This window comes from Coregonus clupeaformis, chromosome 34, assembly GCF_020615455.1.
Source record: "Coregonus clupeaformis isolate EN_2021a chromosome 34, ASM2061545v1, whole genome shotgun sequence".
Taxonomy (NCBI): Eukaryota; Metazoa; Chordata; class Actinopteri; order Salmoniformes; family Salmonidae; genus Coregonus; species Coregonus clupeaformis.
In genome coordinates this window covers 41816634-41888722 of record NC_059225.1, presented here as the reverse complement: position 1 = coordinate 41888722, position 72089 = coordinate 41816634, and the positions used below count along the sequence as shown (strand labels likewise).

The 72089-nt window shown below is 44.9% G+C and overlaps 2 protein-coding genes across 9 annotated transcripts in view; both read right to left on the bottom strand.

The window, feature by feature from the left end:
- Window positions 1-34768: 34768 nt before the first annotated feature.
- LOC121539669 (BTB/POZ domain-containing protein 9-like) lies at window positions 34769-64007 on the bottom strand. Of its 8 annotated transcripts, none has more exons than XM_045210577.1 (13): window positions 62833-64007; window positions 61946-62252; window positions 61435-61745; window positions 48871-49083; window positions 47828-48191; window positions 47257-47527; window positions 45153-45378; window positions 44646-44765; window positions 44248-44357; window positions 40112-40301; window positions 39828-39935; window positions 35642-35747; window positions 34769-35096 (listed from the first exon to the last, which is right to left on the bottom strand). In XM_045210577.1, exons 3-13 carry the CDS (start codon window positions 61575-61577, stop codon window positions 34929-34931), a joined length of 2019 nt encoding a protein of 672 aa, XP_045066512.1. In that variant the 5' UTR covers window positions 61578-61745; window positions 61946-62252; window positions 62833-64007; the 3' UTR covers window positions 34769-34928. The 8 variants fall into 8 exon arrangements, with proteins under 8 accessions (XP_045066512.1, XP_045066514.1, XP_045066511.1 ...); XM_045210579.1 differs by having other exon boundaries at window positions 61435-61535; XM_045210576.1 differs by having other exon boundaries at window positions 61435-62086; window positions 62185-62252.
- A 7549-nt stretch (window positions 64008-71556) lies between these two features.
- The window catches only part of LOC121539667 (lactoylglutathione lyase), a 16558-nt gene continuing 16025 nt past the window's right edge, over window positions 71557-72089 (bottom strand). Inside the window, exon 6 of the mRNA XM_041848337.2 lies at window positions 71557-71996. Coding sequence (XP_041704271.1) covers window positions 71905-71996 — 92 coding nt within the window. The 3' untranslated portion in view covers window positions 71557-71904. The remainder of the gene's footprint in view (window positions 71997-72089) is intronic.

Here is a 72089-nt window from a genome sequence, read left to right as displayed (position 1 = left end):
GTTGACATTGGTTATGATTATGACCTTGGATGCATTTCAATCACAAGATTCAATGACACAAGATAGGATTCCAAACAGATGTAAATAACAAGTATTGCATATCCAGCAAGTTAGCTACATTTACTAGCAAATATTGAGGAGAAACAATAATACAAAAATGTACTGTTGTAAAACTCTAAAACTGAAGCTGGTTTTACTATGCCTGATAGACATGGATGTATGTAGATACTGTCTGCCTACCTACGCTAATTTGTAATGTCTGGTCACTGTGCAAAGGTTGAGGGTTATGCCCTATTTCTTTCTATTAGGCTAGATATTGTTGTAAATGTAATCTCTGTGCACGTGCACATGTACAGTGCATTTGGAAGTTACAGCCTTATTCTAAAATGGATTAAATTGTGTTTTCCCCTCATCAATCTACACCCAATACCCCATAATGACAAAGCAAAAACATATATATATATATTTTTGTTGCAAAAAAGTATTCAGACCCTTTACTTGGAACACCTTTATTTGGGGAGTTTCTCCCATTCTTCTCTGCAGATCCTCTCAAGCTCTGTCAGGTTGGATGGGGAGCGTCGCTGCACAGCTATTTTCAGGTCTCTCCAGAGATGTTCGATCGGGTACAAGTCCGGGCTCTGGCTGAGCCACTCAAGGACATTCAGAGACTTGTCCCGAAGCCACTCCTGCATTGTCTTGGCTGTGTGCTTAGGGTCGTTGTCCTGTTGGAAGGTGAGCCTTCGCCCCAGTCTGAGGTCCTGAGCTCTCTGGAGCAGGTTTTCATCAAGGAGCTCTCTGTACTTTGCTCCGTTCATCTTTCCCTCGATCCTGACTAGCCTCCCAGTTCCTGCCGCTGAAAAACATCCCCACAGCATGATGCTGCCACCACCATGCTTCACCATAGGGATGGTGCCAGGTTTCCTCCAGACGTGACACTTGGCATTCAGGCCAAAGAGTTTCATCAGACCAGAGAATCTTGTTTCTCATGGTCTGAGAGTCCTTTAGGTGCCTTTGGCAAACTCCAAGCGGGCTGTCATGTGCCCTTTACAGAGGAGTGGCTTCCGTCTGGCCAATTGGTGGAATGCTGCAGAGACGGTTGTCCTTCTGGAAGGTTCTCCCATCTCCACAGAGTAACTCTGGAGCTCTGTCAGAGTGACCATCAGGTTCTTGGTCACCTCCCTGACCAAGGCCCTTCTCCCCTGATTGCTCAGTTTGGCTGGGCGGCCAGCTCTAGGAAGAGTCCTGGTGGTTCCAAACTTCTTCCATTTAAGAATGATGGAGGCCACTGTGTTCTTGGGGACTTTCAATGCTGCATAAATGTTTTGGTACCCTTCCCCAGATCTGTGCCTCGACATAATCCTGTCTCGGAGCTCTACGGACAATTCATTCAGCCTCATAGCTTGGTTTTTGCTCTGACATGCACTGTCAACTGTGGGACCTTATACAGACAGGTGTGTGCCTTTCCAAATCATGTCCAATCAATTTAATTTACCACAGGTGGACTCCAATGAAGTTGAAGAATCCTCTCAAGGATGATCAATGGAACTGTGATGAGGTGATGTTGAAGGAGTCAGGAGCAGGAGGGTAAATCACAGAATAACAGGCTTTATTCCACAAATCACAAAGTACGCAGTAACGCATCAAAACACTCCAGTGCGCAAAATAGGCGCACTGGAAAATACAAGGCACACAGGGAAATATCCCAGCAATACAAAATACAAGGAGCTCCACCGAGCTTCAGTACTCTCCACAATAAACAATCACACACAAATACAAGGGGGCAGAGGGAACACTTATTCATGTACCAGGTGTGTGTAATCAACAAGACAAAACAAATGGAATGATGAGATGAGGAGCATTAGTGGCTAGAAGGCCGGTGACGACGAACGCCGAATCCTGCCCGAACAAGGAGAGGAGGCAGCCTCTGAGGAAGTTGTGACAGTACCCCCTGACGCACAGCTCCAGCAGTGCACCGACACTGGCCTCGGGGACAACCAGGAGGATGCAGAGCAGGGCGAGCCGGATGGCGACGGTGGAAATCCCGCAACAGGGAGGGATCGAGGGTATCCCTCACCGGGACCCAGCACCGCTCTTCCGGACCGTACCCCTCCCACTCCACAAGGTACTGAAGTGCCCCCACCCGACGCCTCGAATCCAGGATGGAATGGATGTAGTACGCCGGGGCCCCCTCGATGTCCAGAGGACCTCCCGCACCTCAGACTCCTGGAGCAGACCAACCACCACCGGCCTGAGGAGAGACACATGGAACGAGGGGTTAATGCGGTAATCTGGAGGGAGTAGTAACCTATAAGTAACCTTGTTTATTCTCCTCAGGACCACAAACCGCGGGCTCAGCTTCCGGCAGGGCAGGCAGAGGGGCAGATTCCAGGTCGAGAGCCAGACCCGATCCCCCGGTACAAAGACCGGGGCCTTACTGCGGTGGCGGTCAGCGTTGGCCTTCTGGCAACGCATGGCGTGTTGGAGGTGAACGTGAGCAGCTTTCCACGTCTCCTCCGTGCGCTGAAACCAGTCATCCACCGCAGGAGCCTTGGTCTGGCTCTGATGCCACAGTGCCAGAACCGGCTGATAACCTAAAACACATTGAAATGGCGTTAGGTTAGTGGAGGAGTGGCGGAGAGAGTTCTGGGCATATTCGGCCCATGGCAAGAACACCGACCACTCCCCCGGTCGGTCCTGGCAGAAGGAACGCAGGAACCTACCACATCCTGATTCACCCGTTCCAACTGCCCATTAGACTCGGGGTGAAAATCAGAGGTCAGGCTGACAGAGACCCCCAGACGTTCCATGAACGCCTTCCAGACCCTGGATGTGAACTGGGGACCCCGGTCAGACACTATGTCCTCTGGCACCCCGTAGTGCCGGAAGAAGTGTGTAAACAGGGCCTCCGCAGTCTGCAGGGCCGTGGGGAGACCGGGCAGAGGAAGGAGGCGGGCAGGCTTTGGAAAAGCGGTCCACAACGACCAGGGGAAGAGGGGAAGATCAGGAAGGAAGTCAATACACAAGTGGGACCATGGCCATTGTGGAACTGGTAAGGGATGTAACTTACCCGCTAGGAGGTGCCTAGGTGCCTTACTCTGGGCGCACACCGAGCAGGTGGAGACATACACCCTCACGTCCTTAGCCGAGGTAGGCCATCAGTTCTTTCCGGTAAGGCAGCGCACTGTACGACTGATACCTGGGTGACCAGAGGAGGGGGACGTGTGTGCCCAATAGATCAGACGGTCACGGACAAGAGATGGCACGTAATGCAGCCCAGCTGGATACTGAGGTGGAGATGGCTCTGTGCGTAACGCCCGCTCTATGTCCGCGTCAATCGCCCACACTACCTGCACCACAATGCAGGAGGCCGGGAGTATGGGGGTGTTGTCTATGGTTCTCTCCTCTGTGTCATACAGCCGTGACAGTGTGTCTGCCTTCATGTTCTTCGTACCCGGGATGTAAGACAGAGTAAAATCAAACAGGGTGAAGAATAGGGCCCACCTGGCCTGGCAAGGGTTCAGCCTCCTCGTTGACCGGATGTACTCCAGGTTACGGTGGTCAGTCCAGACGAGGAAAGGGTGTTTCGCCCTCTCGAGCCAGTGCCTCCACACGGTCAGTGCTCGGACAACAGCCAACAGATCCCGTTATCCCCAACGTCGTAGTTCTGCTCTGCCGGGCTGAGCATCTTGGAGAAGAAGGCACAGGGGCGGAGCTTGGGTGGTGTGCCCGAGCGTTTTTTATTTATTTATTTTTATTTCACCTTTATTTAACCAGGTAGGCCAGTTGAGAACAAGTTCTAATTTACAACTGCTACCTGGCCAAGATAAAGCAAAGCAGTGCGATAAAAACAACAACACAGAGTTACATATGGGATAAACAAAAACATACAGTCAATAACACAATAGAAAAATAGAAAATCTATATACAGTGTGTGCAAATGTAGTAAGTAATGGAGGTAAGGCAATAAATAGGCCATAGTGCAAAATAATTACAATTTAGTATTAACACTGGAGTGATAGATGTGCTGAAGATGATGTGCAAATAAAGATACTGGGATGCAAATGAGCAAAAATAAATAACAATATGGGGATGAGGTAGTTGGGTGGGCTAATTACAGATGGGCTGTGTACAGGTGCAGTGATCGGTAAGCTGCTCTGACAACTGATGCTTAAAGTTAGTGAGGGAGATAAGAGTCTCCAGCTTCAGAGAGTTTTGCAGTTCGTTCCAGTCATTGGCAGCAGAGAACTGGATGGAATGGCAGCCAAAGAAGGTGTTGGCTTTGGGGATGACCAGTGAGATATCCCTGTTGGAGCGCATACTACGGGTGGGTGTTGCTATGGTGACCAATGAGCTAAGATAAGGCGGGGATTTGCCTAACAGTGATTTATAGATGACCTGGAGCCAGTGGGTTTGGCGACGAATATGTAGTGAGGGCCAGCCAACGAGAGCGTCACAATGGTGGGTAGTATATGGGACAGCGTTGACATAGGACAGCGCCTATCCCTACCTCGGACGCATCCACCTCCACTACGAACGGTAGTGTCGGATCAGGATGGGCCAGTCCCGGGGCTGAAGTGAACAGAACCCTCAGGTTACTGAAGGCGCTGTCAGCCTCAGCAGACCAGCGGAGCCGGGACGGCCCACCCTTCAACAGAGATGTGATGGGAGCTAAGATCTTGCCAAAGCCCCGGATAAACCTCTGATAGTAGTTGGCAAAGCCAATAAAGCGCTGCACCGCCTTTACCGTTGTTGGAGTCAGCCAATTACGCACGGCTGAAATGCAATCTCCCTCCATCTCCACACCTGAGGTGGTAATGCGGTAACCAAGGAAGGAGACTGACTGTTGGAAAAACAGACACTTTTCTGCATAAAGGTCATGTTCCAACAGTCGGGCCAGCACTTTGCGAACCAGGGACACATGCTCGGTGTGCATAGCGGAATACACCAGAATGTCATCGATGTAGACCACTACACCGCGACCAAGCATGTCCTGAAACACCTTGTTCACAAAGGACTGGAAGATGGATGGAGCATTCATCAAACCGTAAGGCATCACCAGGTATTCATAATGCCCCGTGGTTGTGCTGAATGCTGTCTTCCACTCGTCCCCCTCTCGGACATGCACCAGGTTGTACGCAGTTCGGAGATCAAATTTTGTGAAGAAGCACGCCCCATGCATTGACTTGATCACAGATGGAATGAGGGGTAGAGGATAACTATAACGTGTTGTCCCCTTGTTCAGTGCTCAGTAATCAATGCAAGGGCGTAGACCTCCATCTTTCTTCTTCACAAAAAAGAAACTCGAGGAGGCGGGTGAAGTGGAGGGACGTATGAACCCCTGGCGCAGGGACTCGGAGACGTATGTCTCCATAGCCTCCGTTTCAGCCTGCAACAGGGGATACACATGACTCCTGGGAGGCACAGCGTCTACCTGGAGGTTTATCGCGCAATCCCCCGCCCGAAGAGGCGGATGGCCATGTCCACCAGTTGATTGAAAGACAACATGGTGTCCCGGCAGGCTAGCTCCCGTCGGATGTCCTCTCGTAGATGACACCGGAAGTGGTCGATGAGGGCACGCTTGTTCCACTCAGACCCAGCCGCTAGAGTCCAAAACTCCAGGGCGAAGTCCTGCGCGGTCCTCGTCCCCTGCCTCAGGTGGACCAGCCGCTCGCCCGCCTCTCTACCTTCGGGCGGGTGGTCGAAGACTGCCCGGAAGAGGCGAGCGAACTCCCCGTAGTTGTCCAATGCGGCTCCTCCTTCACTCCAAACCCCGTTGACCCACTCCAGGGCTTTCCCCGAGAGACAGGAGACGAGGGCGGACACCTTCTCCCACTCCGATGGAGCGGGCTGACGGTTGTGAAGTAGAGGTCCAGCTGCAGGAGGAATCCCTGGCAGCGGGCAGCTGTCCCATCATACTCCCTTGGTCATGATAGTTGAATCCCTCTGAGTGCAGTGGTGTGGGTGGCTGGATCCGGTCGCTCAGCTGGTCTCGAAGGATCGGGTCCTCTCCTCTCCAGGTTGTCCAATCCATCGTTTCTCCCAAGCTGGCTAGCATATCAGAATGCTCCCGGACCTGTGTCACAACTCCTGGCATGTTCGCTTCTCCTGCTGACTCCATGTTCGGGTGTGTGATTCTGTGATGAGGTGATGTTGAAGGAGTCAGGCGCAGGAGGGTAAATCACAGAATAACAGGCTTTATTCCGCAAACCACAAAGTACGCAGTAACGCGTCAAAACAGGCGCACTGGAAAATACAAGGCACACGGGGAAATATCCCGCCGATTCAAAATACAAGGAGCTCCACCGAGCTTCACTACTCTCCACAATAAACAATCACACACAAAGACAAGGGGGCAGAGGGAACACTTATACAGGTACTGATGAGGGGATATGAACCAGGTGTGTGTAATCAACAAGACAAAACAAATGGAATGATGAGATGAGCCTGCCCGAACAAGGAGAGGAGGCAGCCTCGGAGGAAGTCGTGACAGGAACAGGATGCACCTGATTTAGCTTGTCATTATGGGGTATTGTGTGTAGATTGATGAGGGATTTTTAAAAAAAAATCAATTTTAGAATAAGGCTGTAACGTAAAAAAATGTGGAAAAAGTTTAGGGGTCTAAATACTTTCCGAATGGACTGTATGCATGTTCAACTAGTCTAACTTAATGTTGATGTTATGCTGGCACGGGTTCAACTGTTGTTCAAACTGAGTATAATTTTGTTAGTTTTTTTGTCTTACAGACAACCTGGGCATCTTCATGGAGTGGATTCTAGATACAAAAACAGAATTCCTTTGTCTGCGTGTGTCATTGTAGCTGAACTGTATCCCTCTCGGAGGATTAGACATTATATTCGATTTCAACATGAGGAGCTGAATGGCAGTTTGATCAAAACACTCCTCCCACAGCTTTACGAGTATTCCCTGAACTTACTGTATGTTCCTTTGGAATGGCAATTTCATCATGACCACCTCTCCCATCATCTGCTGATCACCAGTTCTCTTAGCTACAGATTGTTACACCAGATAATGTGATATAACCAAAGATTTTTGGTAGCCATTACTGGAAATTATAGGAGACGTACTGTTTGTTGTAGCACAGAGAATTTTCGACCAACCTTAGCGATGCCGTCTTCGTCCTCGATTCGGGAAACAGGAGTCTCATAAAATGTCTGTGTCCAGTTGCAGGGGGTCATTGTGAAAATAAATAGATTTTTTTTGCTCCGTAAAGTAATCCAACAAATTGTCTATTTCAAGTCTTCTCACTCATTGATCGAGACAGGTCTCTGTCATCATAACATGCAGCACTTTGGGGTGTACACCCACCTGTCTCGATCAATGAGAGAAGACTTTAAATAGACAAGATGCTAAAAACATTGGGTAAATCACATTATCTGGTGTAACAATCTATAGCTACAGTTCTCTGCACTTGTGTGTTTCTACACCTGAGACACACTTGGACACTGTAATGAAGATGCTGTGAGTCGAGAAGCAGGTGAAACGTTAAATAAAACAACAAGCATGGAACGAGACCACATAACAGTAGCTTCTTCGCATAACCACAGGAACAATACTGACTGGAGAAGAACCTAAAGGAGTGCCAGATATAGGGGAGGTAATAATTGAGGTAATGGAGTCCAGGTGTGCCTCATGATGACGTGCAGGTGCACGTAATGATGGATGCCAGGTCTGCGTAATGATGGTCCCAGGACCACTGGTTAGTATACCGGTGACGTCGAAGGGGAGGAGCAGGAGTAGATGTGACAGTACCCCCCTGCCGAGGAGCGGGCCGGTCCGAGCGGTGAAGGTGGAAATCACGTATGATGTTGGGATCCAGAATGACCCCCTCGATGTCCAGGGGGGGCGGAGGGGTGTTGTGGAGGACAGCATCAGCTAGGGGACCAGGAACCACTGGCCTGAGAAGGGAGACATGAACAGAAGGTAAGATATGTTAGTCCCTGTGAAGCTGTAACCTATACGTCACCTCGTTGACCCTCCGGAGAACCTTGAACAGCCCCACAAACCGTGGACTCAGCTTCTTGCAGGGCAGGCGGATTGGGAGGTTCCTGGTAGAGAGCCAGACACAATCCCCAGGGTGGTACATGGGGGTCGCACTGCGGTGGCTGTCTGCCTGCTCCTTTTGACAGTGGATGGCGCGCTGGAGTCACACAGGCATCGCTCCACACTTCTTCTGCACGCCTGAACCACTCATCAACTGCAGCAGCTTCTGACCCCCTTCTAGAACACACTGGAAGTGGGTCAACCCAGTGGAGGAGTGACGTAGCGAGTTCTGGGCGTACTTCACCCATGGAAGGAATCGAGCCCACTCTCCCTGTCGGTCCTGACAATGACTCCTCAGGAACCTCACCAGCTCCTGGTTCATCCTCTCCACCTACCTGTTGGACTGAGGCCTATACCCGGAAATGAGGCTGACCTTGATCCTGAGCTTCTCCATAAAGGCTCTCCATACCCGTGATGTGAATTGGGGGCCATGGTCGGAGACGATGCCGGAAGACCTGCTGGAATAGTGCCTCAGTGACCTGGAAAGCAGTAGGGAGACCAGAAAGAGGGATTAAACGACAGGATTTTGAAAATCTATCCACAACCACCAAAATGGGGGTGAAACCGTCAGAGGAGGGGAGATCAGTAACAAAGTCAATGGATAGATGGGACCAGGGAGCTGAGGCACGGGAAGGGGAAGGAGTTTCCCTGCTGGAGTGTTCCAGGGGGAATTTGGTTTGGGCACATACGGAACAGGAGTTGACGTAGCGAATGACGTCCTGCGCCAAGGTGGGCCACCAGTACTTCTCCTAGATTGATTGGGTAGTGCGAAAAATACATGGATGTCCAGCGACAACAGCTGTATGTGCCCAGGTCAGCAGCCGATCCCTTATCCCCGTGGGAATGTAGATGTGCTCGGGAGGACAGTTAGTGGGTGCGGGCTCCCTCTCCAGAGCTTGGAAAATGTCCACATCTATGTCCCAGACCACAGGAGTTACGACTCGGGAGAATGGGTTTGTAGGTGCACTTAGGACCCTCTCCCGAATCGTAGAGACGGGACAGGGCATCGGCCTTGGAGTTTTTTTAACCTGGGCAATAGGTCAGAGTGAATTCGAACCTTGTGAAGAAAAGGGCCCACCTTGTTTGGCGTGGATTCAGCCTCCTCGCTGTCCGTATGTACTGCAGGTTCCGATGGTCGTTGAGGATGACGAATGGTTCCTTGGCGCCCTCCAGCCAGTGTCTCCACTCCTCTAATGCAAACTTCACCGCCAGGAGCTCTCGGTCACCGACGTCGTAATTCCTCTCTGCAGGGGACAGTTTCTTAGAGTAATATACACACGGATACAATTTCTGTGGATTACCCTGTCATTGAGACAGAACTGTCCCCACGCCCACCTCTGAAGCGTCCACCTCCACCACAAAGGATATCGTGGGATCTGGGTGTTTGAGCAATGGGGCAGAGGTGAAACGTCCCTTGAGTAGACGTAAGGCCTCGTCGGCTGCTGGGCTCCACACCAACCTACGGGGACCACCCTTGGTGAGAGGGGCGGCAACAGAGCTGAAGTTCCTGATGAACCGGCGGTAGAAGTTGGCAAACCCCAAAAAACGTTGTGACCCCTTTATGGTGGTCAGGACTGGCCATGACTTGACCGAATCTACCTTCTTGTCATCCATCCTCACTCCCTGCGGGCTGATTTGGTAGCCTAAGAAGGAGACAGGCTTCTGATAAATCGGCACTTCTCAGCCTTGACGAACAGGTGGTTAGCCAGGTGGTGTTCCAGGACTGCTCGAACGTGAGTGATGTGTCCTCCAGGGTAGCCGAGTAGACCAGGATGTCATCGATATACAAGACCACCTGGCGTCTGAGCATGTCCCTGAACACCTCGTTAACGAATGCCTGGAACACTGACGGAGCATTGGCTAAACCAAAAGGCATCACCAATTACTCGTAGTGACCAGACATCGTGCTAAACGCAGTCTTCCACTCATCCCCCTTCCGGATGCGGATTAGATTGTATGCACTCCGCAGGTCCAGTTTGGTAAAGAACCGTGCCCCGCGGAGCTGTTCAATGGCTGCCGGCACCAACGGGAGAGGGTAACGGTACTTCATGGTGATTTAATTGAGTCCTCTGTAATCAATACATGGACGTAACACTCCATCGTTCTTGGCCACGAAGAAGAAACCAGCAGACACAGGAGAAGTGGACGTGCGGATTAAACCTTGCTGGAGCGCCTCTTGGATGTAATCCTCCATGGCCTGGGTCTCAGCCACCGACAGAGGGTAGAGGCTTCTGTGCAGAGGCGCAGACCCTGCCAGTAGGTCGATGGCACAATCCCAGGGGCGATGAGGAGGAAGAAAGGTGGCGCGGGTCTTGGAGAATACCTCCAATAGGTCTTGGTATACCTCTGGGATGTTGGGCTGAAGGGCAACTACATGACTCTCAACCGACGTGGAACCACAGGGGATGGGGAAGCAGGTCCTCTGGCATTCGGGTGACCAGTCTGTGAAACGTTTAACAAAACAACAAACATGGAACAAGACCACATAACAGTAGCGTCTACACATAACCACAGGAACAATACTGACTGAGGAAAGAACCTAAGGGAGTGCCAGATATAGGGGAGGTAATAAGTGAGGTAATGGAGTCCAGGTGTGCCTCATGATGACGTGCAGGTGCGTGTAATGATGGATGCCAGGTGTCCGTAATGATGGATCCCAGGACCGGTCGTTAGTATACCGGGCAAAAACTAAAACCTGCACCCCTTGGGGTCCCCAGGTCCGAGTTTGGGAAACGCTGTCTTATGCTGAACCACACTGGCTGTGTTTACACAGGCAGCCCAATTCTGATATTTGTTCCACTAATTGGTCTTAATCACATCAGATATTTTTTTCAGAACTGATCTGGTGAGTCAAAAGACCAGTTAGTGAAAAAAACATCAGAATTGGGCTGCCTGTGTAAACGCAACCATAGTCCTTTATCCGGCTTCGGTACACTGACAATGGTGGGCTGGGGAAGGTGAGACTCTGTGCTAATGGCGATGGTCTTGTCCTGTCTGCGGTGAACTGCCAGCTGGATAAGACTCTGCTGAAAGATTTGCTGGTACTGCACACCTCCTGGAAAGATATGGTTGTGGTCTTAGCATTTTACACTTTTTGTGATGTACTGGGCCATCACCGCCTGGTATGGCAAGGCACTACAGAGAGTAGTGCGTACGGTCCAGTACATCAATAGGGCCAAGCATCCTGCAATCCAGGACGTCTATACCAGGTGTTGTCAGAGGAAGGCCCAAAAAATTGTCAAAGACTCCAGCCACCCTAGTCATAGACTGTTCTCTCTGCTACCGCACGGCAAGCGGTACCAGAGCGCCAAGTCTAGGTCCAAAAGGCTTCTTAACAGCTTCTACCCCCAAGCCATAAGACTCCTGAACAGCTAATCAAATGGTTACCCGGACTATTTGCATTCCCACTATTTGCATTGCCCACTGACAAAGAAATGACAAGTCTATATTTTTAAAGGTAGGTTTATTTGAACAGTGAGAGACAGAATAACAACAAAAAAATCCAGAAAAACGCATGTCAAAAATGTTATAAATTGATTTGCATTTTAATGAGGGAAATAAGTATTTGATCCCCTCTCAATCAGAAAGATTTCTGGCTCCCAGGTGTCTTTTATACAGGTAACGAGCTGAGATTAGGAGCACACTCTTAAAGGGAGTGCTCCTAATCTCAGCTTGTTACCTGTATAAAAGACACCTGTCCACAGAAGCAATCAATCAATCAGATTCCAAACTCTCCACCATGGCCAAGACCAAAGAGCTCTCCAAGGATGTCAGGGACAAGATTGTAGACCTACACAAGGCTGGAATGGGCTACAAGACCTTCACCAAGCAGCTTGGTGAGAAGGTGACAACAGTTGGTGCGATTATTCAGAAATGGAAGAAACACAAAAGACCTGTCAATCTCCCTCGGCCTGGGGCTCCATGCAAGATCTCACCTCGTGGAGTTGCAATGATCATGAGAACGGTGAGGAATCAGCCCAGAACTACACGGGAGGATCTTGTCAATGATCTCAAGGCAGCTGGGACCATAGTCACCAAGAAAACAATTGGTAACACACTATGCCGTGAAGGACTGAAATCCTGCAGCGCCCGCAAGGTCCCCCTGCTCAAGAAAGCACATATACAGGGCCATCTGAAGTTTGCCAATGAACATCTGAATGTTTCAGAGGAGAACTGGGTGAAAGTGTTGTGGTCAGATGAGACCAAAATGGAGCTCTTTGGCATCAACTCAACTTGCCGTGTTTGGAATGCTGCCTATGACCCCAAGAACACCATCCCCACCGTCAAACATGGAGGTGGAAACATTATGCTTTGGGAGTGTTTTTCTGCTAAGGGGATAGGACAACTTCACCGCATCAAAGGGACGATGGACGGGGCGATGTACCATCAAATCTTGGGTGAGAACCTCCTTCCCTCAGCCAGGGCATTGAAAATGGGTCGTGGATGGGTATTACAGCATGACAATGACCCAAAACACACGGCCAAGGCAACAAAGGAGTGGCTCAAGAAGAAGCACATTAAGGTCCTGGAATGGCCTAGCCAGTCTCCAGACCTTAATCCCATAGAACATTTGTGGAGGGAGCTGAAGGTTTGAGTTGCCAAACGTCAGCCTCAAAACCTTAATGACTTGGAGAAGATCTGCAAAGAGGAGTGGGACAAAATCCCTCCTGAGATGTGCGCAAACCTGGTGGCCAACTACAAGAAACGTCTGACCTCTGTGATTGCCAACAAGGGTTTTGCCACCAAGTACTAAGTCATGTTTTGCAGAGGGGTCAAATACTTATTTCCCTCATTAAAATGCAAATCAATTCATAACATTTTTGACATGCGTTTTTCTGGATGTTTTGTTGTTATTCTGTCTCTCAATGTTCAAATAAACCTACCATTAAAATTATAGACTGATCATGTCTTTGTCAGTGGGCAAACTTACAAAATCAGCAGGGGATCAAATACTTTTTTCCCTCACTGTATAAGAAATCCCGCTATGCCCCCAGACTAACCATCAAACAGGCAAAGCGTCAATACAGGACTAAGATTGAATCCTACTGCACCGGCTCTGATGCTCATCGGATGTGGCAGGGCTTGCAAACTATTACGGACAACAAAGGGAAACCTAGCCGCGAGCTGCATAGGCTAAATGCCTTTTATGGTCGCTTCGAGGCAAGCAACACTGAAGCATGCACGAGAGCGCCAGCTGTTCCGGATGACTGTGTGATCATGCTCTCCGTAGCCGATGTGAGCAAGACCTTTAAACAGGTCAACATTCACAAGGCCACTGGGCCAGACGGATTACCAGGACGTGTACTCAGAGCATGCGCGGACCAACTGGCAAGTGTCTTCACTGATATTTTCAACCTCTCCCTGACCGAGTCTGTAATACCGACATGTTTGAAGCAGACCACCATAGTCCCTTTCCCCAAGAAAGCACTGGGAACCTGCCTAAATGACTACCGCCCCGTAGCACTCACGTCGGGAGCCATGAAGTGCTTTGAAAGGCTGGTCATGGCTCAAATCAACACCATCATCCCGGAAACCCTAGACCCACTCCAATTAGCATACCGCCCCAACAGATCCACAGATGACACAATCTCAATCGCACTCCACACTGCCCTTTCCCACCTGGACAAAAGGAACACCTATAGAGCATTCGGAAAGTATTCAGACCCCTTGGATTTTTCCACATTTTGTTACGTTACAGCCTTATTCTAAAATTGATTAAATAAATAAAAATCCTCATCAATCTACACATAATACCCCATAATGGCAAAGCGAAAACAGGTTTTTAGAAATGTTAGCAAATGTATTAAAAATAAAAAACTGAAAACCTTACTTAAATAAGTATTCAGACTTGAGATGTTTCTACAACTTGATTGAGTCCACCTGTGGTAAATTCAATTGATTGGACATGATTTGGAAAGGCACACACCTGTCTATATATGGTGCCACGGTTGACAGTGCATGTCAGAGCAAACACCAAGCCATGAGGTTGAAGGAATTGTCCGAAGAGCTCTGAGACAGGATTGTGTCGAGGCACAGATCTGGGGAAGGGTACCAAAACATTTCTGCAGCATTGAAGGTCCCCAAGAACACAGTGTCCTCCATCATTCTTAAATGGAAGAAGTTTGGAACCACCTAGACTCTTCCTAGAGCTGGCCGCCTGGCCAAACTGAGCAATCAGGGGAGAAGGGCCTTGGTCAGGGAGGTGACCAAGAACCCGATGGTCACTCTGACAGAGCTCGAGAGGTCCTCTGTGGAGATGGGAGAACCTTCCAGAAGGACCACCATTTCTGCACCAATCAGGTCTTTATGGTAGAGTGAACAGATGGAAGCCACTCCTCAGTAAAGGGCACAAGACATCCCGCTTGGAGTTTGCCAAAAGGCACCTAAAGGACACTCAGACCATGAGAAACAAAATTCTCTGGTCTGATGAAACCAAGATTGGCCTGAATGCCAAGTGTCACATCTGGAGGAACCCTTGCACCATCCCTACGGTGAAGCATGGTGCTGTGAGAATCATTCTGTGGGGATGTTTTTCAGTGGCAGGGACTGAGAGACTAGTCAGGATCGAGGGAAAGATGAACGGAGCAAAGTACAGAGAGATCCTTGATGAAAAGCTGCTCCAGAGTGCTCAAGACTTCAGATTGGTGAAAAGGTTCACCTTCCAACAGGACAATGAACCTAAGCACACAGCCAAGACATGCAGGAGTGGCTTCGGGACAAGTCTCTGAATGTCCTTCAGTGGCCCAGCCAAAGCCCGGACTTGAACCCGATCGAACATCTCTGGAGAGACCTGAAAATAGCTGTGCAGCGACGCTCCACATCAAACCTGACAGAGCTTGAGAGGATCTGCAGAGAAGAATGGGAGAAACTCCCCAACTACAGGTGTTGCAAGCTTGTAGTGTCATACCCAAGAAGACTTGAGGCTGTAATCGCTGCCAAAGGTCCTTCAACAAAGTACTCAGTAAAGGGTCTGAATACTTACAGTACCAGTATCAAAACTATGAAATAACACATCTGGGATCATGTAGTAACCAAAACAGTGTTAAACAAATCAAAATGTATTTTATATTTGAGATTCATCAAATAGCCACCCTTTGCCTTGATGACAGCTTTGCAAACTCTTGGCATTCTCTCAACCAGCTTCACCTGGAATGCTTTTCCAACAGTCTTGATGGAGTTCCCACATATGCTGAGCAATTGTTGGCTGCTTTTCCTTCACTCTGCGGCCCGACTCATCCCAAACCATCTCAATTGGGTTGAGGTCGGGGGATTGTGAAGGCCAGGTCATCTGATGCAGCACTCCATCACTCTCCTTGTTAAAATTGCCCTTACACAGCCTGGAGGTGTGTTGGGTCATTGTCCTGTTGAAAAACAAATGATAGTCCCACTAAGCCCAAACCAGATGGGATGGCGTATCGCTGCAGAATGCTGTGGTAGCCATACTGGTTAAGTGTGCCTTGAATTCTAAATAAATCAGTGTCACCAGCAAAGCACCCCCACAACATAACACCTCCTCCTCCATGCTTTATGGTGGGAAATACACATGCAGAGATCATCCATTCACCCACAACACATCTCACAAAGACATGGCGGTTGGAACCAAAAATCTCCAACTTGGACTCCAGACCAAAGGACACATTTCCACCGGTCTAATGTCCATTGCTCATGCTTCTTGGCCCAAGCAAGTATCTTCTTCTTAATTGTGTCGTTTAGTAGTGGTTTCTTTGCAGCAATTCGACCATGAATAACTTATCCTCTGCAGTAGAGGTAACTCTGGGTCTTCCATTCCTGTGGCGGTCCTCATGAGAGCCAGTTTCATCATAGCGCTTGATGATTTTTGCGACTGCACTTGAAGAAACTTACGAAGTTCTTGAAATGTTACGCATTGACTGACCTTCATGTCTTAAAGTAATGACGGACTGTGTAATTTATCTTTGCTTGTTTGAGCTGGTCTTTTACCAAATAGGGCTATCTTCTGTATACCCCCCCCCCTACCTTGTCAAAGCACAACTGATTGGCTCAAACGCATTAAGAAGGAAAGAAATTCCACAATTAACTTTTAAGAAGGCACACCTGTTAATTGAAATGATTTCCAGGTGACTACCTCATGAAGCTGGTTGATAGAATGCCTAGAGTGTGCAAAGCTGTCATCAAGGCAAAGGGTGGCTATTTGAAGAATCTCAAATATAAAATATATTTTGATTTGTTTAACACTTTTTTAGTTACTACAGTGGGGGAAAAAAGTATTTAGTCAGCCACCAATTGCGCAAGTTCTCCCACTTAAAAAGATGAGAGAGGCCTGTAATTTTCATCATAGGTACACGTCAACTATGACAGACAAAATGAGATGTTTTTTCTCCAGAAAATCACATTGTAGGATTTTTAATGAATTTATTTGCAAATTATGGTGGAAAATAAGTATTTGGTCAATAACAAAAGTTTCTCAATACTTTGTTATATACCCTTTGTTGGCAATGACACAGGTCAAACGTTTTCTGTAAGTCTTCACAAGGTTTTCACACACTGTTGCTGGTATTTTGGCCCATTCCTCCATGCAGATCTCCTCTAGAGCAGTGATGTTTTGGGGCTGTCGCTGGGCAACACAGACTTTCAACTCCCTCCAAAGATTTTCTATGGGGTTGAGATCTGGAGACTGGCTAGGCCACTCCAGGACCTTGAAATGCTTCTTACGAAGCCACTCCTTCGTTGCCCGGGCGGTGTGTTTGGGATCATTGTCATGCTGAAAGACCCAGCCACGTTTCATCTTCAATGCCCTTGCTGATGGAAGGAGGTTTTCACTCAAAATCTCACGATACATGGCCCCATTCATTCTTTCCTTTACACGGATCAGTAGTCCTGGTCCCTTTGCAGAAAAACAGCCCCAAAGCATGATGTTTCCACCCCCATGCTTATAATAATATAATAATATGCCATTTAGCAGACGCTTTTATCCAAAGCGACTTACAGTCATGCGTGCATACATTTTTGTGTATGGGTGGTCCCGGGGATCGAACCCACTACCTTGGCGTTACAAGCGCCGTGCTCTACCAGCTGAGCTACAGAGGACCAGTAGGTATGGTGTTCTTTGGATGCAACTCAGCATTCTTTGTCCTCCAAACACGACGAGTTGAGTTTTTACCAAAAAGTTATATTTTGGTTTCATCTGACCATATGACATTCTCCCAATCCTCTTCTGGATCATCCAAATGCACTCTAGCAAACTTCAGACGGGCCTGGACATGTACTGGCTTAAGCAGGGGGACATGTCTGGCACTGCAGGATTTGAGTCCCTGGCGGCGTAGTGTGTTACTGATGGTAGGCTTTGTTACTTTGGTCCCAGCTCTCTGCAGGTCATTCACTACGTCCCCCTGTGTGGTTCTGGGATTTTTACTCATCGTTCTTGTGATCATTTTGACCCCACGGGGTGAGATCTTGCGTGGAGCCCCAGATCGAGGGAGATTATCAGTGGTCTTGTATGTCTTCCATTTCCTAATAATTGCGCCCACAGTTGATTTCTTCAAACCAAGCTGCTTACCTATTGCAGATTCAGTCTTCCCAGCCTGGTGCAGGTCTACAATTTTGTTTCTGGTGTCCTTTGACAGCTCTTTGGTCTTGGCCATAGTGGAATTTGGAGTGTGACTGTTTGAGGTTGTGGACAGGTGTCTTTTATACTGATAACAAGTTCAAACAGGTGCCATTAATACAGGTAACGAGTGGAGGACAGAGGAGCCTCTTATAGAAGAAGTTACAGGTCTGTGAGAGCCAGAAATCTTGCTTGTTTGTAGGTGACCAAATACTTATTTTCCACCATAATTTGCAAATAAATTCATTAAAAATCCTACAATGTGATTTTCTGGAGAAAAAAAATCTCAATTTGTCTGTCATAGTTGACGTGTACCTATGATGAATTACAGGCCTCTCTCATCTTTTTAAGTGGGAGAACTTGCACAATTGGTGGCTGACTAAATACATTTTTTCCCCACTGTACATGAGGCCATGTGTTATTTCATAGTTTTGATGTCTTCACTATTATTCTGCAATGTAAAAAATTGTAAAAATAAAGAAAAACCCTTGAATTTAAAAACATTTTTATTTCACCTTTATTTAACCAGGTAAGCCAGTTGAGAACAAGTTCTCATTTACAACTGCGACCTGGCCAAGATAAAGCAAAGCAGTGCGATAAAAACAACAACACAGAGTTACATATAAAAACAAAGTAAAAAAAAATACAACAGAAAATATATATACAGTGTGTGCAAATGTAGCAAGTTATGGAGATAAGGCAATAAATAGGCTATAGTGCAAAATAATTACAATTAGTATTAACACTGGAATGCTAGATGTGCAAGAGATTATGTGCAAATAGAGATACTGGGGTGCAAAAGAGCAAAATAAATAACAATATAGGGATGAGGTAGTTGGGTGGGCTAATTTCAGATGGGCTGTGTACAGGTGCAGTGATTGGTAAGGTGCTCTGACAACTGATGCTTAAAGTTAGTGAGGGAGATAAGAGTCTCCAGCTTCAGAGATTTTTGCAATTTGTTCCAGTCATTGGCAGCAGAGAACTGGAAGGAATGGCGGCCAAAGGAGGTGTTGGCTTTGGGGATGACCAGTGAGATATACCTGCTGGAGCGCAGACTACGGGTGGGTGCTGCTATTGTGACCAATGAGCTCTGGGATTTGCCTAGCAGTGATTTATAGATGGCCTGGAGCCAGTGGGTTTGACGACGAACATGTAGTGAGGACCAGCCAACAAGAGCGTACAGGTCACAGTGGTGGGTAGTGTATGGGGCTTTGGAGACAAAACGGATGGCACTGTGATAGACTACATCCAATTTGCTGAGTAGAGTGTTGGAGGCTATTTTGTAAATGACATCGCCGAAGTCAAGGATCGGTAGGATAGTCAGTTTTACGAGGGCATGTTTGGCAGCATGAGTGAAGGAGGCTTTGTTGCGAAATAGGATTGAGTAGGTGTGTCCAAACGTTTTACTTGTAGCGTATGGAAATATTATATTTCAGTTTTTTTTTGTATAAAAACATGGTTTTGCTTTGTCATTATAGGGTGTTTTGTGTAGATTGATGAGGGGAAAAAACTGAATCCATTTTAGAATAAGGCTGTAATGTAACAAAATGTGGAAAAAGTAAAGGTGTCTGAATACTTTCCGAATGCACTGTATGTGAGAATGCTGTTCATTGACTTCAGCTCAGGGTCCAACACTCCAGTGCCCACAAAGCTCATCACTAAGCTAAGGACCCTGGGACTAAACACCTCCCTCTGCAACTTGATCCTGGACCTCCTGACGGGCCGCCCCCAGGTGGTAAGGGTAGGCAACAACCCTTCTGCCACACTGATCCTCAACACGGGGGCCCCTCAGGGGTGTTTGCTTAGTCCCCTCCTGTACTCCCTGTTCACCCACGACTGCGTAGCCAAGCACAACTCCAACACCATCATTAAGTTTTCTGACGACACAACGGTAGGTGGTAGGCCTGATCACCGACGACGATGAGACAGCCTATAGGGAGGAGGTCAGAGACCTGACAGTGTGGTGCCAGGACAACAACCTCTCACTCAACGTGAGCAAGACAAAGGAGATGATCGTGGACTACTGGAAAAGGAGGGCCGAACACGCCCCCATTCACATCGACAGGGCTGTAGTGGAGCGGGTCGACAGTTTCAAGTTCCTTGGTGTCCACATCACCAACAAACTATCATTGTCCAAACACACCAAGAAAGTCGTGAAGAGGGCACGACAATGCCTTTTCCCCCTCAGGAGACTGAAAAGATTTCTGAAAAGTTAGACTGAAAAGTTATACAGCTGCACCATCAAGAGCATCCTGACCGGTTGCATCACTGCCTGATATGGCAACTGCTCGGCATCCGACTGTAAGGCGTTACAGAGGGTATTACATACGGCCCAGTACATCACTGGGGCCAAGCTTCCTGCCATCCAGGACCTATATACTCGCAGTGTCAGAGGATGGCCCAAAAAATTGTCAAAGACTCCAGTCACCCAAGTCATAGACTGTTCTCTCTGCTACCGCAAGAGCGCAAAGTCTAGGTCCAAAAGGCTCCTTAGCAGATTCTACCCCCAAGCCATATGACTGCTGAACAATTAATCAAATGGCCACCCGGATTATTTGCATTGACCCCCCTCTTTGTTTTTACACTGCTACCACTTGCTGTTTCTTATCTATGCATAGTCACTTTACCCCTACCTACATGTACAAATTACCTCAACTAACCTGTACCCCCGCACATTGACTCGGTACCGGTACCCAGTAATACAATGTAAGGGCCATGTGAGAATCTCTGGTAATTTAACCGATTTCTGAAGTTATTTTTGCACATTTGACATTGTCTGTAGGGAGCAAAATTGCTGGGACCATGGCTGGCAAGTGAGCTGCATCACGTACGCCTAAAATAACATTGCGGGACTGTGGTTGGGTTTGGGACCAGTTCTTGCGGTAGCGGGTGGGAGTCGGACAGAAAGCCAGTGGGTGCGTCCACTGGCTGGAACGACCAGGCCCTGTTGACGGTTTTCCGCAGCGGGCTAAAGGCGGACGTCCAGACCGAGCTGGCCTGTCGCGATGAGGACCATCCAGGCGGCCATGGCGATGAGCTGGTCCAGCGTGAGGTCCTCATCGCGACAGGCCAGCTCGGTCTGGACGTCCGCCTTTAGCCCGCTGCGGAAAACCGTCAACAGGGCCTGGTCGTTCCAGCCAGTGGACGCACCCACTGGCTTTCTGTAATCTCCTGCGTGCCTGCGTGCCCTTTCTGTAATCTCCTGCGTGCCCGTCGTCACTCATCCCGGGGGTTCGGATCTCTCCCAGGAACCTCCAGCGAGACTGAGCCCATGAAGGTGGGCACTACGCACCTTCCCCCTGCGGAACATCAACGCCGCCGTCTACAGGGTCTCTGCTCCTACTGCAGTTGACCACCCCTGGAACACCTGTCCCAGAAGGAGAACCAGGCGAGGAAGCGACAGGCCGAGGAAGGTGTAGATGTGCCTTGCTCCTCTCTGTCCACCCAGCCCATCCTTCTCCCTTTCACCTTCCCTGACTATCCTGGTCCCCCACTGAGTCCTGGCCTAGTGGACTCAGGTGCTGCAGGCAATTTCCTAGACCAGTCAGTGGCCTTATCATTACGCATTTCTCTACTCCCTTTACAACCCCCTATCCCAGTCCATGCCCTAGACAACCGTCCCCTAGGAACAGGACTGGTGTGCCAGACCACCATTCCCATTTCCCTCATAGTTGATCACAACCACCATGAACGCATCACTTTCCTCATCTTAGACTCTCCTGCACACCCCGTAGTTTTAGGTTTCCCCTGGCTACAGTTGCATAACCCCAGTATATCGTGGACAGCGAGGAGGTTGTTGGGTTGGTCGCAGGAGTGTCTGGGGGGGTCTCTCTGTGTCAATCTGTGCCACCTCCGTGGAAATTCCAGACCAGGCCACCCATGTCCCCATCCTGGAGGAATACCGGGACCTGACACCCATTATTCCCCTGTCCCGCATTGTGGCTCCTGTCGGGTGGAATGTGGACGCAGACATCCGTCGAGCAGTGCGACAGGAGCCCTCACCTGCCCACTGTCCCGAGGGACGTATCTACGTGCCCTCTGATGTGCGGGACCGTCTCCTCACCTGGGCATAAACAGCACCTGTGTCGGGGCACCCGGGTATAGCCTGTACTATCGACTGTCTCTCCGCCAAATACTGGTAGACCACCTTGGCCCGGGACGTCCGGGTTTACATCTCTTCCTGCTCCACCTGCGCACAGAGCAAGACACCTAGACACCTCCCCTATGGCAAACTCCACCTGCTGCCGGTTCCACAATGACCCTGGTCCCATCTCTCCATGGACTTTGTCATAGACAAAGTTGTGGATCGGTTTTCCAAAGCCTGTCATTTGATTCCTCTGCCTGGTCTCCCTACGGCCCTGCAGACCGCAGAGGCTCTCTTCTCTCACGTCTTCCGGCACTACAGGATCCCAGAGGACATCGTGTCTGACCATGGTCCTCAGTTCCCCTCCTGTGTCTGGAAGGCCTTCATGGAACGACTGGGGGTCACGGTCAGCCTCACCTCCAGGTACCATCCGCAATCTAATGGGCAGGGTAGGTACCTTCGTAGTTACTGTCAGGACCGGCCGGGGGAGTGGGCTCCGTTTCTGCCTTGGGCAGAACACGCACAAAACTCCCTCCGTCACTCCTCCACTAACCTCACACCCTTTCAGTGTCTTCTAGGCTATCAGCCGGCCCTGGCACCAGAGTCAGATTGAGGCTCCTGCGGTGGAAGATTGATTCTGGTACGCCGAGGAGGTATTGAACACAGCACACACCCGTCTCCAGCACGTCGTCCTCCGACAGAAGGCGCAGGCCAATCGTCACCACAGTGTGGCCCCAGTGAAAGGGTCTGGCTTTCTACGACGGACCTGCCCCTCCGCCTGGCTGAGCCCGTGGTTTGTGGGGCCGTTCAAAGTCCTCAGGAGAGTCAATGAGGTCACGTACAGATTACAGCTCCCCGTCAATTACCGTAATTCACCCTCATTTCATGTATCTCTCCTCAAGCCGGTGGCATCTGGTCCCTTGGCTAGTGCTGGACGCCACGACGCACCACCCCCTCCCTTGGACATCGAGGGGGCCCCGGCGTACTCCGTCCGCAGCCTGTTGGACTCACGGCGTCGTGGGGGGCTTCTCCAGTACCTGGTCGACTGGGAGGGGCACGGTCCTGAAGAGCGTTGCTGGGTTCCGGCAGGTCCTGGATCGTTCTCTCATTCGGGACTTCCACAGGCGTCGTCCCGACTTACCCGCACCGCGTTTCCGGGGTCATCCCCAAGGTCGGCGGGGGGGGGGAATGTCACACCAGCCTTCACTTTGGCTCCCCCTCCTGTCCAGCTCAGGTGTTCGGCATTGCCGTCCTTCTAGCTGCTGCCGAACCTATTGCTGGCAAACGCCCTTCAACCCCGGACCCTATGCCATTTGTCTTTGTCGGTCATTGTAAATGTTACTTGTTTTCCTGAGAGGAATCTCTCCTACTATTTCCTGAGTACTTTATATTTTGCACTTTGTATTCGCCCTGTGCCTTTTTGTTTATGAAGATATATTTTGAGCACAACAACGTTTGATCTATGTTGCTTAAATAAATTCAGTAGTTCTAAACTTGCGACTGCCTACTCCTCTCTACACCAGTGACAGCGGGAGCGGGATGAAGAAATCGGTCCCGCACAGACCTCTACTGTGCATCATGACAGTGAAGCCTGTAAAGTTAGAGCTGTTTATTACTGTGTCAGTGTGAAAAGTAAGGAATTAGCTAGCGAAACTGACAGAGCAATAACATTACATTGACATACTGACTAATACAACTAACATTGTACTTTAAAAAATGTCAGAATATCAATCTTCAATCGTTTGGCCGATGGTTTCATTGTTTGATTCAGGTCTAGTTTGATTGAGGCCAAAATAATAGCTAATGTTAGCCAACTTTTGGCCAGCTCTCTCTAAGGCGGCAGGTAGCTTAGTGGCTAAGAGCGTTGTGCCAGTAACCGAAAGGTCGCTGGTTCTAATTCCCGAGCCGACTAGGTGAAAAATCTGTCGATGTGCCCTTGAGCAAGGCACTTAACCCCAATTGCTCATGTAAGTCGCTCTGGATAAGAGCGTCTGCTAAAATGACTTAAATGTAAATAACAGTACATCAACTGGCGAAAGCTTGCCAAGTTAATTTACTTCTAAAACATGACAAAACAAAGGCTACAAAACATTTCCATGCTGTTAGATAGTAATAATAGCCACCTCATATTGCTATCTGACAGATAACTAGAGGCTAGAGCTGACCTGGCTGTGGTAGCTACTCACTAGTGTAGCTTATTCATTCACCTCAGTCGAGATGGGATGAAACATTAGCTAATGTTACACGTCAGTTACAATACTAGCTCAGCACTGCGAATAAACACTAGGCTCGTTTTTTTTTCTGTTAAGTTAAACAGCAGCTACCTTGCCAGCAACATTAGTCAACTAAAGAGTAGCCAGTTTCTTTTCAGTACCTTTTACAACAAGGTGAAAGAGCGCAACACGTACAAACTGAACTATACTCAACTCTCCCATGCTCAGTGGTGGCTGTGTGGTCCTAAATCCAGTCGTTTAAACAGGTTAACATGCAGTGAGGCCACCTCTCACTTAAATTATATTGGACCATTCCCAATGAAATCTTCATTCACATCATGGTGGGAACGGGTGAAGACCCATTACAACACGTATAGTCTTGAAATACGAGATGTATGGCAAGTACTTTTGCTCTCAATTCCAAGTGAAATTGCCCACAGAGCCACGGATGATTTTTAAGGAGGGCACTATTGTCAACCAGCTGTTTGACAATGAAACCAATGCAGACATCTTAGAGCGGCTCAAAGCAAACTTGCTCACTCATCTCATGCAGACTGGACTAGGGTCATGGCCTGTAAGCACGGCACAAGATAACCTTTCGAACAGTACGCAGAGCGACTGTGGAAACTTTTCTATGAATATTCTGGCCATGAAACCCCAGCATGTGACAATGACATGCTACGGACAATGCTAACACGCAACTCAGGCTCTCACCTGAGTAAAGCGTTAGATTTGGGGGGTCCTGCAGATAACACATTCCAAGGAATTGTTACATGGGCCACTAATATTGAATCCAGGACAGAATATCCTAACCAGGCATGTTACGTTGCATCTAACTATGTTATCCCTAAACAGCACACTAAACAGTGTACTCACTGCAAATGAACAGGACATGTAGCAAAAACTTGTTGGGATCTGGGGTGGGGCCGTGCCCCCATTTCAGCCAAGCTGTAGACTTACACTTCCAGTCAATGTACTGCCTGTCACAGGATGGGTCATCTAGCATCGAAGTGTTGGAACCTTGGATTCGGGAATCCACCTTCTTTATGCGTCTTAAAGTAGACACAGAGCAAATGTTTCAGACTTGAATAGGACTCGTCTGTCCCTGGTGGTGGCCGAATCTGTGCCTCTCTCCAGCAAGCAGACAGGCCAAGCTACAGAGCTCAGCCATTTTTCCTATTCATTGAAACTCTAATTTGTGAAGAATTCCTTATTTTTTTTACATTTTTAATCGACAACGCGATCGTTGAACGGACCGCAGTGGTTTTTGGAAACGTGGGAGTTTATTATGCTACGGTTGTGCATACAGTCGTGGTCAAAAGTTTTGAGAATTACACAAATACTCATTTTCACAAAGTCTGTTGCCTCAGTTTTGATGATGGCAATTTGCATAGATTCCATAATGTCATGAAGAGTGATCAGATGAATTGCAATTAATTGCAAAGTCCCTCTTTGCATGAAAATGAACTTAATCCCCAAAAATCATTTCCACTGCATTTCAGCCCTGCCACAAAAGGAGCAGCTGCCATCATGTCAGTAATTATCTCGTTAACACAGGTAAGAGTGTTGATGAGGACAAGGCTGGAGATCACTCTGTCATGCTGATTGAGTTAGAATAACAGACTGGAAGCTTTAAAAGGAGGGTGGTGCTTGAAATCATTGTTCTTCCTCTGTTAACCATGGTTACCTTCAAGGAAACACGTGTCGTCATCATTGCTTTGCACAAAAAGGGCTTCACAGGCAAGGATATTGCTGCTAGTAAGATTGCACCTAAATCAACCATTTATCAGATCATCAAGCACTTCAAGGAGAGAGGTTCAATTGTTGTGAAGAAGGCGTCAGGGCGCCCAAGAAAGTCCAGCAAGCGCGAAGACCGTCTCCTAAAGTTGATTCAGCTGCGGGATCGGGGCACCACCAGTGCAGAGCTTGCTCAGGAATGGCAGCAGGCAGGTGTGAGTGCATCTGCACGCACAGTGAGGCGAAGACTTTTGGAGGATGGCCTGGTGTCAAGAAGGGCAGCGAGGAAGCCATTTCTCTCCAGGAAAAACATCAGGGACAGACTGATATTCTGCAAAAGGTACAGGGATTAGACTGCTGAGGACTGGGGTAAAGTCATTTTCTCTGATGAATCCCCTTTCCGATTGTTTGGGGCATCCGGAAAACACCTTGTCCGGAGAAGACAAGGTGAGCGCTACCATCAGTCCTGTGTCATGCCAACAGTAAACCATCCTGAGACCATTCATGTGTGGGGTTGCTTCTCAGCCAAGGGAGTGGGCACACTCACAATTTTGCCTAAGAACACAGCCATGAATAAAGAATGGTACCAACACATCCTCCTATAGCAACTTCTCCCAACCATCCAAAAACAGTTTGGTGACGACCAATGCCTTTTCCAGCATGATGGAGCACCTTGCCATAAGGCAAAAGTGATAACTAAGTGGCTCGGGGAACAAAACATCTACATTTTGGGTCCATGGCCAGGAAACTCCCCAGACCTTAATCCCATTGAGAACTTGTGGTCGATCCTCAAGAGGCGGGTGGACAAACAAAAACCCACAAATGCTGACAAACTCTAAGCATTGATTATGCAAGAATGGGCTGCCATCAGTCAGGATGTGGCCCAGAAGTTAATTGACAGCATGCCAGGGCAGATTGCAGAGGTCTTGAAAAAGAAGGGTCAACACTGCAAATATTGACTCTTTGCAATAACTTAATGTAATTGTCAATAAAAGCCTTTGACACTTATGGAATGCTTGTAATTATACTTCAGTATACCATAGTAACATCTGACAAAAATATCTCATAACACTGAAGCAGCGAACTTTGTAAAGACTAATACTTGTGTCATTCTCAAAACTTTTGACCAAGACTGTAGGACAGGTTTCAACTTTAGCGATTACAATATATTAACATCCTCTCAATGGGTGGTGTGAGCGGGTAATTATAGAGCAAATGATCCTGCAAACCCTCTCTGATAAATATCCGGACTAGTTTGAGAAACAGTGCAGACTCTACCCCAATGTTTTAAACTCAAAATGTAGTTTCTTGGAGTTTAGACGCTCGGACTAACTCTAATTCTAACATAGGCGGGTAGGCTTGCGTCAATGTAATCCCAAACATACAGTACCAGTCAAAAGTTTGGACACACCTACTCATTGAAGGGTTTTTCTTTATTTTTACTATTTTCTACATTGTAGAATAATAGTGAAGACATCAAAACTATGAAATAACACATATGGAGTCATGTAGTAACCAAAAAAGTGTTAAACATATCAAAATATATTTGATATTCTTCAAAGTAGCCACCCTTTGCATTGATGACAGCTTTGCAGACTCTTGGTATTCTCTCAACCAGCTTGATGAGGTAGTCACCTGGAATGCATTTCAATTAACAAGTGTGTCTTGTTAAAAGTGAATTTGTGGAATTTTTTTCCTTCTTAATACGTTTGAGCCAATCAGTTGTGTTATGACAAGGTAGGGGTGGTATACAGATTATACATTTACATTTACGTCATTTAGCAGACGCTCTTATCCAGAGCGACTTACAAATTGGTGCATTCACCCTATAGCCAGTGGGATAACCACTTTTTTTTTTTTAGGGGGGGGGGGGGTAGAAGGATTACTTTATCCTATCCCAGGTATTCCTTAAAGAGGTGGGGTTTCAAATGTCTCCGGAAGGTGGTGAGTGACTCCGCTGTCCTGGCGTCGTGAGGGAGCTTGTTCCACCATTGGGGTGCCAGAGCAGCGAACAGTTTTGACTGGGCTGAGCGGGAACTATGCTTCCGCAGAGGAAGGGGAGCCAGCAGGCCAGAGGTGGATGAACGCAATGCCCTCGGTTGGGTGTAGGGACTGATCAGAGCCTGAAGGTACAGAGGTGCCGATCCCCTCACAGCTCCATAGGCAAGCACCATGGTCTTGTAACAGATGCGAGCTTCAACTGGAAGCCAGTGGAGTGTGCGGAGGAGCGGGGTGACGTGAGAGAACTTGGGAAGGTTGAACACCAGACGGGCTGCGGCATTCTGGATGAGTTGTAGGGGTTTAATGGCACAGGCAGGGAGCCCAGCCAACAGCGAGTTGCAGTAATCCAGACGGGAGATGACAAGTGCCTGGATAAGGACCTGTGCCGCTTCCTGTGTAAGGCAGGGTCGTACTCTCCGAATGTTGTAGAGCATGAACCTGCAGGATCGGGTCACCGCCTTGATGTTAGCGGAGAACGACAGGGTGTTGTCTAGGGTCACGCCAAGGCTCTTCGCACTCTGGGAGGAGGACACAACGGAGTTGTCAACCGTGATGGCGAGATCATGGAACGGGCAGTCCTTCCCCGGGAGGAAGAGCAGCTCCGTCTTGCCAAGGTTCAGCTTGAGGTGGTGATCCGTCATCCATACTGATATGTCTGCCAGACATGCAGTATAGCCCTATTTGGTAAAAGACCAAGTCCATTTTATGGCAAGAACAGCTCAAACAAGCAAAGAGAAGTCCATCATTACTTTAAGACATTAAGGTCAGTCAATCCTGAAAATGTCAAGAACTTTAAAAGTTTCTTCAAGTGCAGTCGCAAAAACCATCAAGCGCTATGATGAAACTGGCTCTCATTAGGACCGCCACAGGAAAGGAAGACCCAGAGTTACCTCTGCTGCAGGGGATAAGTTCATTAGCGTTACCAGCCTCAGAAATTGTAGCCCAAATAAATGCTTCACAGAGTTCAAGTAACAGACACATCTCAACATCAACTGTTCAGAGGAGACTGAATCAGGCCTTCATGGTTAAATTGATGCAAAGAAACCACTACTAAAGGACACCAATAATAAGAAGAGATTTGCTTGGGCCAAGAAACACGAGCAATTTTCATTAGACCGGTGCAAATCTGTCCTTTCATCTGATGAGTCCAAATTTGAGATTTTTGGTTCCAACCGCTGTGTCTTTGTGAGACGCAGAGTAGGTGAACGGATGATCTCCGCATGTGTGGTTCCCACCGTGAAGCATGGAGGAGGAAGGTGTGATGGTGTGGGGTGCTTTGCTGGTGACACTGTCTGTGATTTATTTAGAATTCAAGGCACACTTAACCAGCATGGCTACCACAGCATTCTGCAGCGATACGCCATCCCATCTGGTTTGCACTTGATGGAACTATCATTTGTTTTTCAACAGGACAATGACCCAAAACACACCTTCAGCTGTGTAAGGGCTATTTGACCAAGGAGAGTGACGGAGTGCTGCATCAGATGACCTGGCATCCACAATCACCCGACCTCAACCCAATTGAGATGGTTTGGGATGAGTTGGACCGCAGAGAGAAGGAAAAGCAGCCAACAATTGCTCAGCATATGTGGGAACTCCTTCAAGACTGTTGGAAAAGCATTCCAGGTGAAGCTGGTTGAGAGAATGCCAAGAGTGTGCAAAACTGTCATCAAGGCAAAGGGTGGCTACTTTGAAGAATATCAAATATATAAGGTATTGATAGGAGTTTCCTATGTTTACATTTATTTGCTTGTTGTTATAATGATGATTAACTCTACCCTTACACAGCAAATATGGCATGTCCGACCGATTCGATTTCAGATTTTTCTAACATTTTTGCTAATCACTTACACTATGGAAAGCCGATTCCTTGGATGAATTTTGTAGCTCTAGATCGACGTGCCTTCCATTTGCACGGTAAGGGGGAATCACATTAGCCCGGCTGGTTTTCCATACAAAACTCAGCTCTCATTATGAAAGTGGATTTTATTGAATTTTTAATGGGAGATTATGATTATCCCACTTTTGAACTGACATTGATAGAAGTCCTTGGCCAAGGCAACGCCTTCACTTTGTCCCATATAGGTCAATGTTTGTCTACGTTATATGTTCCATGTCTTGTTGAATGTTTTTATCCTGTCTTGAGAATAACACAACGTTTTGCTTAAGAATATACTGACAAGTTAGCCACTGATTCCTTCCAAACCACTCATTATTGAATTTGCAATTTCCAACTTGTTGTGTAATGTTTATGTCCAATGGCCGATGAGCACTGATATGTTTTATCTATAATTTATCTTCATATGACAAGGATTGAAAAGGATTTGCCAGTAGATTGTCGACATGATTCATGATGATGACTGCTTTTCTAGATTGCTAATTAAGATTGAGAATATGATGTTGACATGATCAGTCCAATCAAAGTTACCATAGATATAACGTGATTTGACTTAATTTTATCTGTGGCCAATGACCTTGAGCCTTCTTGGATGGGCACTTCTAATGTAACTATGGCAGCATCCAAGGGGCTTGAATTTTCGAGCTCTCCCTGTAGATTTTGCAGTGACGTAGTGTCCCCATGAGTGACAGAACACTGAGCCAATCACGGTGCAATTACAAAACATTACCAACCCCTACCCTCCGTATTTTCTGCTGGCTGCCCCACCACCACAGAAAGTACTGAGCTAGGCTGAAACACCTGCATTTTGGAGCTGCTATATTAACTAAAACTTTTTTTTTTTTTACATCATTTGCAAACTGATATGTGACGTATTAATGCCAAAATAACATGCACTTTTTATTTATTTATTGCTAAACAGGTGGGGCTCTGCCCCCTGAATGACGGGTCGCCACTGTGTGATAACCAGAATGCATTGTATGATGTCAACAAACATGGCGCCATACATAGCTGGCAAATAGCTTAGCATTAGCTCATCATACTCAGTACAACCTTCAAAAAAGTATTTTACACACATTATATGTGTCCATTAAAATCTATGCAAGAATCGGAATGCATGATTTGTCACCAGTACATGAAAACATTGGAATAAAACAGTAAATACATTATGCTCCATACATACATATGGTTTGCTAAAGTAAAAACGACAACACGATATACAGAAAGTAAGGCACTTACTTTGATAGGAACACACACATGTCCAAAGTTATTATTTGTAAGGAAAACAATAATGAAGGCAATGCAGGTGCCAGCCAGAAAATGTGCCAGGGGGAAAACATTTGCGCAAGGCCTGTTCTGACTAGAGATGCACAATGTCTTCATACTTGATCTGGGGAAGTGCTTGGGCTCTCAGTAAAGCCTCAAACATAAATTGTCCGCCACAGTGAAATGGCCTACTTCTTATGCGAATTAATGAGGAGGCAGAACACACCTCAATTCAAACAGTTAGAAAATAATTGGAAATTGACAAGTTGAAACATAGCCTATAGATAACTAGCAGGCAGCATGCTTTGGTTTGAGGGCAGCGCGGGTTAACTGTCCTGTTGCGTAACAATCACATTTTGGAACAGTGAGTGCATTGTGACATCACGCACATAAAGAAACTCACGCTGGGGCAACTGTTAGAGATATTTGGAACTCGCATGAAAAGGTTAAAATACTTTCCTCTGTGCGGTAAACGTGGCCTTTCATTTGGTGCGTTAATTCAGCAAGTGCAACACAGAATCAGAATGTTGGTATTTCAGTATTCCACAGGAGAATATCATAGCAGGCGAGTTCCGAGTTGATGTCACAATGCCTGCGGTGTCATGTAAAAATCTTCCCAGCAGGAAATAGTTCCCAATCATTCTGATTGTGTTGTGATTGTGACGTCATGTTGTAAAATTTCTCACAGCGTGAAAATGTTCCCAGTTCAATAATTGCACACTTTGTGTGGATGGCCAAGCTCGTGTGGATGTCTCTCTCACCCTTCCTCACCCTTGATTTAGCTGTCTAGCATAATTAGCTGTCAATTGGTTGAGATGGCTTGTTCTCAGAGGTGTGCAGTTTTAGCTTGTTTGTATAGCTAAATAAACAAATATAAAAGCTAGGTTTTAGCCAAAGTATAAACACCTGTTTCACATCTCCACTAGTTACTTTTTATAACCAAAATGTATTGAGCTAGCTCTCTGCCATTCCTTGCATCACATGATTTGCTACATTAGCTAACTAGCACAACTTTACCCACCATCTCTCACAATCCTTGAGTGGAAAGTAAATGGCAGCATTGCAAATAAATACAATGCTAATTTGTAGTAAAACCAAATCAACTATCAACACTACTACCAAAGATCTATATAACTAACCCATGGTACTGCAATTTCTCCAAAATAATCTGTTTTTGCTGTCATTTGTCACTTGAGTGGCCTCTACTGTCGTAATGTGGAACTGAAGACTCGACTGTGTTGCGAGTGTGTCTTCCAAGTTTGTTGCCAGAATATTGTCAAGGAGAAAGCAAGTCTTTGATGTCATTTATGGCCATATGCTTAATTAGTAGGTTGATAACAGAAATTGACAGTGAAATATTTGAGTGAACAGATTTTATTCCAGGGTATAAGGGGAAAATACATTACAGGCTATCCAAAAGAAAACTATCATCCTCCCCCCTGGCAGTTATCAGACCAAAAGCATGAGATGTTAAATCTGCATAAACAAGTCTTAGCAATCTGCTGTCTTATAGCAGATGTTTGACTCTTTAAAAAGCCAATAAAATGAGTAGGTACGACCCCCACCCCACCAAATTGAGATGCTGACCAACAAAAATAAAAGTCATACTTTTCTGTATACTTCCAACCATTTAGGGAAATAGAATGAACCAAGGTCAGCACTATGGCTGTATTTACACAGGCAGCCCAATTCTGAACTATTGGCATAAACATTCATTGGGAAAATAATCAGAATTGGGCTAGACAATATTTATTCCCCATGCTAATAGCCAAGCATTTGGTTCGGTACAGCAGGGGTTAATATAAGCCTGTGTGCCTATCCGACCTATGTTGCAGTCTTTTTGTTTGTCATCTCCACCGTGCTATACATATGAACGTGACAAGACTGACAGCTTCTCAGATCCAGGCAAATTCATTTATCAGGATCATTATTATAATGGATATATCCAAAGAATTTGCAATAGAAACTAAGGTAAAACAAATGATAATGCACAGTTTGCTGTCATTTCAGCTGCTTGATGTGATTGTGTTACACTGCAACTCTGAATTTCCGCAATATGGATTTAATTGGCTAGCTAGCAAAGGAGAAGTAACGTTAGCTTGTCATTACTTGAGACTGCGGAAGATAGAAAAATAGAATTTACCTAGTAGGTACACTATATATACAAAAGTATGTGGATACCCCTTCAAATTAGTGTATTCGGTTATTTCAGCCAGACCCGTTGCTGACGTGTATAAAATTCGAGCACACCGCCATGCAATCTCCATAGACAAACATTGGCAGTAGAATGGCCTTACTGAAGGGCTCAGTGACTTTCAACGTGGCACCGTCATTGGATGCCACCTTTACATCAAGTCAGTTCGTCAAATTTCTGCCCTGCTAGAGGTGCCCCGGTCAACTGTAAGTGCTGTTATTGCGAAGTGGAAACGTCTATGAGCAACAACGGCTCAGCCACACAAGCTCACAGAAAGGGACTGCCAAGTGCTGAAGCGTGTAAAAATCGTCAGTCCTCGGTTGCAACACTCACTACCGAGTTCCAAACTGCCTCTGGAAGCAACATCAGCACAATAACTGTTTGTCGGGAGCATCATGAAATGGATTTTCCATGGCCGAGCAGCCGCACACAAGCATAAGATCACCATGTGCAATGCCAGGCGTGGGCTGGAGTGGTGTAAAGCTCACCGCCATTGGACTCTGGAGCAGTGGAAATGTGTTCTCTGGAGTGATGAATCACGCTTCACCATCTGGCAGTCCGATTGACGAATCTGGGTTTGGCGGATGCCAGGAGAACGCTACCTGCCCCAATGCATAGTGCCAACTGTAAAGTTTGGTGGAGGAGGAATAATGGTCTGGGGCTGCTTTTCCATGGTTGGGCTATGCCCCTTAGTTCCAGTGAAGGGAAATCTTAACACTACAGCATACATTGACATTCTAGACGATTCTGTGCTTCCAACTTTGTGGCAGCAGTTTGGGGAAGGCCCTTTCCTGTTTCAGCATGACAATGCCCCAGTGCACAAAGCAAGGTCCATACAGAAATGGTTTATCGGTGTGGATGAACTTGACTGGCCTGCACAGAGCCCTGACCTCAACCCCATTTAACACCTTTGGGATGAATTGGAACACCTACTGCGAGCCAGGCCTAATCGCCCAACATCAGTGCCTGACCTCACTAATGCTCTTGTGGCTGAATGGAAGAAAGTCCCCGCAGCAATGTTCCAACATCTAGTGGAAAGCCTTCCCAGAAGAGTGGATTTCAAAACGTCACGCCAGGGTAAGCCCTACACGAAACACAGCTCTTATTAAGTGTTACTAAAATCTCCCATGGGAAAAACAAATGGTGGAAGAACTATTGGAAACGTTTCCTTGTTTGACTGCTAGGTTTTATGGGTATTATGACTCATACTGTGGTACTCTATTGCACCTGTCAACTTCTATCAGATCTCCACAAGCATAGAATTACATACAGAATCAAAAGTAATTTAGTAGGATCTACAGTATGTCCACAAGTGCATATGGTGTGGTGTCTAGGGGTCCGTTCCGGATTGGCCAGAAGCTCGCCACCATCTCTATACCTACCATTTAGGGTTCATCATTTGATCTAAAGTCTTGCCCAGTTTGTGAATCTGATTCCATTAAATGTACATTTAATTGCATAAATGCTTTATTAATTCATGCGTCGGTTATTGAATTCTGTCTTGTCATCAAATCTAAAACGCTGGAGTAGAGAGCTGAAAGTAAAATTTTAGCTTTAGAGTCCAAACACATGGAGAAAGTACTGTAAATGGAGTGAATATGGATGGGATGGTTAAATATGTAATTAAATCAGAGGAATCAGCTGCTTCTTGAAAGGTTAAAAGAAATGTCGGCCTTTACCTTGTCAGGTGCGACATCATCATCAACTTAAACATCACATTCAACAACAAGGGTTTAATTTCGTATAAATATATATTTATTTCACTTGAGCAGCATATTATGTAGAGTAACCTTCGGGGGACATCACAAAATAAACTTGTGTGCATTGAGACAGGATAGTCTCTGTGGTTTTCCCCTGTAGTCTGAGGGGGGAGGTTGGGGTTGGCATATCCCTTAGTGGGGGTGGGAGTGTGAGGGCGAGGAGGAAGGCCGGGCCGGGAGTTGGAGCTGGGACTGTGAGGGGGACTGGGGCTGTAGCGGAGGGGACTTGGAGTTCGGGCTGCCCTCCTTGACCTCTGTGTCGAGCTGGGCGGGGCACTCGAGGTGGACGCAGTGGAACACCTGACGGACAGAGAGAGGTTATAGTACATTTTAGTCATTTAGCAGACGCTCTTATCCAGAGCGACTTACAGGAGCAATTAGGGTTAAGTGCCTTGCTCAAGGCCACCGACAGATTTTTCACTTAGTCGGCCCTGGGATTAGAACCAGCGACCTTTCGGTTACTGGCACAACGCTCTTAACCACTAAGCTACCTGCCGCCCCATAGTACAGATAAAAAAAATAAAAAAATACAGTGCTGTGATTTTCATTGTGTTACAAAGACAGTATGTTTACATTTGGTTACATTTAAAGCTATGCATGTTAGATTGTTAAATGCTTTTCTACATGGTTGTGGTCAGACAGCATATTCAAATGACCTGAGAAAGAAAGGCAGGTGTGTTACTTTGTTTGATATTGATGAAAAATTAGGTGGTATGTAGAAGGGAGAAAGGGTGAGAGCAAGAAAGAGAGAGGGGGACGAATGGAAGAGGGAAAAAGAAAATAAGGAAAGAGACAGCTATGGGACACCATTAGGGGTGTGTGAGAGTCATCGAGGTTCAGCTCACTTCCCGAGCCTGCTCGTCTCTCCCCACCTCGTTGGATGTGTTGTGGGTCCCCACGATGCGTACAAAGGAGGCGGGCTGCTTGTCAAACACCAGCGTCTGCCAAGACCTTCAAAACCAAGACAAACAGTGTTGATATTTTGATACTTTTGTCCTGCGAAGAGGATGGACCAATAAATAAATAAAATGTTGATATGTCTATGGTTATGTCCCGATTTGCACCCTATTCCCTACAGGACCTGGTCAAAGGTAGTGCACTATGTAGGAAATAGGATGCCATTTGGGATGCAGCTTGTCATTTTATATTTGACAAAGTGTCCAATTTAATGAGAGCAGAGTAGCTGGAGTTTGAACAAATCTTTGTTCAATCAATGGAAACAAAAAGTTTAGTCGTTAAATATACACTCCCGTTCAAAAGTTTGGGGTCACTTAGAAATTGCCTGTTTTCCATGAAAACATAGATGAAATGAGTTTGAACAGGAAATATAGCTAAATGAATAGGAAATGTAGTCATTGACAACGTTAGAAATAATGATTTTTAATTGAAATAATTGTGTCCTTCAAACTTTGCTTTCGTCAAAGAATCCTCCATTTGCAGCAATTACAGCCTTGTAGACCTTTGGCATTCTAGTTGTCAATTTGTTGATGTAATCTGAAGAGATTTCACCCCATGCTTCCTGAAGCACCTCCCACAAGTTGGATTGCCTTGATGGGCACTTCTTACATACCATACGGTCAAGCTGCTCCCACAACAGCTCAATAGGGTTGCGATCCGGTGACTGTGCTGGCCACTCCATTATATACAGAATACCAGCTGACTACTTCTTCCCTAAATACACTGCTCAAAAAAATAAAGGGAACACTTACACAACACAATGTAACTCCAAGTCAATCACACTTCTGTGAAATCAAACTGTCCACTTAGGAAGCAACACTGATTGACAATACATTTCACATGCTGTTGTGCAAATGGAAGACACAACAGGTGGAAATTATAGGCAATTAGCAAGACACCCCCAATAAAGGACTGGTTTTGCAGTTGGTGACCACAGACCACTTCTCAGTTCTTATGCTTCCTGGCTGATGTTTTGGTCACTTTTGAATGATGGCGGTGCTTTCACTCTAGTGGTAGTATGAGACGGAGTCTACAACCCACACAAGTGGCTCAGATAGTGCAGCTCATCCAGGATGGCACATCAATGCGAGCTGTGGCAAGAAGGTTTGCTGTGTCTGTCAGCGTAGTGTCCAGAGCATGGAGGCGCTACCAGGAGACAGGCCAGTACATCAGGAGACGTGGAGGAGGCCGTAGGAGGGCAACAACCCAGCAGCAGGACTGCTACCTCCGCCTTTGTGCAAGGAGGAGCAGGAGGAGCACTGCCAGAGCCCTGCAAAATGACCTCCAGCAGGCCACAAATGTGTCTGCTCAAACGGTCAGAAACAGACTCCATGAGGGTGGTATGAGGGCCCGATGTCCACAGGTGGGGGTTGTGCTTACAGCCCAACACCGTGCAGGACGTTTGGCATTTGCCAGAGAACACCAAGATTGGCAAATTCGCCACTGGCGCCCTGTGCTCTTCACAGATGAAAGTAGGTTCACACTGAGCACATGTGACAGACGTGACAGAGTCTGGAGACGCCGTGGATAACGTTCTGCTGCCTGCAACATCCTCCAGCATGACCGGTTTGGCGGTGGGTCAGTCATGGTGTGGGGTGGCATTTCTTTGGGGGGCCGCACAGCCCTCCATGTGCTCGCCAGAGGTAGCCTGACTGCCATTAGGTACCGAGATGAGATCCTCAGACCCCTTGTGAGACCATATGCTGGTGCGGTTGGTCCTGGGTTCCTCCTAATGCAAGACAATGCTAGACCTCATGTGGCTGGAGTGTGTCAGCAGTTCCTGCAAGAGGAAGGTATTGATGCTATGGACTGGCCCGCCCGTTCCCCAGACCTGAATCCAATTGAGCACATCTGGGACATCATGTCTCGCTCCATCCACCAACGCCACGTTGCACCACAGACTGTCCAGGAGTTGGCGGATGCTTTAGTCCAGGTCTGGGAGGAGATCCCTCAGGAGACCATCCGCCACCTCATCAGGAGCATGCCCAGGCGTTGTAGGGAGGTCATACAGGCACGTGGAGGCCACACACACTACTGAGCCTCATTTTAACTTGTTTTAAGGACATTACATCAAAGTTGGATCAGCCTGTAGTGTGGTTTTCCACTTTAATTTTGAGGGTGACTCCAAATCCAGACCTCCATGGGTTGATACATTTGATTTCCATTGATAATTTTTGTGTGATTTTGTTGTCAGCACATTCAACTATGTAAAGAAAAAAGTATTTAATAAGATTATTTCATTCATTCAGATCTAGGATGTGTTATTTTAGTGTTCCTTAATTTTTTTGAGCAGTGTAGTTCTTGCATAGTTTGGAGCTGTGCTTTGGGTCATTGTCCTGTTGTAGGAGGAAATTGGCTCCAATCAAGCGCCGTCCACAGGGTATGGCATGGCATTGCAAAACGGAGTGATAGACTTCCTTCTTCAAGATCCCTTTTATCCTGTACAAACCTCCCACTTCACCACCACCAAAGCACCCCCCAGACCATCACATTGCCTCCACCATGCTTGACAGATGGGATCAAGCACTCCTCCAGCATCTTTTCATTTGGTATGCGTCTCACAAATGTTATTCGTTGTGATCCGAACACCTCAAACTTCGATTTGTCTGTCCATAACACTTTTTTTTCCAATCTTCCTCTGTCCAGTGTTTGTGTTCTTTTGCCCATCTTTTCTTTTTATTGGTCTGAGATATGGCTTTTTCTTTGCAACTCTTCCTAGAAGGTCTGCATCCCGGAGTCGCCTCTTCACTGTTGACGTTGAGACTGGTGTTTTGCGGGTGAGGCGTCTGTTTCTCAAACTAGACACTAATGTATTTGTCCTCTTGCTCAGTTGTGCACCGGGGCCTCCCACTCTTTCTATTCTGGTTAGAGCTAGTTTGCGCTGTTCTATGAAGGGAGTATTACACAGCGTTGTACGAGATCTTCAGTTTCTTGGCAATTTCTCGCATGGAATAGCCTTCATTTCTCAGAACAAGAATAGACTGACGAGTTTCAGAAGAAAGTTATTCGTTTCTGGCCATTTTGAGCCTGTAATCGAACCCACAATTGCTGATGCTCCAGATACTCAACTAGTCTCAAGAAGGCCAGTTTTATTGCTTCTTTAATCAGCACAACAGTTTTCTGCTGTGATAACATAATTGCAAAAGGGTTTTCTAACGATCAATTAGCCTTTTAAAATTATCAACTTGGATTAGCAAACACAACGTGCCATTGGAACACAGGACTGATGGTTGCTGATAATGGGCCTCTGTACGCCCTATGTATAGATATAGATATTCAATTTTATTTATTTTTATCAGCCGTTTCCAGCTACAATAGCCATTTACAACATTAACAATGTCTACACTGGATTTCTGATCAATTTGATGTTATTTTACTGGACAAAAAATTGCTTTTCTTTCTAAAACAAGGACATTTCTAAGTAAACCAAAACTTTTGAACGGTAGTGTATATCAGTGACTGACTCATCGTTGTCTTTTCTTGTTACATTCTAGAGTAATTGTATGACCAACAGATCTTTAGTTTGATCGATGGAAACAAACATGGTCATAAAAACTTAAGTGACTGTCTTTTCTTTTTTAAGGCCAATCTAAAATTGTTAGATAGTATGCTACTCCTGCAACATTTAAGTAGTTGTAGAGCAACCAAAACCTTGACAGTCAAAAAGGTAGGCTTGTGATGATACCAGTATCAAGGAAACCAAAGAGGTCATAAGAAAATAAAAAACATGAAGCAGATTTAATTTCTTGAGGAAAGCAGACCTAATGTTCGAAACTAACATCATGTTGAGTCACATTTGTTTACTTTCCAAGCTATAGCACATACCATTTGACATAAAGCAGGTTTTTAAAAGGACCAAATAGTTTGGTCTGCTTCAAGTTCTTTTTTTGGTAACGAGATACTGGTATCTTCACAACCCTATAAAAAAGGCTCCATTATTTTTTATTGTCCATGTTTCCCTACAGTGTAAACTTACAATTTACAGTTGTCCACAAAAAAAACATAACAGTAAGCAAATAACAGAGAGAAAGACAGGAGAAGACTACATTGAAACAGGGGGATTCGCATTCTCACCTGCAAGCCACTTTGGTACGGTCCACCACCTTGGTCCACTGCTGCTGGTTGGTGGACAGCTCGATATAGTAACTGTAATTGCGGTTATCACAGTCCCAGAGCAGCAGTCTGTCCAGAAACACACACAACAAACCATTGAACTGATATTGAGTGCAGGGTCTCTGTCACTCCCCCTACCTGAGGGAGCCCACCATGTAGGGCTGGGCCAGCTGGATGACAATGGACTCAACTCTGGCTAAAGTAGTGCACTATATAGGGTGCCATTTCAGGCACAGCCCCCTTACCTGAGTGAGCCCAACATGTAGGGTTGGGCCAGTTGGATGACGATGGCCCCTGAGCCAAGCTGGTGGCAGGTGTAGCCCGAGTCCCAGTCGTAGTTGGAGGTGTCCCCGTTGAGCAGGGCGTTGCGGCTCCGGCTCACACCCTCGATCACACTGGCCCCGCACGCGATGGTGGCCACGTTATGGTCGGGGACTTGAGTAGGGGGTGGAGAGGGGAATGGAGGAAAAGAGGTGAGTGAGTGATTTGGCTAGTAGCTTAATCACCTTGGGCTGCTAAGGTCCAAAAGAGGTTTCTTACATAAAATAGGTCCAGTTTCCCAGACCCCAGATTAAGCCTAGTACTGGGACCATATTCACAAAGTAACAGAGTAGGAGTGCTGATATTGGATACATTTTTTCCTTTTAGATCATAATGAATAAGATTATATGGACAAGGAGGACCAGATACTTGATCAGCACTCCAACCCTGAGACATTTTGAAAACAGGTGCTGACTAGAAAGCATGCTCAATTATATGTGCTTTTTAGTCCAGGAATAGGCTCAACATATACTGAACAAAGATATAAACGCAACATGTAAAGCGTTGTTCCCATGTTTCATGAGCTGAAATAAAAAGATCCCAGATCTGTTCCATATACACAAAAAGCTTATTTCGCTCAATTTTTGGCCATAAAATTGTTTATGTCCCTATTAGCGAGCATTTCTCCTGTGCCAATATAATCCATCCACCTGACTGGTGTGGCATATTGTCGTGACGTGACTTTCATTATTCTGATGACTATTATTTATCAAATAATTACCTACTATGTTTAATTGTTACTAGATTAAATTAAATCATGTAACAATTAACTCATTAGGAATTTGCGGCACCGCAGGAAAAGTTGTTTAACGAGTTACTGTTTCCCAAATTAACTCTAAAGATACCTAGATATCTATCATTTCTTAGTAATTTATTAATCATTAACTTCATATCAGTCTCATTCTGAAAGTCGTAGACTCTTTAAATCTGCACAAACCCGGGTCTTACTGATCATTCCGTACCACACAAATGTATTAAATTATTTATTTACTAACTAATTAAAAATTATAACACAAGATAAACACGTATAGGTTAGGGATTACAATTTAATACAATGAAAACGGGTCCCTAGCGGACTAACACAATATGACACTTGTTACAACAGATGGCAAGTGAGTGAGTGAGAGTGAGTGTGAGAGAGACAACACTTGACTACACATCGAACTACGCTCACAGTAATCCTAATACCTTGCCCCGAACTGACACAAGAGGTCACAATGTCCTTCTTAGCTGTCTGATTACTTTCACTCGTTCTGGAAGTGGTTTTCTGAGGATGGCTAATCAGCCGTGTCGATGATCCCCAGTGGGGTGATGAGAGCAGTGTAGTAGACGATGGTTTGAAGAGAGTAACAGGATGGTCCCACTTAAATTCACCTTCTTAGATACAGTACTTAGAACAGCTACTCAGCCGTAACATTGATTGTTAGAGAGGCGACTTTGTAGTTTTCACCTCGTGTTGATTTTCAGGGTCGGGACCAATATGAACCTCCCTGTAGCTTGAGGTCTGTCTAGTCTCCCTGGTCTGTAGCGTTTAAACCATTTTGCCATATTCAGCTCGTGCTGCATGTCGGCTGGTCTGGTTTGTTAATTCTTAACTCAGTCTTTTATGCACTCTGGTAAAGAGGGCGTTTACGTCATGCAGACACTCTTTCTGAGCTCCCGTGGGCGTGGCTAGTTACTGGGGCAAAGTATTTTGAACACTATGATTTCATTGGAGAAACAAAATCATCAAAAATATTATCTTCTTCCTGGATATTTCCTACACATTGTAACGGATGCAAACTTGAAATGCACAGTATGAAAGCTCATCAAGGTACAATATTTTCGTTATAAAGTTTTAATGACATCACAAAATAGACATTAATCTTCCAAATTCCCTCTCTCATCATTCCCAACATTCGGATGTTGAAATATACTGTTCCAGTGTCCACCTTTGGACGTTTAGAGTTTTGGGCGGCAATTCAGAGACATTCAGATCGCCAATACCAGGGACGAACTAGGAGTCATTTGCTCCAAACCATTTGGCGAAGGGGTGATAAACCCCAACCCCCCTATCAATCCCTCCTTTGTTCTGCGAGAGATCTGTAGACTGTTGCTTCTCTGTATTCTGATCTTGGGCTTCACACGTGGAACCATCACATGAGAGTCATGACAATATCAAGAAGCTGATTAAACAGCATGACCAATAGACAACTCTTCTGCCTATGGAACCCAGACGTGCCTGTACGCCTCTCTCGCTCTCTACCTACCTCTATTTCAACCTCTAAATGCCCGGCTATGAAAAGCCAAGTGACATTTACTCCTGATGTACTGACCTGTTGCAACCTCTACAGCCACTGTGATTATTATTTGACCCTGCTGGTCATCTAAGAACGTTTGAACATCTTCGAGAAAAATCTGCCCTTAATGGCCATGTACTGTTATAATCTCCACCCGGCACAGCCAGAAGGGGATTGGCCACCCATCAGAGCCTGGTTCCTCTCTAGGTTTCTTCCTAGGTTTCTGCCTTTCTAGGGAGTTTTTCCTAACCACTGTGCTTCTACATCTGCATTGCTTGCTGTTTGGGGTTTTAGGCTGAGTTTCTGTATAGCACTTTGTGACATCTGCTGATGTAAAAAGGGTTTTATAAATACATTTCATTGATTGATTGATTGATTGATTGATTGACAGGTGCACCTTGTGCTGGGGGCAATAAAAGGTCACTAAAATGTGCAGTTGTCACAACACAGATGCCTCAAGTTAAGGGAGTGTGCAATTGGCATGCTGACTGCAGGAATGTCCACCAAAGCTGTTGCCAGAGAATTTAATGTTCATTTCCCTACCATAAGCCGCCTCCAATGTCATTTTAAAGAATTTGGCAGTACGTTCAACCGACCTCACAACCGTAGACCACGTGTAACCATGCCAGCCCAGGACCTCCACATCAGTCTTCTTCACCTGTGGGATCGTCTGAAACCAGTCACCCGGACAGCTGATGAAACTGTGGGTTTGCACAACCGAATAATTTCTGCACAAACTGTCAGAAACAGTCTCAGGGAAGCTCATCTGCGTGCTCGTCATTCCTCACCCGGGTCTTGACCCGACTGCAGTTCGGCGTCGTAACCGACTTCAGTGGGCAAATGCTCACCTTCGATGGCCACTGGCACACTGGAGAAGTGTGCTCTTCAAGGATGAATCCCGGTTTCAACTTTACCGGGCAGATGGCAGGCAGACGGCGCCGTGTGGGCGACCGGTTTGCTGATGTCAACGGTGTGAACAGAGTGCCCCATGGTGGCGGTGGGGTTATGGTATGGGCAGGCATAAGCTACGGACAACGAACACAATTGCATTTTATCGATGGCAATTTGAATGCGCAGAGATACCGTGACAAGATTGTGAGGCCCATTGTCGTGCCATTCCGCCGCCGCCATCACCTCATGTTTTTGCATGATAATGCACGCCCCCATGTCGCAAGGATCTGTACACAATTCCTGGAAGCTGAAAATGTCCCAGTTCTTCCATGGCCTGCATACTCACCAGACATGTCAACCATTGAGCATGTTTGGGACGCTCTGGATGGACGTGTACGACAGTGTGTTCCAGTTCCCGCCAATATCCAGCAACTTCGCACAGCCATTGAAGAGCAGTGGGACAACATTCTACAGGCCACAATCAACAGCCTGATCAACTCTATGCGAAGGAGATGTGTCGTGCTGCATGATGCAAATGGTGGTCACACCAGATACTGACTGGCTTTCTGATACACGCCCAATCTTTTGTTTTTTTAAGGTATCTGTATTCCCAGTCATGTGAAATCCATAGATTAAGGCCTAATGCATTTACTTAAATTGCCTGATTTCCTTATATGAACTATAACTCAGTAAAATCTTTTGAATTTTTGGATGTTGCGTTTATATTTTTGTTCCGTATAGGTTCAGTAAACCAGCCCTTAATATCTCTATGGACGTTCAGTATTGCCGTACCTAAACAAACAAAACTATCTCCAGATCAGTTTTCATCAAAATCCCTAATAGAAAAGCTATGAAAATATCCCCAACAACTGACAGAAAAACATCCTCACCCAGGAGTCCTTTCTCCAGAATGTATCGTCGCTGTGTGAACATGCACTCGAAGGCCACCAGGTGGAACACCTTGTTCACGGTGTTGTGTGTCCCCACGATGCGTACATACCTGTAAGACACAAAACAGCTCATGAGTCAAGAAGCGGAACTGTATCTACGTAAAGACACCATATCATACAACAAGTCTATAGGTGCATTATGCTAGATCCTCATATTTAACCAAATACATCCACAGTTGTCATTTTACCCCCCATTGAAAAAATTCAACTTCATTAATTTAACCAGGCAATTCAGTTAAATACACATTCTTATTTACAATGATTTTCAAAATTCAAATTCATAACAGAGGGGGAAGCAAGGTTTTGCTTTGCGGTCCTGTCTCTGTGTGTTAATTTACCTGCAGACACGCGCTGTGAAGAATAGACTCTGCCAGGAACGACAGAGGAACTTGGAGTGGTCCACAACACGCACCCAGTCCAGCTCATCCATAGACACCTCTACATAGTAAGAGTACGACCTAGATAGAGAGAAAGAGTGATGTACAATATCAGGGCCATACTAATTTCTTGTCACAATCCAACAGATGCATTAATATATGGAAATAGAATCCATCAAAATCAATTTCAAAAGAAGAAAATACTAGCAGAATAGTGAGCATTCAGACTGCCTAACATGAATGAAGCATTTCACCCAGGTTTGAAAGGTGTTACGGGGTCGTCTTTTTTTGCAGTTGCAATGCATAGATCAGATCTAGAACCGGCTGAAGTGTTCATCTCAGGAACTGCATTAATATCATATAGCAATATTATGGGGATGCGCAATTGCAATAAAGAAACTTCACCACCAACTATTTTTGTCTAAAAACTTCACAATCCCCCTCCCCGATTCCCAATGGTGTTGTTACCGGTTGTCGCGGTCCCACAGCAGCAAGCGTACGTGGTTGACGATGTAGGGTTGGCCCAGCTTGACCTGGATGCCTGCGCGCCCGTGGCCGTCCTCCTCGATGGGGTGCCGGGAGAAGCCGTGGTCCAGGTCATAGTTCTGCGTGTCTCCGTCCAGCAGCGCTGACTTCAGCTCACCCTTCACCACCTGGGCGCCGTGCTTCATGGTGGCAATGTTCTCCTCAGGGACTGGTGGGGGGTGGGGGGGGGGGGGTTGGTCAAGGGGCACAGTTTAGGTCACTTTTGGTATCAACGAGTGGTGCATTCAAAAGCATAGGAAAGAGGTGAAAAGGGGAAGCATAACCCGATCCTCACTGCAGATACCATCAGTTTCCATTAGCATTGCAAAATGCTCAAAAAATGCTACCCAGTTAATGCTGGACAAAGGAAAATCTTGTCAAATGTGAACTCGTCACGTTTACTTATCAATCTCTTTTCCATTTATACAATCCATTTATACAGAACAAAAATAAACGCAACATGTGATTTTCAATACAGGTGCTGACTAGAAAGCATGCTCAATTATATATGTGCTTTTTAGTCCAGGAATAGGCTCAACATATACTGAACAAAAATATAAAACGCAACATGTTGTTCCCATGTTTCATGAGCTGAAATTAAAGATCCCAGAAATGTTCCATACACACAAAGCTTATGTTTAGTGAGCATTTCTCCTTTGCCAAGATAATCCATCCACCTTACTGGTGTGGCATATCAAGGTGGTGATTAAACAGCATGATCATTACACAGGTACACCTTGTGCTGGGGACAATAAAAGGCCACTAAAATGTGCAGTTCTGTCACACAACGCCACAGATGTCTCAAGTTTTGAGAGCGTACGCAATTGGCATGCTGACTGCAGGAATGTCCACCAGAGCTGTTGCAAGAGAATTTAATGTTAATTTCTCTACCATAAGCCACCTCCAACGTATGGCCAGCAGGCCACACAACCGCAGACCACGTGTAACCACGCCAGCCCAGGACCTCCACATCCGGCTTCTTCACCTGCGGGATCGTCCAAGACCAGCCACCCGGACAGCTAATGAAACTGTGTGTTTGCACAACCGAATAATTTCTGCACAACCTGTCAGAAACCGTCTCAGGGAAGCTCATCTGTGTGCTTGTTGTCTTCCCCAGGGTCTTGACCTGACTGCAGTTCTGTGTCGTAACCGACTTCAGTGGGCAAATGCTCACCTTCGATGGCCACTGGCGAAGTGTGTTCTTCACGGATGAATCCCGGTTTCAACTGTCCAGGGCAGATGTCAGATAGCATGTTTGGTGTCGTGTGTGCGAGCGGTTTGCTGGTGTCAACATTGTGAACAGAGTGCCCCATGTTGGCGGTGGGGTTATGGTACGGGCAGGCATAAGTTACAGACAACGAACACAATTGCATTTTAAATCGATGGCATTTTCAATACACAGAGATACCGTGACGAGATCCTGTGGTCCATTGTCGTGCCATTCATCTGCCGCCATCACTTCCTGTTTCAGCATGATAATGCACGGCCAATGGCGCAAGGATGTGTACACAATTTCTTCTATGGCCTGCATACTCAGATGTCACCCATTGAGCATGTTTGGGATGCTCTGGATTGACGTGTACGACAGCGTGTTCCAGTTCCCGCCAATATTCAGCAACGTCGCACAGCCATTGAAGAGGAGTGGGACAACATTCCACAGGCCACATTCAACAAACAGCCTGATCAACTCTATGTGAAGGAGATGTGTCGCGCTGCATGAGGCAAATGGTGGTCACAACAGATACTGACTGGTTTTCTGATCAACGCCCCTATCTTTTTTTTAAGGAATCTGTGACCAACAGATGCATATCTGTATTCCCAGTCATGTGAAATCCATAGATTAGGGCCTAATGAATTTATTTCAATTGACTGATTTCCTTCTATGAACTGTAACTTAGTAAAAATTCTTTGAAATTGTTGCATGTTTTTTAAATATTTTTGTTCAGTGTACTTTCAACAAGTAGACACACCACCGCAGTTTTACCAAAGATTTTGATATCCACGTTCATTAGTGTTATTATGGCTGGATAGTTGGCCGGTTACTCACTGAGCATGCCTCGGTAGTTAAGGTCCATGTCGCGGCTCTCAGAGCGTGTCTGGATGGCGTCGAGCAAGTTGTCGGGACTGACGAGGCCAGAAGGACGCACCACGTTTAGCATCTCCATCAGGCTCATGAGGGGCAGGCGCACTGCCGACATCACTTCCTGTGCTGCCACCTCGTTGTTGCCGTTGTGCCGGCACCAGCGGCACAGCGCCTGGAAGATCTCCCGCTCGGTGGCGGCGAACGAGTCCCGCCGCACCACGGCCAGAAGAGCAGTCTGCACGGAGGGGGAGAAAGGACATGGACCTGTTTCATCTAAATCCATCAGACCTGCTTTCATCCATCCACCATAACATAGTGTAATCTTTTATACATCCATGAATCATACTTTCTTTCATCCATCCATCCTACCATACCTTCATCATAACGTCTTTCAACTGTTCATTCGTCCAGCCATCCAATCTCATCATACCTTTTCAACTTCTTTCATACATCATACAGTTTTACCTTTTATCCACCTATCCATATACTTTATTACTAGGTGTTTCTACATCATCCTTCCATTCCACTGTCTCACCTTAGAGAGAGTGAGGAAGCAGTCTGACGCCAGCACCTCAGGCGCCTTCCGGTCCATGTAGGCAAGGCACGCCTGCGCCAGGCCCCCCAGGCAGTAGAGGCTGGCCACATCGTACACCATGCATACGTTCTGCATGTGCAGCGCCGTGCGCAGGAACTCACAGGTGCTGTCCTCTAGTGGCTGGAGGCCATAGCGGTGCGCCAGGCCCAGGAAGTCCAGTAAAACGTCCTCGCGGGCTGTACTCAGGCTGGCACGGCCCGTGTACAGGTACTGCAGGAGCATGGAGAACGCCTCGGCCTGCGTGTCCTCCAGGGGCACCTCGGCCTGGGGCTGGGACTCCTTCATGCCATTAAAGAGCATGGCTCTGCGGAGGGATGGAAGAGGGATGGACGCTTGTCAGGTTTGTGTAAATTAGTGGTAGGGAGCTGGGTGCACCTTCAAGCACTGCAGCACCTGATTCAAATAGGCTAGTTGGGTCAATCCCAAATGGATACATTGGTTATGATACAAGGACCAGGGTTGTGTTCATTAGGCACCAAACAGGGAGGGATTACCTTGACCAATAGGCTAGAATGCGCTAATCTTTGTGCCCTAATGAACACGACCCAGCCTTGCCTACTCATGGTTTAGACTTCAGAGACAATGACTAAAGTAACCTGTATTCACTAGTAGGGTTGGCACAATTACTGTATAACTGTGTAACCAACGGTTATGGATGAAGACCGTCATGAAAACAAAATAACCCTCATAACAGCTGACAAACGGGACGGCCGGGTATTAGTGCGGTTGAGTCAGTTTCTGCTGCAACATGGACTCTACACTAACATGGACATGAAACTTTATTGCTCCTTACTGAAACAAGCAAGATGTTGAAGCAAACAAGTCTTCAGTTGCCTAGGCAATGCCCCCTCCTGCAGCAGCAGCACATGCAGTCAGGAACCGAGGAGAGGATAAAATGTGGGTCTTAAAAATATAATCTTTAAAAACATATGACCGTGACCGTGGTAATTTGGCTGACCAACAACCATCACAGCCCTAGTTACCTGAAATATTGGCACCGTGACGCCAGGATGACCCGGTGGGCAGGGAAGCGCTTCCCCTCGACGACAAAGGTGACATCGCTGTACTCCTCGCCGGACACCAGGGCGCCCAGGTGCTCTGACAGCAGGTGCAGGTGGTCTATCTCTGACACGGAGGTCAGTGACCGCAGGGGGTGGCTGTTACTCATGGCACGCAGCAAGACGGCACCTTCACATCTGGAGCGAGCGAGAGAGAGGAGTAATTTTACATTCACTTATTGTTTTTCCAATGCATTTCAGTATAATCAAAGCCAAGTGTGACTGAGTGGGTTAGAGAATGTTATTGAACACATTCTTGGCATTGGCTACAAAGTGATCAGAATTCTTGAATGAATCACGGATTATTCAGAATCACAACTGCAATTTCAATTTCATGAACTTGAAATACAGTATGGCCATTTCCTGCAAAGTAACAATTAGGATAGGTTAATACAGGCCTTTAAGACACCACATTTAATAATTACAGTGTGTCAAGGGCTCCAGAAAGTCAAAGGCTCAAGTCAAGAAAGTAACCTTGTTATTGAGGAAGTAGCTACCGTTAACACAATTCACTTGTCAAATGTACTGTAGGTAATGCTACTCGTGACGTCCAAGTACTGATCAATTGGCATTTGGCAATGAAACAAGGGGTGTGAGATGGCAATGATGACATAGCTATCTGATGGAGAACGTACAGTAAACTCTTATCACAGCCATACCACAGATAGAACAATGACGCAGATATTTCACAGGATGTATAAATGTGAAGCATGCGCTTGGCGTTTCCACTCACTACCAAATATGGTGATGCAAAGAAGCCCAGAAGATGGATTTTGGCCAACATTCTGCTAATTTTCCATCTATGAAACATTTGATCTCCATACAGTTTTCTGTTTCCCAAAACTAAAATCTGTAACAGAGTGGAACGCGTTTTGTAAACTTCACCCTTTGCCAGTAAAAAAAAAAATAAGTGTTTAGAAGGAGTGCAAGGCTAATTGATTTATTGCACACGCGCACTTCAGAGTAGGGGTTCCCTAACGGAAATATGCAAATAAATGCTAGAATGCACCAATGGGATCTCACAAGCTCGTGCTTGGCTCTGCCCACCTCCTTGCTTGTTCAGCCACCTATGATTAATTTGCTACCAATGGAAACGACAGGCTATAGTCTATCTTGGGTTAGTTATAAATATCTTTGGCCATACCACAACTGTTAGCTAACTAGCTATCAAATTGTTGACAACATTACATTAGCTACCTGATACTGTACTAGATAACATAACTTGTACAAGTTGTTGTTTTTGTATTACATCTCACAAACATTGTGCAAAACAATATACAACAAAAAGACCCCCAAAAAAGTACATTACACTATAGACAAGTTACATTGACAAACACTAGACACTTCATTGATAATTTGCTATTTATACCTTTTAGGGATGTTATATAAAATCAATGAGAAAAATATGTGACGTTTTTTTCTTTTTTTCTCTCCCATGAACTTCATTTTATGGATGAAAAATGTTCCCACGAAAAAATTTACAAATTAACCATGTATTGGCAGTCAAAAGTTTGGACACACCTACTCATTCAATGGTTTTTCTTTATTTTCCCTATTTTTACATTGTAGATTAATAGTGAAGACCTCAACACTATGAAATAACACACATGGAATCATGTAGTAACCAAAAAAAGTGTATATTTTATATTTGAGATTCTTCAAATAGCCAACCTTTGCCTTGATGACAGCTTTGCACACTTGGCATTCTCTCAACCAGCTTCACCTGGAATGCGTTTCCAACAGTCTTGAAGGAGTTCCCACATATGCTGAGCACTTGTTGGCTGCTTTTCCTTCACTCTGCGGTCCGACTCATCCCAAACCATCTCTATTGCGTTAAGGTCGGGGGATTGTGGAGGCCAGGTCATCTGATGCAGCAGTCCATCACTCTCCTTCTTGGTAAAATAGCCCTTACACAGCCTGGAGGTGTGTTGGGTCATTGTCCTGTTGAAAAACAAATGATAGTGGGACTAAGACCAAACCAGATGGGATTGCATATCGCAGCAGAATGCTGTGGTAGCCATACTGGTTAAGTGTGCCTTGAATTCTAACTAAATCACAGACAGTGTCACCAGCAAAGCACCCCCACACCATAACATCTCCTCCTCCATGCTTTACGGTGGGAAATACACATGCAGAGCTCATCCGTTCACCCACACCGCGTCTCACAAAGACACAGATGTTGGAACCAAAAATCTCCAATTTGGACTCCAGACCAAAGGACAAATTTCCACCGGTCTAATGTCCATTGCTCATGTTTCTTGGCCCAAGCAAGTCTCTTCTTCTTAGTGGTGTCCTTTAGTAGTGGTTTCTTTGCAGCAATTTAACCATGAAGGCCTGATTCACACAATCTCCTATGAACAGTTGATGTTCAGATGTGTGTTACTTGAACTCTGTGAAGAATTTATTTGGGCTGCAATTTCTGAGGCTGGTAACGCTAATGAACTTATCCTCTGCAGCAAAGGTAACTCTGGGTCTTCCTTTCCTGTGGCGGTCCTCATGAGACCCAGCTTCATCATATCGCGTGATGGTTTTTGCAACTGCACTTGAAGAAACTTTCAAAGTTCTTGAAATGTTCAGGATTGACTGACCTTCATGTCTTAAAGTAATGATGGACTGTCGTTTCTCTTTGCTTGTTTGAGCTGTTCTTGCCATAATATGGACTTGGTATTTTACCAAATAGGGATATATTCTGTATACCACCCCTACCTTGTCATAACACAACTTATTGGCTCAAACGTATTAAGAAGGAAAGAAATTCCACAAATTAACTTTTAACAAGACACACTTGTTAATTGAAATTCATTCCAGGTGACTACCTCATGAAGCTGGTTGAGAGAATGCCAAGAGTGTGCAAAGCTGTCATCAAAGCAAAGGGTGGCTACTTTGAAGAATATCAAATATAAAATATATTTTGATATGTTTAACACTTTTTTGGTTACTACATGATTCCATGTGTTATTTCATAGTTTTGATGTCTTCACTATTATTCTACAATGTAAAAACTAGTAAAAATAAAGAACCCTTGAATGAGTAGGTGTGTTCAAACTTTTGACTGGTACTGTACCTCTTAATCCAGTTCACCTTTGTAGTCTGATTAAACAGCGTAAATTCTAAAACTTTAAGACCACCACTACAAATATTGTTGATAATGACATCATTCTTGAATTTGTGTGGCTTATTTTTCCAAATGAAATTGAATAATTTGTTGAGTGTTGTACACGTAGACTTGGGAATCTCTAAAGTTGTAAAAAGATAAGAAGCTCGAGATAAATCCTCTTGCCTTTGAGAGGAGAGCTCTACCCTGAAGAGATAAATCACTTGCCAACCATGAATTAATTATTTTTTATAGATTCAATAAAGGGATTTACAGTGCATTCGGAAAGTATTCAGACCACTTCCCTTTTTCCAAATTTTTGCCAAAAGGCACCTAAAGGACTCTCAGACCATGAGAAACAAGATTCTCCGGTCTGATGAAACCAAGATTGAACTCTTTGAACTGAATGCCAAGCATCACATCTGGAGGAAACCTGGCACCATCCCTACGGTGAAGCATGGTGGTGGCAGCATCATGCTGTGGGGATGTTTTTCAGCAGCAGGGACTGGGAAACTAGTCAGGATCAAGGTAAAGATTAACGGCGCAAAGTACAGAGAGATCCTTTATGAAAACCTGCTCCAGAGTGCTCAGGGTCTCAGACTGAGGCGATGGTTCACCTTCCAACAGGACAACGATTCTAAGCACACAGCCAAGACAACGCAGGAGTGACTTCGGGACACATCTCTGAATGTCCTTGAGTGGCCCAGCCAGAGCCCGGACTTGAACCCGATCGAACATCTCTGGAGAGACCTGAAAATAGCTATGCAGCGACGCTCCCCATCCAACCTGACAGAGAATCTGCAGAGAAGAATGGGTCTGCCAAGCGTCACACCCAAGAAGACTCGAGGCTGTAATCGCTGCCAAAAGGTGCTTAAACAAAGTACTGAGTAAATTTAATCAATTTTAGAAAAGACTAACAAAATGTGGAAAAAGTCAAGGGGTTTGAATACTTTCCGAATGCACTTTACATTAATTTATTTCATTAGTATTTTGGGTAATCTTGACACCTAAATAGGTTACAACATCCTTGACAGAACTTTAACATATTCTAGGACACTGCTTCTTTAAATGCTAACATTTCACATTTTGCAATATTCAATACCAAACCTGCCACTTGAGAGAATTGCTCTACTGTATGTAGGGCTACTGGAAACTGATTTTCATTTTTCAAAAAGAGTGCTGTATCGTCAGCTAACTGGGAAATCTTCACCTCTTCATCACATACAATTCTTTCAAATTGACTCTTGGTGACCATTGAATAAACCATTTCTGAGATCTTGACAGCCCTGACGAATCCTTCTATGAATATCAAATCTAGGTGAGGATCCACAGGAAAGTTTAACACAACTATTACCACCATTAAAGAGTTTTACTATATACCAGTATCAATGCATGGACCGGTTTGGGTTTTTACTTTACCTTCTATAACGGTATTTCAATGTTTGTTTTGTTAAAGGTGATACGCAACTCAGGCGGGTGTAATGTCCATTTTTATAGTTCACTCTGTTTGCTACTCGTCTTTCTCTCTCCTCCTGCTGCTTCCCACACCCTATCACTCAAGGAGAGAGCAGTTGCTCGACCACAGAGTCAAACACTTTATTGCCGTTCACTCTTCAGTAAGCATGGTCAGATAGATGCAGAAAGATGGTGAAAACAATGCTGCTTTCCACAAGTGTTCTACAATTACAATATTAGTTTGAGTATCTTACTGTCTGCAAACTACGGTCTGCTAGTTTTATTTTTCTTAGCAAGTTGTGACTAAAATAAATCTTGTTAGTACATTTAGCTAGCTAGCTAAGAGTCAGAGCAAACATGCATAGCAAATACAGCCTGGTACCAGTGCTGGTGTAGGCCTAGATAAGCATATTGTTTGTGCAATGGTATCTTAAAATCGGAGAGGAATAGGTGAAACATGAATATATTAGCTAGCTGGCTAAGACAACATGGAATGTAACATAATTAGGGTCCCCTGGAAACATTGCCCAACACTTCATTTTTTATTTAACCTTTATTTAACCAGGTAAGCCAGTTGAGAACGAGTTCTCATTTACAACTGCGACCTGGCCAAGATAAAGCAAAGCAGTTTGGATCCTACCCGGTCAATAATTCCTCCCTGGCTTATTCATTCGTTGTCATGTCAAACAATTCATTCAAGGTGCTGCCCACTATAGAATTAGAATAATAATTATAATTCCATGATTCCAACAGTTCAATTAACTAGGCCTAGATTTTTGCCCATATCATGCAGCCCTGCGTGGCACAGTGTGGAAATGATAACAAAAGTGCAGGAAATGCAGATTCAATTTTTTTTTTACGTTGGATTGAACAGTATAAAAAAAATCTGTATGGAGAAATCCCTTATAGTTTATTTGTTGCCACCCTAGGGTCATGAACTACTCATAATACATATTCAAAACTTTTATTAGCCAAAAACATAAAATACCATCAATATTTTTAAATATCATATATATTTTGGCCATATCTCCCAGCCCTCATTCTATTTCATATAGCCTCTTGTAAAACACTCACCATGGTCACTAATTACTCCATTTTAAAACTACAACCTTCAGTAGTATATGTAGTATATGGTTTAAGACTGGAGGATATCATCCATAAGTCAATTCTAGACTAAGGAAAAATCTTTGTTACGCCAAGTAAATTGTACATCTGATGGATTTTCTTACCCTCCAGATATCAACCATATCTAAATTCGGATCAAAATGTCAGCCTATCAATTTCGTTATACATTAGCATGTTTAAATCCTCAACAACAACAAGTTTTGATGTAGAATATCTTTCCAACAAACATTTTAACCATTAGTAAATTTCTTCATTCTTCATCATTTGGGGCATTTCAGAAATATCCATATACACAAAACATTAAGAACACTTACTCTTTCCATAACAGACTGACCAGGTGAATCCAGATGAAAGCTATGATCTCTTATTTATGTCACTTGTTAAATCTACTTCAAAATCAGTGTAGATAAAGGGGAGGAGACAGGTTAAATAAGGTTTTTAAGACTCAAGACAATTGAGACATGGATTGTGTTTGTGTGCCATTCAGAGGGTGAATGGGCAAGACAAAATATTGTCTTTGAACAGGGTATGGTATTAAGTGCCAGGTGCACCGGTTTGTGTCAAGAACTGCAACGCTGCTGGGTTTTTCATTCTCAACAGTTTCCTCTGTGTATCAAGAACGGTCCACCACCCAAAGGACATCCAGCCAACTTGACACAACTGTGGGAAACATTGGTGTCAACATGGGCCAGTATCCCTGTGGAATGCTTTTGACACCTTGTAGAGTCCATGGCCAATCGAATTGAGGCTATTCTGAGGGCAAAAGGGAAGGTGTTCTTAATGTTTTGTACACTCTGTGTATATTACACAGTATAAATTGTCTATCAGCAATATCAATAACCACTGTCCTTTAGTGTCTGCTTTAGAAACTAAAACGTTGCCTTTAAAATTGTGGGCTAGAATGTCAATCCCCGCTGAATGATTAGAGCCGTTCGCTAACCACTGTCACTACCCCATTGGACTTTTCCAAAAAGTATTGTCTTCCGAGCATGAATGCGTCTCTTGTACAAAAATAAGGCTTTACAAAATAGAAAAAAAGCTTTCCTCTTCACCAAATTGAGTATGCCTCTGGCGTTAACAGTAATCAGCTTCAAATCCATTAAAAGTCAAATAAAATGAGATAAAATAAGAACCCTCTGCAAATCCAACCTTTCCCTCTCTGGGATTAAGGAATTTAACGGTTTACAAAAAAAAAAAAAAAAACCTCGCTGTACGGAATGCAAACAGGACCATTTAGTTTTATGTTTTCCTCCCAAGGCGATGGGCAACAGCCACAGCATTCTCCATGTAGTTCTTTCCAAGCCCAGGTGCCACATTCAGGCAGATATCTATCACCTTTCCTTTTAAATTTTCGTTGGTCTCCTCTGGAACCCCGTTTCTTGATGTCTTGAATCTCGCTGAACGCAAAATTCACAGACGCTTTGTGCGCTTCGATGCATAATGCATTCTCCTTCACCATCTTCTCCAGGTTGTCAGCCCTCTCGTTTATTTTAGCCATAACTCCTTGGATGATGTTCGCCTGCAGATCATAAAGGGGAGATCCTTTCGCTTCATCTTGTGGGCAGGGCTGTATTTGAGTCTGTTCACTGCGGTATCCGAGTCACTCAAAACCCCTTCCCCATCAGTAAGCATTTCGTCCTCAGATGAGTCAGGGCCAAGGGATGTCTGTCTTGCGCTCAAGTAATCATGTTCGGTAGCTAGGCTAGCTAGCGTTTCTATTCTTGACAGCATCCTTGTGGCTAGCTTTGCCTTTTCTTCTTCTTCGATGAGGTTTAACGGCGGTTGGCATCCAATTTGTTGCATTACCGCCACCTACTAGACTGGTGTACAACTCCCTTATATTTTGCTTGGAAAATAAAATAAAATAAAATAAAGAAATACCCTACAATCTAACACTACACTCACAAATTCAAAATTATTATTAATAATTAACACCACCCCACTCCACTATTTAAATATATTCATTCCTACCTCATGCCCTCAACCTGAGATGATGGAACATCACCACTTAACACTCCCTGTAACTCTTCTGATGTCAAGTCTCGCACACCCAAATTCCTCTCTGCAGCTGCCACCACAACCTCAATTTTCTTAGACTTACGTTCCATCCATGCAGTACAATTAATAACCATTGCTACAAATGCTAAAAATCCAATCTTACTGAAACATATATCACTTGTTGGCCTATCCCTCTGCATTGGTACACCTCTACTACTCTCACCACTCCTCCCCCTTGACCCACCTTCCTCTACTTACTTCACTGCCTCAGCATATGACAACTTCTTCACTACTCTTACCCTGGAAACCTCAACCTGCCTTTCTCGCACAGGACATTTCTGATCCCCAGCCCCATGGGCACCCCTTTAATTACCACATACCACTACTTTCCCCAATGCTACACATTCCTGTGTCTCATGCCCTTCTGCACACTTCTCACACCTTGGAATCTCCCTCCTACACACTGCTGCCACACGCCCATAAGTTTGACACCTGTAACATCGTAATGTATTTGGCACATAAGCTCGTACAGGATAACTTATATACGCTAACTTCACTTTATCAGGCAAAGACTCAACTTCAAAACTCAAAAGAACAGACAATGACGACTCTGTTTCCCCACTCTCGCCCCCCTGTTTGTGTCGCACCAAACGACGAGCATCACACACACCGGGAATCTTCCCCTTCAGTTGGTCAACTTATACATTTACTGCTACCCCAGTAATCACTCCTTTCAATGGCGCCCTTTTCTTGAGAGCGAAACAATTCACCATTCTTTCCCCCATTTGTCTAAATCTGAGCGCCTTCTCCCTCTGACCAACAGAAACAAACAATTATCACTAGACCATTTCTGGTTAGCCTCACCGATTCCACTTTACCCATTTTACATTTTACGTCATTTAGCCGACGCTCTTATCCAGAGCGACTTACAGTTAGTGAGTGCATACATTTTTTTCATACTGCCCCCCCGTGGGAATCGAACCCACAACTCTGGCATTGCAAGCGCCATGCTCTACCAACTGAGCTACACGGGGCTTACCCAAAGCTCTTTTCACCCAACTTGAAACCACAAATAGATCAGCCAAAAGGCAAGGCTCCACTTTTTCCAAAAACTTCACTCCTACTGTCACAGACTCATCTTCATCTTGACCCTCTGTGCAATCCTCGGGCTCCGAGTCCTTCACCACAACTTCCACCTCCGATACTTCACCCTCATTCACTTCCATTTCTCCTCCTGTCTTCAGCTCACTTTGCTTACATTTCCTACCATTCTTCTTTAACAAACCTTCTTTTTTTCCGCCATTTTTAACAGACTCAAGTTCAGTCTTCCTCCATCTCTCTTAGACCTCCTCTGCCTCTTTTCCCCTCCATTCCTCCTCCGTTATCCAGGTATACGTTTCCTTATGATAATATAATCTGTTTTTTATTATCTGTTTTTTGCTCTCTGAACGGACTCCATTTCGCTTTGCCTTTTCTCTCCTACTCCGACATGTTAGCAGGTTCTTTCCACTAATAGAGGAATTTTTTTATAGTCTTACTTTTAAACCGTTTTTCACAGCTTCAGAAGTTTGAGAGGGTTATTCAAGGTGAAATTAGGCGACTGCACTTGTCGCCATCTTGACGTTAGTCACCCCATACTTAGTAACTTCACAACTGATGTAGCTGCCGTCTAACGTTAATTAGCCCGTTTATTTATCTCACTGACATTTGCGCGTAGCTCAGTCACTGACCCTATTAAATAGCCATACGCCGCGGGAAGCTTATATTAAATAAATTGCCTGCGTTAGCCAGCTAGCTCTGGTTAGCTAGCTTGCTCTGCCAAAGCTAGCTAACGTAACTAACAAAATCGATTTCCTTACCTGAGCCAAAGTAGTTATCTTGTCTGCCCCTTTCAAGTGACAGCACCTTCTTTTAGCGAATCTGAACAGTCAGTGGCAAACGTCAAATAACATAGATGCAAATTCAAGCACAGGGATTTTGGTTGCAAACAAGTAGCTATGGATGCTAACCGGATGTTGTTTAGTAATAAAATGCGGCAGTTACGTAATCAGTCATTTATGAGAGCCTCTTGTGGCGAGGATACATAAATATCCTCCCTAACAGCAACATTTGTGCTCGGAAAAAATATTTCTAGCACTAAGATTAATGCATTGTTATATTGCCTATAAAGCATTTTGAAATTGACTCAGCTAAAATATTGTACATGGTTTTTGTAGATGATTAGCTCGTTTTTTTGTGTTGTTTTTACCCTTAATTTACCAGGTAAATTGACTGAGAACACATTCATTTACAGCAAAGACCTGGGGAATAGTTACAGGGGAGAGGGGGGATAAATGAGCCAATTGGAAACTGGGGATGATTAGGTGGCCATGATGGTCAGATTGGGAATTTAGCCAGGACATCAGGGTTAACACCCCTACTCTTACAATAAGTGCCATGAGATCTTTAGTGACCACAGATAGTAAGGACACCCTTTTAATGTCCCATCCAAAAGACTGAACCCCACAAAGGATAATGTCCCCAATAACTGCCCTGGGACCAGAGGAAAGAGTGCCTCCTACTGGCCCTCCAATACCACTTCCAGCAGCATCTGGGCTGCAGTCCAAAGGCAAAGCCCTATACCCTCAGCCCTTGAATGACGTTTTACATCGTCACATCCGAGTATACCTTAAATGTCCATTGCCAAAGCGAGGGAGAGCAATGATCTGAGAGGCAATTTCCTTGGTGGAAATCTTGAAGTTAAAAACAACCAACCTAAAGCTATTAATGTACCTAGCAAGCTAACGTAGCTAGCTAGCACTCCTGTCAGGTAGCTAGCTACAGTTACCCATAGCTGGCTAGCTATTTTTATAGTTTGGTCATTTATTCCAATACATTTCAGAATTCCCAAAAATATGTTTATGAAGCTAGCTATGTTTTACAGGCCCCTCACTTTCAACCCCACAAGTGATACAAGTTCTTCCCTCGTTCCCTCAAGCTAAATCGAGGGCCGAGGGGACAACGTTTGTGAATTGGACCTCCACTTAAGATGGCAATCAAACTGCATCCGGTTTCGACTGAGATTCCCTGAGGGAAAATGGCTAGCGCGAGGGCTGAAGGGGTAAAATTAACGTGTTTGGACTGCAGCCTTGGTCTCCCATCCAGGGACCGACCAGGACCAACCCTGCTTAGCTTCAAAACCCGAAACGTTTGACCCAAGTTAAACAATTTAAAGGTAATGCTACCAAATACTAATTGAGTGTATGTACACTTCTGACCCACTGGGAATGTGATGAAAGCAATCAAATCTGAAATAAATCATTCTCTCTACTATTATTCTGACATTTCACATTCTTAAAATAAAGTGGTGATCCTAACTGACCTAAGACAGGGAATTTTTACTAGGATTAAATGTCAGGAATTTTGAAAAACTGAGTTTAAATGTATTTGTCTAGGGTGTATGTAAACTTCCGACTTCAACTGTAGTGTATCACTCGTTGGCCTATCCCTCTGTGCTGGCACAGATCTACTACTCACACAAATCCTCTCAGGATCCTTCCCCCTTGACCCATCTTCCTCTACTTTCTTCACTGCCTCAGCATAGGACACCCACACAACATTTTTGCAGAGGAGATCTTAGTCATCGCAGAATTTTGCATCTGACTGTTTGGTGCATTATTTCTCAAGTGAAAAAATGTGCATGAGGATGAGTCGTCTCTCGTTGAATGACAACAGGCACTTCATTAAAGAATCCCTACTGTTGACCAATCGGCGACGAGGTGGCGTAGACGTCGGCTTTCCTCAGTAATTTTTTGGATGGGAAGCATGTTTCGGCTGGGAAGCATGCAGACCTTACCCAGTGCCCTCCCAAACCCTGAACAAATGTGATAAGCACATTGTTTACAGATGTCCTTGCTTTGTCTATTTTGGATGGCCTGCCAGCCCTCCACCGGCAGGCCCGTCTGAAGTTTGCCAATGAACATCTGAATGATTCAGAGGAGAACTGGGTGAAAGTGTTGTGGTCAGATGAGACCAAAATCTAGCTCTTTGGCATCAACTCAACTCCCCGTGTTTGGAGGAGGAGGAATGCTGCCTATGACCACAAGAACACCATCCCCACCGTCAAACATGGAGGTGGAAACATTATGCTTTGGGGGTGTTTTTCTGCTAAGGGGACAGGACAACTTCACCACATCAAAAGGGACGATGGACGGGCCATGTACCGTCAAATCTTGGGTGAGAACCTCCTTCCCTCAGCCAGGGCATTGAAAATGGGTCGTGGATGGGTATTCCAGCATGACAATGACCCAAAACACACGGCCAAGGCAACAAAGGAGTGGCTCAAGAAGAAGCACATTAAGGTCCTGGAGTGGCCTAGCCAGTCTCCAGACCATAATCCCATAGAAAATCTGTGGAGGGAGCTGAAGGTTCGAGTTGCCAAACGTCAGCCTCGAAACCTTAATGACTTGGAGAAGATCTGCAAAGAGGAGTGGGACAAAATCCCTCCTGAGATGTGTGCAAACCTGGTGGCCAACTACAAGAAACGTCTGACCTCTGTGATTGCCAACAAGGGTTTTGCCACCAAGTACTAAGTCATGTTTTGCAGAGGGGTCAAATACTTATTTCCCTCATTAAAATGCAAATCAATTTATAACATTTTTGACATGCGTTTTTCTGGATTATTTTGTTGTTATTCTGTCTCTCACTGTTCAAATAAACCTACCATTACAATTATACTTTTTTCCCCTCACTGTATGTCTATGTAAAAACCTTATGGCAAACTGTACAGCATGTAAAACGTCTTCAAAAGGCCTGATATAATCTTTGTAGTGACTCACCTCATATGAGGCTGTGTTGTGCAGGGAGATGAGCCCCCTTTGAGCTGAGTGTTGTCGTCAGCCCCGTGCTCCAGGAGGGCAGCATCTCCTTCCAGCAGGTCCTGGATGCCCGAGTCTCCCTCATTCACCATGTCCAAAGACATGTTACCATCACAGTTATTATTGGTGGGGATACACACAGACAGATGGATGAGTCATTAAAATGTTATCGTTATACATATTCCACAGGTCAGCTACGTTGACCGATGCCCTGTTTCTCACCAACAGCTCAGCGACCTCATAGTGACAGTAGGAGCAGACACACAGGGACACTAGAACACAGAACATTCAATTTACTGTATGTATTTAGTGAAAAACTAAATTCAATGCTAAAGATGTGTTCAATGCAGAATTAAAGCCAACTCAAAAGACAGTAGGGTGTACTAGTCAGACAACACATAACCACATGTAGAGAGTAAAATATAAAAAAAAGAGAATCTTTGCATTTAACCAATATGCTGTACTACTGTACCATTGATTTTCTGCCAAGTTTGTCCGTCTCGGATCCTCTCTGCTCAGCAAAACTGTGGGAACTTTGCCTGGTGACATCAGCGGCCTGCAGCTCCACTGTAGTCAGCTAGGCAAAGTCTCTGGAGCTCCGGCAACAGGCAACCTGGAACACACAAGTGGAAGTAGGAGAAATGGCATGTGATTAACAACGTTAGCTGTCACACTCTCATGAAGGAATTTGAAAAGTCCATCCCTGTTTACGTGAGAAGCGAGGAGTGTGAAGGGTTGTCTGTGCTGAAGATGCAGCAGTGGTGTCGGGCGTCAGGAGACTGGAACACACAGGAGGACCTCAGGTAAGTGGCATGTGAACATAAACTGTAAATGACACTCCAATAACTACACGCCAATAAAAATATTCCCTCTTTGCAGGGCTTCCTCCTGGGTGGCGTCATGCCATTGTGTGTCTGTTGCCTCCATTCAAATCAAATCAAATTTTATTGGTCACATGCGCCGAATACAACAGGTGCAGACATTACAGTGAAATGCTTACTTACAGCCCTTAACCAACAGTGCATTTATTTTTAACAAAAAAAGTAAAAATAAAACAACAAAAAAAGTGTTGAGAAAAAAAAGAGCAGAAGTAAAATAAAGTGACAGTAGGGAGGCTATATATACAGGGGGGTACCGTTGCAGAGTCAATGTGTACCCCAATGTGTACCCCCCTTGCAGATAAGATACCAGCCAATTACAGGCCACCAGGTGGGTAGAGCTGCCACACTGCGTCCTAGTCAGGTCACCTGAATATAACGAAAGCTACCAAAACACAGCACACCCAGTGCCACACAATAACATTAACACTGGAGCAGTATTCATAGTTCAAGTCACACTCAATGTCCAATAACTACTCACTCTGTCATGTTGAATAGTTATGTTGCAGCTGTGACAGTCACACCTGGATCCACACAGTAGGTGGTCCTGCAGAAGGGAGAGGGAAAGGGCACACACACAGGTGGTTATCTGAACATTTTAAAGAAATGAGAAATGAACGGCCTGTCTTGTTTGAAGCCCACTCACCACGTCAAGGTACAGGCCATGAGTGGGCTGTTAGTAGACAAAGACAATGTTAGTTAACAACATAGATGCGGTAAAGAGATTAATGGAACAAATGCAGGATGCCGTCATTGGCGCACATTCAACACAAAGTGGATATTTAGTTTTTTCCTTCTCCAATTTTAACTTCTTTCGACATGTTTCCAGTTTGTCTCCTACTGACCTCAGGTTACGCTTGAGTGTTCTGGGAGATTCCATCCATCAGAGTGTAGTTGTGTTCAGGAACACAAGTTGTGTCCGGAACGGCATAACTATGATCGATAGAGTCTGACGCCACACTTTCCTCACATACATCTACCATCACAGCTATATAATTGTGATGTAGGCCTACATCTGACAAAAGTAGTATCATCATGCATATCCAGCATCACAGTGATATCGCTGTGATCAATGTCTGCATCATCATTATCAACTCCCTCTACCTCATCAAGATCCTCAACCTCAGCACAGTATGTGTGATCATATGCAGCATGATAAACATTGCCACTTACCTCTGTACTTACCTTACTCCTTTGTTTTTCCCTGGGGCCTTGTGACCGCTTTTGTTGATGAACTGGAAAAGGAGAAAATAGTGGGCACAGCAATCCGGGTGAGGATGACTCTTCCCATGTCATCACGCCGAAAACACTCATTTTCAAAGTGATGGGCACAGAGTTGAGTGTCGGGTGGGTTCCCAATCCATCCACCTGACATTTTCTACCCACTGCTATAGCCTTGGCCTGTCATGAAATGGAAACCTGTGGAAAAATAGTGTATTTAATAGTAGGCTAGAAAAGGAAGCAATCCTTTTTCTTATTAGTTGCATAGCTGTTTCAATTTATACTAAACATTTCACAAAGAAAGGCTAACATCCCTGGTGACAAATTAAACAGACAGTGAAATGGTTACTAGTAGAAGTACATAGTGTCCCAACATATAAAATAATGTAATGTTAAGTTGCGTCAATTCAAATCTGGTATAGGAACAAAAAGAGGTCAATACACGTCTTCTAAAATAGACTAGTATTTTAATTAATGCAAGACACTTCAATGGTAAATATGATGTTCCTATATACGGGTCCACTGAAAAACCACATAGGGCAGTCAGAGAACTGGTCCATTGTTATAAGTTCTTCTTTAAATACTCTGACAGAGATAGTTCCCGCTCCCTGCTGGCCTATCAGAGTAGAGACTGAGCGTGGTTTAGACTTACTCAGCCTATCGTTGGCACATAGGCTGGTCCCAGCCCCTTGGCGCTTCACTGTTGCCAGGCATTAGTTATTTTGCAACTTGTCCAGAGAGTCAGCACTTTTGCAGTACACATGTCCTTGAGCGGTCTAACAAAGAGGCTGTGTTTGTGTAAGTGAGTCACAAGCCTTATCTCACCCTACTCCCTAACACAGGGGTGTCAAACTCATTTTAGCTCAGGGGCCACATGGAGGAAAATCTATTCCCAAGTGGGCCGGACCGGAAAAATCATGGTATATATAACTTAAAAACAACAACTTCAGATTGTTTTCTTTGTTTTAATACGATCAACATACAACATAAAGCTGGAGCCTGAGGACAGTGTGTCCAAAATAGTACAAGCACAACATCACTATTAATCATAAAACACGTCAAGTTTATTTGAAAATTCTAAAGAAAAAGAACAAACACACAATGCCTCAGTGATTAACAGAACTGTTTCACAGATCTATATCAGGGGGTCATTTCTCAGGCAGAAATGTAGATAAAAAGAATGAAATCCTGTTCCCCAAACAAGTGCAAGAACCACAGAGTCAAGAATAGGTTAAATATACAAATAAAATAAAATCAATTAAAAACAATAGCACATCAACATAAAAACATATAAACATAAAGCTGGAGCCTGAGGACAGTGTGTCCAAAAGCACAACATCACTATTAATCATAAAACACCTCAAGTTATTTGAAAGTTCTGAGGACAAAGAACACACAAACACACAATGCCTCAGTGATTCACAGAAGTATATCACAGATCACAGAACTATATCAGGGTGTCTCATGTAGCACTTTAAGTGGGGTTGCATAGTTTATTTGACTCCTGATACCTGGCATCTTTTAGCTTTCACCAGCGCATCAATATCAGGCGTCACATCCTGAGTGGCAGCCAACTTCAGGATGTGATTCAAGTGCTTGTGCGTGAGCCTTGAGCGCAGCTTTGTTTTATTTATGCTCATTACAGAGAAAACTTGCTCACAAAGATATGTGGTTCCAAACATGCACAACAGTTTTGCAGCGAGGGCTGTCAAGTTGGGGTAACCTGGCAAGAGATTCTGATTAAATGTGTCCAAGCCAGCTGCGGCAAATTTGCCCTTCAAATCCGAGTCACACTGCAAGTCTATTTCAAGTTGGATGCTGACGGGCAGATCAAAGGGATTCACGGTGAATGGCAAGCAAAAAACGTTGAAGTCTTTCTCCAGTTCACCAAAAATCTGAAAGCGTTGCTCAAACTCCCGTAACAGTCCCATTATTTTATCTTTGAACCGCTTCATGTCTGCCACATGTTGGGTCGCGCACACATTTTTCAGACAGGGGAAGTGAGCTGCATCACCACCGGCAAGTTGCGTCTCCCACAATGACAGCTTCAACTTGAAAGAACGTATGCTGTCATAATACTGCGTGACAACTTTGTTGCGCCCTTGCAGCTGTTTGATCAAGTTATTCAGGTGCTCTGTAACATCCACCATAAATGCAAGGTCCTGCATCCATTCTGCGGAATGGAATTCTAACACTGGTTTGCCCTTTTCTTCCATGAACTGTTCAATTTCTTCTCGTAAATCAAAGAAACGCCTCAGCACCTCGGCTTAACCATCTTACCTCAGTGTGGTATGGCAGGCCATAGATGTGGTCTTTCTCTCTGAGAAGGCTGTCAAACTGACGGTGATTCAGGCTTCTGGATCGGATGAAATTAACAGTTTGGATGACCACCTTCATGACGTTATCCATCTTTAATGACTTGCAACACAAAGCCTCCTGGTGCAAAATACAGTGAAAAGTCAAAAAATCACGTCCTCCATTTGCAGATTGCCCTTTCTCTCTGAACTTTGTCACAACGCCTGCTTTTTTCCCGATCATTGAGGGCGCACCATCTGTAGCCAGGCTGACAGCGCGGGACCAGTCCACTCCGACCCTGTCCAGCGCGCCCGACGAAGTGCGGTAAAAATATCAGCTGCTGTCGTTGTATCTGTCATCGGCACCAACTCCACGAACTCCTCGGTGACGGTCAATGTGTCATCAACTCCGCAGATGAAAATGGCCAGTTGTGCAACATCTGTAATGTCCGTGCTTTCATCAATTGCAACCGAAAACGCAATAAATGACTTTACTTTTTGCTTCAACTGGCTGTCCAAATCCACTGAAAGATCGGAAATCCTGTCTGCAACTGTGTTTCTTGTCAGGCTGATATTTACAAAAGCCTGACGCTTTTCAGGGCACACAATCTCCGCTGCCTTCATCATGCATGTTTTTACAAATTCACCCTCACTAAATGGTTTTGAAGCCACTGCGATTTCATTAGCAATGAGGTAGCTAGCTTTCACTGCAGCGTCACTGATGTCTCGGCTGTGAGTAAACACAGACTTGACCTACTTGCTCTGCCCCGGTATAAACAGTTTGCTTGCTTAACACAATTGCTATTGCGCCATCCAGTGGACGCAATTGGAACAGCAGTTTATTTTATTGAAAAATTGCAGCGCATTTTTATACTTTACAAAATCATCTCGCGGGCCGGATTAAACCCGTTTGCGGGCCGGACGTTTGACACCCCTGCCCTAACAGTTCCTCTCATTAATCACAGCTTGTTATGTTGACCAATTTATATCAGTACAGTACAAACCTATTATGTTTAATAATTAATGCTTTCTTATTAAGCTAACAGCACATCTAAAATAAGAGAATAATTTCCCACAGTAACAAGAGCGCATTCTTCTAGTGTAGGTCCATAATTGATTCGAAAAGGTTGTAGCCTACTCTATACCCATTTGAAGACAAAAAAAGCCCCCCACCACATCATTTGTGACCAAGTGTTCATCTGATTTGTGTCAAACAACTTTGCTGTCAGGCAATGTAGATACAATGACCAATGTATTTAACTACACTCAGCCCAATTGTAGTTAATATTAACGACCTAGCAAGATAGTGAGATATTAATGGTGTTTACCTAGCCAGGTAAGTGACTGAACGCTAACGATATTTAGCTAATGCAAATTTGAAGCAGGCTACTAGCTAACGTTTGCTAGCTAGCTAGCTAGCTATCCTCAATTACATTGATTGTGGGCTAACCAAGTTAGCAAATCACAAGGCAAACTGACAAGATAGCTAAAATAAACGTTATTTTCAAGATTATTTAGCCAGCTAGTTATTACACAAAATCATAACTACAAATCGATCACCAACTTACGGAAGTCCAGAGAAGGAATAAATAAATAAAAATTCCTTAGTTTTGTCGAGATCACGAAAACAATTTATTGTGATCACGACATAAACGTTGTTTTGTCAAGATCACGAGAAACTCTATAAATAGGAGTGGACGTATTAATGATAGATTGACAGTATGGCTGATGCGGCAGAGCCCATGGTGGATCAGCACATCCGTTTTTATTTTGAATAGGGATTAACCAAAGCAGAAATTGCATTCTGTCTGTCAATTATAGATGGCTTCCAGTTTTGGCTCCAATACATTCCAATTTTAAAGACATGTAAAAGTGTGGTTGCACTACTATTTTAAATGGATTGAATGTGGAATGTTCAGTGCAAGGAAAGTTAACATTGAGGTCTGTGGTTGCAGACTACCAATTCAAATTGACCAATGTTTACCAGACTACCAATAAAAGTTCATTTTAATCTCTTTAATAGTTTTAACAGGGAGGTTGGCCTGTCAAGATTAATATTCTGACGTTTAAGTGCAATGTGAGTTGTATTAGTCAGTATGTCAATGTAACTTTATTTATCTGTCAGTTTCCCTAGCTAATTCCCTACTTTTCACACTGACACAGTAATAAACCGCTCTAACGTCACAGGCTTCACTGTCATGATGCACAGTAGAGGTTGTGCGAGACAGATTTCTTCATCCCGCTCCCGCCTGCACCCGCTGTCGCAAGAACTGGTCCAAACCCAACCGCAGTCTCGCAATGTTATTTTAGGCGTATGTGACGCAACTCACTTGCCAGCCATGGTCCCAGCAATTTTGCTCCCTATCGGCAATATCAAATCCGCAAAAATAACTTCAGAGATAGGTTAAATTACCATAGTCTCACATGGTCCTTACATTGTATTACTGGGCTATGTCAGCCAATATGTTAGACATAGTTGGAGACTTGCACTTTCTCTCGAGTTATTTTTTATAGCCTACCTTTTAGGAGTGGGAAAATTTTCAGACGGAGAAATATAGGTGTGTATACATAGTCTATAGCCTACTCTATTTAATTGAGAACGCGCACCTGTTCTCGTAGGTGTTGCTACTGAACTGGAAGCAGCGAGAATGATGACAGCGACACTTGCTACGTTTTGCATAGTCCTATAGGATAAAGCCTACCTTTTAGGTGGACGATTTGCAGGCAGAGACAAATAAATGGGTAATCCATACTTATTGAAAATGGAAAGGCGCAATACTCGCTCACCATAGTAGCCTAACCTATGTGCGCGTTGTACCTTTTCCTTTTCAATCATGACAAAAAAAATTGATTGCACTTTGGTTGAGCGCCCTCCACTTTTTTTCATTATCAATATTTATTTATACACTGTAGTAAACTACAGTCTAATCATATTTAAGATAATTTCATATTCAACTGCCACGTGATTCGCCGCCCATGTAGACAGCCTACTCTATTTCAATGAGACCACACATACTATTCACACTTGAACTCTCACGCCCAACTAGGAGAGGTACTGCAGTTGAAGCAGCGAATTCTGTGTGTGAGTACTGCCAAAAAAAAGTGCTTTTAATACAATAGGTAGGCTAACGCATACAAAGCAGAAAGAGGACCGTTTCAAAAATAATCTGAGACAACAAAAAATATTTTCATCTCAAAATCGTCTGTCTGACTGCCCGCTCCCGACTGCAGCATGAAAAATGCAGACCGCGTCGCAATGATCTCTGTCGGGACCCGCAAGTCCCGCAGGCATCCAGCCCTCTAGTGCAGTCAGTACACAACACTATGCTCATCATGTCTTCGCAGGATCAGATGGTGACAGGGGTCCCCGCAGGGTCAGACAGTCATGGAAGACCAGTATACGGAGCTCAATTTTGCAGTTTATTCAGTGAATGATACAAAGTTCCATCTTGAATTGATGGGTAGACCTACAGTAGCTACAGGACAGCAGTTTAAGCTTAAAGCTACAGTCTGGGATCTGGGCATTATGGTCATTTCAATAATTGAACCATTGATTATATTCTTGGATTATATCATGTATAAATGTACACCAAGGTAATTCTTTGTCATGCCTAATTTTAGGAGGATCAGATGGTGACAGAGGTCTCGGCAGTCAGGCATCCAGGGAAGACCAGTCTGTGACAGAGGTGAAGTGATTTTTTGCAGATAAACACTTTTCTCTCTGTCCAGCAAACACTGGACAAGCCAGATGCTATTTTAAGGCAGTCAGACAAACCTCCAAAGTTGATTTCCAAACTGTATCAAGTGTTGAGGCTTTTCATGATGACACGAAACATGAAAAACAAAAATGTGAGGAAGACCTGGGAGACGCTATTGATGATGATACAGATATGTTAGAATGACCAGTCACGTTCATATCATCTCCGACATAAATTACTGCAGTTTAAGACCATCCATAGAATGTACCTAATGCCAGTTAAACAATCATGCACTCAGACATTGTATTATTCTGCTGGAGGTCTAAAGCACAAAACGGGACATATTTGCATATGTTGTGGTCTTGTGAAGGCTGGAAAAGAGTATCTCAGCATGTCTACAGATTCTTCCTTCTCCCTGTTTTTGTTTGGAAATGTTGCTACTGGAGACTTATCAGAAGAAACTGTGTAACCTAGCATTTATAGTGGCTAATAGATGCATTGCCATTAATTGGAAGGTTGTTTATCCCCCCACAATGTATGGAAGAACTGTTAAGTTATGTACAGTATCACTAGATTTGTTTATACTGTGAAACTTCCATAAGGTCTTTCTGGATGCCTTATATGGAATACTGTATGACAAAAGGAGTCTGTACTGAAAACATGCGCACGTCAGGGGAGGTACTGTACCTATTCAGACAATCCCTAGCTGCTGGGCTGCTCAGTCCTGGCCCTGGGGGTCTGCTGTACTGTTGTCGCTCTGGCCTTGGCCTAACACACCTGAAACCAATAATGAATGTTTCACTAAGATCCTAAAGCTGAGTGGGGTGTGTTGGGGCGCTACAGGGCCGTGGACCCCTAGGGGCAGGACTGGGTGACCCAGCTATATTGAGTGCAAGTAAAAAGAGCTCTACAGTACTATTAGGCATATGATATTAATTATATGGAGGGTGTACTAGAATCTGAGAATAGAAAGATTCAGAACTTTTGTGAAACAGCACAGTTGAAAAAATATGGCAATGGTGTTCAGAGATAGATGGGAGGGGTTGAGTGGAGCTGAAGGATGGGACTAAAAACAAACAAAAGATAACTTCTGTAAAATGTATATATAAGCTGGAAGTAGAAGCCTCACTGTTGTTGTCCATTAGTTTAATCCAATTAGGGGAGAATATATATATTTACAAAGAAATATGGGGGATTGGAAATGATGCAGACAATTACATTGATGTAAGCCACAATCTGCAATATTAAAGCTGTCACTTCTAAAACCAAAGTTGCGCCCGTTAGTTATATCAACACGCTTTGGTAAGTTGGCATCGGATCACTTGACTATAATGTTGCATATACATTATTAATCTTACAAAATCAAAGTTAAAAGCATCTAGGCCTGTGTTAATTGCCCAATTTAGGCATATTTTAACATGTTATTGCACTCCAAATGGATATTTGAAATAACATGATGTAGGTTAATGAAATAATCGAAATAAATTTGATAATTTATTAGCCTGTGGTTATAGGGCGGCAGTTAGCCTAGCGGTTATAGTGTTGGGCCAGTAACCGAAAGGTCACTGGTTCGAATACCGAACTGTCAAGGTGAAAATTCTGTCAATGTGTCCTTGAGCAAGGCACATAACCCTAATTTGCTCCAGAGTAAAATGTCTCTTCTCAGCACTCACAACCAACTTTTCTACTCTGAGACTCTTTGTGGATACAGCCCCTGGGCCCGGTTTCCCAAAAGCATCTTAAGGCGAAGTTCATCGTTAGAACCATAGGATCCTATGGTTGTAACAATTAACTTAGCCTTAAGATGCTTTTGGGAAACCGGGCCCAGGACTAGTAAAACCGAAAAGACAGGTTTGTTGATTGTATAAGTCTGCAGAAAAGGTAGACTCCACAATATGACATCTTCATTAGACAGCATGGTGGTGGCATCCACAGCAGAAATCCAATCTGCCAAGACTACCACTAAATTAAAGAAAAAGACAACAGTAACTGTAGCTTTGAACAGTGGCATTTAGCTTTACTGCACATTAGAAGGTTAAGTTAGGCGTCGCTGAAGACAAACAAAATGTCAGCCGAACCTATGCTAGGCCATTAAACTCAATGAGAAATCAAACCCTAGTTCTTTACGATTGTCCCTTTGCCCAATGCCGGGCTGCATTTCATTGCCACGAGCTCTCATGACAATAGAAAAGTGAGCCTTGTCCTTCTGTCCCCGTCACTGCTACTCCCATAAGTATCCTTTGTGGAACTGGGTTGGTTTTCCTAAATTGTTGGCAAAATCTACATCCCAAATGACGCCACGGCACTGTATCCCGTCGGGAGGGAACCCTTGTTGCCTCTTTAAGAGGTGATGGAGACCATGTTGTTGGGGCTGAGAATCTCGATCCAGTAGCCATCAGGGTCCTGTACAAATGCTAGCCCCTTCATTTTACCTGAGAGAAGAGCAGAGTAGAGGGCGATAGAGGGGTAAAGAGAGAGAAGAGAATGGAGTAGTGTAGAAGACAACACCATGAGATAATATGATC

What these genes read in the sequence shown, in the direction of transcription:
- LOC121539669 (XM_045210575.1), bottom strand. Translation starts at nt 61,577, where the DNA reads ATGTCTTTGGACATGGTGAATGAGGGAGACTCGGGCATCCAGGACCTG. An exon ending in TCACGGTGCCAATATTTCAG is followed by an intron (nt 48,192 to 48,870) that starts GTAACTAGGGCT and finishes ATCCCTCCGCAG; the next exon opens with AGCCATGCTCTTTAATGGCA. An exon ending in GCTTCCTCACTCTCTCTAAG is followed by an intron (nt 47,528 to 47,827) that starts GTGAGACAGTGG and finishes CCCTCCGTGCAG; the next exon opens with ACTGCTCTTCTGGCCGTGGT.